Raw genomic sequence first — 65984 nt, forward strand, 5'->3', positions numbered from 1 at the left:
CACATGCTCCATAAACCTTCAATATAGAAGATCTTATTTGGAAAGTATAATCTAATGAACAACATTCTTAAACTAACGAAATCCTATAACATGTGTTAGGAATACAAACACAAAAACTCTTCAACAATTCATTTACATGTGGCAAAATGGATTTTATACTTGTCCAATTATATTGCTTAATCTAAAGCCCAAACCTACAGCAAGAATCCATGAAGAAAATTTGAGTTACTGGAAAAGAAGAAGCTTAGATTTGTAATATCATTCATAATCAGGGCCTAACCTGAATCTTGCCATCAGAGGAACCAACAAAAAGCATCATACCATCTGCATCTGATATTAATGATGTGATTTTTGTGTGACCACCAGCCATTTTGATGGAAGCAACCCGGGTGAACTTATCTTTTAGCCAAACCTCAATGGTGCCAAATTTTGTACCAGCAAATATAAAGTCACTGTTGATTGCTATGCGATGGATATCAAGTCCAGTTGAGAGTGATCCCACTACCATTTTGGTGGAAAGTGAAAATACCTTACATCAATTTGAAGGAAAATTTTGAAACCATCATGAATTTGAAGGGAATGTATGGTTTGTTTTCCCAACAATTTTCTTGTACCAGAGCAGAATGAATTTGATGTATATCTGGACAAGTCAACCTCCTTCCATTATTCACCCCCATAATTTTTAACAAAAATGGACAATTTGCAAAGAAGATTTTGCATGTGTTGCTGGAGTGGCATGTTTTGTACATGGAAAGAAGAACAAATGGATCTTAACTCTTAAGCAATGTTTGTTGGTTGGTTGGTTTACTTCAGCTAAAGGCACAACAAGAATATGAAGCAATGTAGAAAGATGCTTACCTGAATGTTGTGACCAAAGCAACCACAATACAGTTTGTCCCCAGCAACAGCAAGGCATTTCACATATTTGTTGAAATTGATGAGCTTTGGAACCTCAGACCAATTGAAAACCTGTAACATTTCAAATTTCACTAATTTTATCTTTATGATGAAACTTCATTTCTATTTGAGTTTTTGAAGCAACATATTAGGACAAGCAAACTCCACTTTTCCCATATTTTTATTCTAGTTAATTGCTGAGGACAGCAACGTTTAAATCTGGAAATGTTTGATAAACCATTAGTTTATCTTGTTTTATAGACTAAATTAATATAAATTATCAAGTTGAATAAGTCAAAAACTAGGGTTTTAATACAATAATCACGAACTTTATGAATTATTAATTAAATGATATACATTTGCGATTTTGAAGGGATTTAAAGATAAAAGGAGGAAGAATTGAAGATATGATAGATGAAGATCAAAATAAGAAGATTTAAAAGATCTTATCAAGATTATCAAGTTGTTAGAGTGGAGGCTTAAGCCCCCGTTTCGAAGCTAAAGCATCCTGAAAGAGCAAATGGCCTCTGCCTTTGGAGGCTTAAGCCCCCTAAATACGCAAATCTTCTCGGCCTTAGGGCGCTTAAGCCCCCAAATTTGGGCTTAAGCGCGCTGCAAGAAGGAATCTCCAGCTTGAAGAGCGCGCTTAAGCGTGCCACGTTAAAATTCCATGCAAATCTCAGTGGGCTTAAGCGCCCCAGAAACCCAACTCAGGCCCATTTCAAGGAATCCACTTAGGGCACGAACTCTTTACCATTAAAAAGACATTTTGGGGCCAGAATTAATAACTTTGGATATTGCAAACCAATTCTTGGTGCTTGGAGGCAGAGGGAACGCAGACAAACATCCAGTTCATGTTTGTGAGCGGCGGAGACGGATCAACATCAAGTCTGCACTGGGGATATTGAAGATTCACCAATCATCTATGGAGTTTGGAGGAGCTTTTATATTGTCTTTCATTTTTGATATTGCTATGTCTGGCTAGTTCTTTTAGTAGTTAGGGTTAGATGGAATTTAATCAATTTATTATGCTTTGAACAATTCGTATATTAATTTTCCTTTATATCACGAATGAAATTATCTGTTTTTAATGCTTTATATAAGCTTGAATCTTATATATTGATCTTAGGTAAATGCATGACAATAAGAATGTTGGTGTGTGATCCTTATCTGATAATTTCATCGTAAACTTTATGATTCTAGGGATAAATATAGGGTTTGCGTAATCTTGAGATTCTTACGTTTAATGCTTACGTTCTTGGGGAATAACCGGAGAACTAGGGTTCTTTCAAGATTGAAAACTCAAATCACATTTTATTTTCTGTTTGGAATCAAATAAAATATAAATACAACTACCATATTAAGATCTATTGTCAATTGCTTTACTCGTCATTACTAGTGAGTAAATGGAAGGAAGCAACTAATAGCTGTAAGCAACAAGCCTACAAGGTGAGTAACACCAGTTATTCCCACAAAGCTAATGTAAACCAACTAACATAATGCCACATACTAAAATATTTTTTTAAAAAATAGACATAACTGTAAAAAACAGTCAACTAGATATCATACAAATCATACCTCATGTGCACTCAGATGGAATGCCTTATTCTTTTTTGGGGGGTAAGAAACACATTTTATCGTAAAAGAATCCACAGATTTTGCACTAGACAGGACTTGATTCCTTGGTTTTGTAGCATCGGTAGCAATTTTGACTAGAACTAATCCATCAGAAGGAGCAACAAGCTTCAATTGACCATTTTCAACCATATTTCTTTGTGAAGTTAGCTTCTGATTCTGAGCACTAGCAGGAAAATTTCCAAATGTGCCATTTAATTTATCACCTTGTACATTGTCCAGCAATTTTGACGAATCTACCATTTCCATGCTTCGTAGAGCCTGTCCTTGTAACATGGAAGGTGACAACTTTTTTGGTGAATTATCATTGACAATTGGTAACCTTAATTCGGATGATTTTTCTTTAGGAGAAACCCACTTATCAAATTGGTGAAGTATTTTGGAAGCCATCTCACTCGATTTTGAGGGTAAAGGGGAATAGCTCATACTAGGTATAGTATTGTCCACATTTTCTTCTGACAATTTTGTATGGCTACACTTGACTTCATCCAGTAGAATAGGCTTCTGCATGGAAGATGAGGGTTGCTGAGCAGCATAAATACCCACTCCACTTCTAGCAACAGCTAGAAAGCTACCAGAAAGAGGTAAGCTTGAGCCTTTAGAATAGAGAAGATTAGACTTGTGACGGATTTGGCGGATACGGCCAAAAGATCCTATATCATTATCCAATATTGAACTTCTACGCTTTAATGTCTGCAAAAATAAGAAAAGCAAAACACAAAATCTAGTAACATATCTAAAATATACATTGAAAAGACATGACTTATAACTAGCAAGTACTTGTACCCCTTTATTAGGTCCAGAAAGCATGTCATGATCCAATGCAGACCGAGTTGAAGATGACGGCTCACCTTCAACAGCAAGCCCACCACCCCATAAAATTAGAGAAACCACATAATAATTTTGATCCTAGAAACATTATGATCCAAAATGGTATTCAGGAAAAGGCAAACCTTGAGTGAGGAGGCTGGGTATATTCTGGCATATGGTGTTCGAGCCATTCTATATATTGCAGATCTGCCATGAGATCTTGGGGTCACAAAACCATTTTCATGAACCGCAGCATGTCTAGTAGCCTTTGGCACAATTGACATAATAGGGGATCTAAGAGGAAAGTTTTCACTTTTTAGAAGAGTTGGATCCTCCCTTAGTACAGGATTTTGCACACCTAACACTGATGAGGAAACCTTAGAAGGTCTGCTCCCCATGTAAGCCTTTGCAAGTGAAGCAACATCCTCGATGGGAACCTGTGGACATTACAAAGCAATTCATGTGGGACGGAGCACAATAGAGAAATCAATAATTTCCAATCCACAAGATACAACCAAAAATATATGTAGAAGATAACTATGAAGGTAAGTTCTCATACACTTGAAGTAACATGTGGGGTGACAACAAAACGGTTTTCAATCCCGTTTTTTGGCGCAGGTGTTTTCGGATATTCTTTCCTTTGTCCGCAAGGCAACATTGGTTCTGAGAGATCCATTTCTTTCTTCTTCTCTTCTTCCCTGACAGGTGCATCCACAGTTCTTAAACGCATAAGTGCTGTCAAATGATCAATCTTAGATCTATGGATAATAGACATGTAAAGAATCAACAAAATATTTATGCCAAGAGACATATTATTATCAAAGAACTCGTACCGGCATGAACTAGATATGGACAATAGGAAGAAGTAAAATCAGGTTCGATGCAATTTGAATATCATAAACTTAACAAATTAACTATTGATGTGCAAATCACAAAACAACTACAAATAGATTGAAAGATTAGAAAATTACATTCAGCTACTAAAATTGTGAAAGAAGCAAAACGAGATGCATGTTAACAAGAACTCCAAAAACTATAATAAGCGTAAGGAAGCGCAAATCAACAAAAAGCTATTAAAAATATATAAGAAGAAAAATTTGAAAAACAAATCAATAAAGACTGCTTAAACCTTGAGCCTTTTGTAAAGGAAAATTATTCAAATGCTAAGAGAAAATATATATTCAACAATTAAATAACAAAAGCAATAATTCGTCATGCACATGATACAAAACGTGCCTGGAGAAAGTCTTCTGCTTTAATAGTTTCTCCAGCTCGGTTAATCCACCTTCATTAGAGCAATTAATTTGAACATCACCTTCACCAACTGCTCCTTGTTGCTTGCCAGAGGAATTGTCAATCTGTTTCTCATTCAACAAATGAAAAAAAATAAAATTGTTTCCCCAGTCAAAAGTGAACATTGCAACTACAATGCTCCATAACCAACAGAAATGAAAAAATATTAATCCTAGAGACCAGAGAGAAATATAATTAGGTGAGTAATATAATACAATATTAATAATTACTTAAACACCATAATTATTCATGAATCATTATGATCTTTAGGAAAATCTTTTATATTAAAATTGATTGTCATTATGATTTTTCTACAATATATATCAAATGTTACTCCATATACAAGCATGATTTTTCCATACGATGATTTCCGATATCAATATATAATAATGTTTAATTACAAGGATGGAAAGATATTATAAAAATGAATTTTTATAAAAAAAAATTTATTATAGTAAAAATTTGGTTTGTGATTTAAATTAAAATTAAAAATTATTATTAATAAGAAAAACAAAATAAGATTTGATTTCTGATTTAAAATAAAAAATCAATTTGAAAAATCTGTAGAAATAAAGGAAATAATTAAATAAATATTTTAAATCTCAAAGGAAGAAGGATATTATTTTTGAAATTAATGATTAATGCTATAAGCTTCTGAGTTATTATTCGTAGTCTAAAATTAATGATGGCTTATGAATATTTCTCAAAAATAAAATTACCTAAATTAGGCGTGATTGCCTCTTGATTGAAACTCAATTTAGACGTGATTGGTGACGTGTCAGGTGTTGACACGTGTCACATTTTTAAACTCAGAAGCCTATGAGTTCTGCGTTTGTGATTTAATATAAAAAATAAATCAAGATTTGATGTGTGATTTAAATTAAAAAATTAAAATATTTTATTTTTATTATAAAAAAATTGGTTTGTGATTTAAATTAAAAGTAACAATTATTATTAATAAGGAAAAAAATTAAGGCTTTGATTTGTGATTTAAACTCAAAAATTAATTTGAAAAATCTGTATTAATAAATAAAATAATTAAATAAATATTCTAAATCTCTAAGGAAGAAGGATTACCTGATTTAAATTTAAATTATGTTTGTGAGAAATAAAATATATCAAATGAGACGTCATTGCGTAGATCTCGAAAAGTTATGTGGAATAAATTTTTTTTACCTGATTTGGATACCCGAATCAAAAGTTATGGCCTTCAGAAGTTTTACGAAATTATTATTATTTTTTTAAAAAATATGACACGTGTCAACACCAGATGACTGATGAGTGACGCCTTGTGACGTCCAAAAGAGGCGTCACATTGTGCAATATATCCGAAATTATTCCCAAAACTGTAATAAATGCGTAATTACTTTATTAAAAAGCATTAAATTAATTTTTTTCCATTATATATGATATAACTTATCCAACTTAAATAATATCCAATATTTCAAACAAACAGATACAATATTAAAATAAAAACCAGTCATGAAACAGGTATGATTGACGATAGATTTGGCAATTTTAAATACGTAAAAATTTAAAAATGTTATTATAAATAAATAAAAAATATTTATCGTTTTAATTATTATTTAATTTTAATAAAATTAAATTAAAGTTATTATGAAAATAATAATAGTAATTGTTTATTTATAATTTTAATAGTTAGATATTAATTACAGTGAAATCATAAAAGTGGAAGGGAAAAATTTGGGCCACTCTTGTAAGAGCCTCAGTCTCACTACCCCTAGCGGATGTGGAAGTTACTTACTCCCATAGTCTCATTAATAGATCCGTAATTAATTTTGAAATTAATATAACTTGAATTTGTATTTTTTTTAATATATTACAACAAAAAAAGAGTAAAACAACCATGTATTTTTTTTTCTTTGGTTTATTATGGATTTACATGTTTTAAGGGAAAAAAAATATAAACGATGAAATTTAGTGTTATTTCGACTTTTGTTGTTCGATGTAATGCATTACCGTTCTTTAAAAATAATTTTTGAATAATTACTCTTTTTTTTTTGTAAGCTGAATAATTACTCTTGAATATAATATAATTATACTCATGACAAACAGTTTAATTAGTCCATTAGCATTATTATAAGATTTGATATGCTTACATAATTATATTTATTATAATAATCTATTTTAAACAACTTAATTATTAAAATATAATCAATTATTGTGGAGATCCTACGAACTATTACTCCTTGATAGTATTGAAATACAAGATTGTTCCAACTGTATAGTATATTATCTGATTTTCGTTAACTCATTTATATTATCCAAAAGTGTTCCTACAATTGCTACAATAATTTTGATAACATAGACTATTAAAATATAGTTTATAATTATTATCTAGGGGAATATGTCTATCCAGGAGACATTTTGTCTTCTACAAAGACACTGAAAAAACGTATCATGTCTTTAAAAAAATAGTGAACCGCGCATAAAAATATTTGTGCAAAAGACAAAATGTCTCTTTAGTTACAGAAGACATATTGCCCTATTATTTATGAACAAAACTAATCTTATGTCACATAAGAGAATGTATCTTATGTTGTGAAACAAAATCAAGGTGGCTCCCATCTTAATTTTTTTATTTTTTATTTTTTAGTGAGACTCACCTTGATTTTGTTTCACAAAATATAACACCTCACAATTTTAAATCAAGTAATTAAAATATTAAGTGAGCAATCAAGTGATGGATTAGTGAAAATCCTAAAGATTAGGGCAAAATACAAAGAAAGGGCAAAACAGTAATTAGCCGACACGCAACCCTAGGAAGATAAAAATTGAGTAGAAGGTCTCAGATGGTAAAAATAACCCTGGAAATGGGTTCAGAACGAAAAATTGAGTGGACAGGCAAGTTTCAGAAAAATCTGTGAATATTGTTTTTCGCGGGTAAAAATATCGCGGTACGATTGCACCGTAAAACGTGCCGATTGAGTTTTGAGCTCTAGGTTTCAAATATGAGTTATAAATGGTCTACTGAGTTAGGAAATATTATTGTTGATAAAATCTGATGAAAGTAAGTCAATTTGGGGAAGCGTGCCAACGGCGCGCGCAATAGCTTAAAACAGTGTTTTCTCCGAACGAATGGAGGACTCTGAATTCATCTGATCAAGCATAATTAAAAAAGAATAGTTAATGTTAAAAATTAGAGTTTCTAAATAGGTTTTGAAATTACGGACGTTTAGTGAAAGTTCAGACGCGTTTTGAATCGCGTGAGGTGGCGTGGGATCCACCCCACTTAAAATTCACTTAAGACACATCATCACTACACTATTCATCACCTCCTCCACTCCCCTTCAGCCCTAAAACCCGCAGCCCTTTTTCTCCCATGGAAAATTTCACTTCAAATTTTAATTTCTCCATAACTCCATCATTTCTTAACCAAATCCAGTGATTCTTGAGTCGAAATTTGTTGAAAAACACCTTCTAAACACATTGGCACTAGTGGAAAGCCTTGAATCCAGCTATATTTTGCGAAAATCCCTCCTCAAGGCCGCGGCTCATAGTTGGAGATTTGTGTTCATGGAGCTTCTAAGTGCTCCAATGGTGGAGTATGTTTACGAGGAGCATTGTACCTTCCATTTGGGTGAGTGTTCTTGCATTTTAAACGGTTGATTGTGATGAATTGATTTTGTGACCTAAAGCTTTGATTGTATGATGTGTTGTGTTAGGGAGCTCAATTTGAAAATGTGTATTAGATGATAATGTGTTAGAATGGTGTACTAGAGCTAGAAATGCGATGAAATTTATTGGTGAAAATTGATGAATTTAACTTAGAAAAATTTGGTGAGCATGACTTTGGACTTGTGAATTTTGGTGTTGAGACTTTGTTTGATGAATTGTGGTATGATAATATGGTGATATAATAGGTTGTGTGAGATGTGGAGTGACTAAAAGTGAATGGAAATCCTAGAATTGCCATAGGTTGCAATTTGGCCTTTAAAGGAAAATTATGGAATTGATGTTGTTGGAAATTGTTTGAGTGATGAATTATGTGTTAAAAAAGTAATTAGATGGGTTGTGTGGTGATTGGCAAGTGGAAGAATCAATGCAAAAATAATAAGTGGCTTAGTTGGCATAAAGAACCTAGAGTGAAATATTTCGCAAAACGATGCGTAAATGTCGCAAAACGGAAAAACGATGATTGAACTAGCATCTAAGCAACCTAAGGAAGCGTTATAAAATGAGAAAGAAAATTTAGAAAAATAAACCCTAATTTAACACTACCAAGGCCGAACCACCAAGGGGGTGGGGAGGAATTTTGCGGTTTTCGCGTTCCGATGTAATTCAGTGTGAAAATGGTGAAACGACACTTGAACTGGCCTCTTGGCAACCTATTGAGGCGTAATAAAATGAGAAAGAAAATTAAGAAAAATAAATTTGAAAATAAGCCTAGGATGGCTGAACCTACCAAGTGTGGGTGAGGTGATTTCGTGATTTTGCGTTTTGATGCTATTTGACGCGTACTGATGGATGTACGTGATTGTATAGGTTGTCGTACGTTGACTTGAATCCCGAAACTTGAATCTGGGAGTTGCCCTTGATCCTGGACCAAGTGGATTGAGGTAAGTAATTGGTTCAATGCATGTATAATTGTAAATTAGCATGTATTGTTTGAATTATAAGTGATTGGGAATGTCCTCTGTGTAGGCATTCTGCTGTGTACCAAGTTGAGGGATAAGCTGCTGCGGAGCTTGTGAAAACAATATTTAAGGTAACCTCTTGGTACTGGAGCTTGTTCCCCTTTTCTGTTCAACCTTGCCAGTTGATGGCAACGGTAGGAAGTGTATATGAGTAGTGCAGAACAACATGAGCATGCATGCATTATTACAGTGGGTACTTATGTACCGAGTCTCTGGCCAGTAGACAGTTTTATTAGCCTTCGGACAGTTTCGGACTTCTGCTGGATAGGTCTCCAAGAGGGAGTTCCAGTTGACCGTGGGTCATAGTGTGTGATCCGGATAGGAGCACACTAGGAATGTCTCAGGTGTTATGGATGGTAGGGGGTACCTTGGTGGTAGTGATCTGATCACACCTTGGATTATACCCGATGGAATGGGTACTTTGGTTGTAGTGATCTAATCACACCTTGGATTATACCCGATGGAATGGGTACCGGGGTGGTAGTGATTTAATCACACCTTGGGTGGACCCGATGGAATGGGTACCAGGGTGGTAGTGATTTGATCACACCTCGGGTGGACCCATAGGCTTATATATGCCAGGGCGTGCATGGTATGGGTAGCTACCATCCCGCAACGTCGTATTTTGTATTCAGATATTTCCCCAGTTTCTCTAAATCTCTTGCTATATACCGTTTTCAAAGTGGTTGTTTTATTCTATTGATATGCATCGAAGTGAACCATTGGGTGGAGATTTCTCCAGAACCTCTTGGTTACTGAGATATATTCGTATATCTCACCCCGTCTCGGGCATTTATTTCAGGAGGTAGCAGTGGAGCCGGAGTAGCGGGCAAGAGGCCCGCAAAGTGAGCACTGGAGTGCTTCACATTTTGCATTTTGTTGGCCGTGTGGCCGAGGCTAGACTTAGGGCATGAACATCTCATATGTATATGGAATGATCTTCATTAGCATATTTGTTCATGCCATTTTGCCTAAGTCTAGTAGTTATGCATTTGGTTATGTTGTCATTTGAATTTAAGTTGTAATATTGGAAGAATGTAAGTTAAGGTTTAAGTTCCAAGTTGTAAGTTGTAAAGCAATATTGTAATCATATTTGATGCATGTCTATTTATGATGGAAGGGCCTTAGGCCTATTTTAGGGTATGATTACATGTATGATGAAAATATGCATGAAAAAGGAGTTAGTGGTTGCAACTACTTAAGGATGATTAATATGAACTATATGCCTAATAACTATAAACTGGATTGGGTTGTAAGTGCCCCAAGGCGTTGTTGGTCCTTGTGTGTGCCACCCATTGGATTATTACTGTGTTATCATGTGATTATTAGGTACATTTGAGGCTTAAATGATCTTTCACAAATTTGGGATTGTTGAAAAAACAAAGGAAACTCTGGCGAATTTTCTGTAAAATTGGCAGATTTTAGGCGAACATCGGGAGAGCATATCTCCCTCCATAGAGGTTCAATAGGAACGTGCCATATGCCATTTTGAAGGTTGAGATGTCCTCTATCTTGTGTCAAATATTGGGAAAAATCTGGGTTGATCTTCGGCCTGAAAAAATGGAGAAATGCGGACTGCGCATGTGCCACTGCATATGAGGCAGTTCTGGACCTGATTTGGGAAATTAATTTCCGCTTCGTTTCTCAGTTAAATTAAGCTTGTGATATATCAAAATGACGTTTGAGATGTCTAGTTTGTAGGATAAAAATTTGAGAGCAAATAGATAAGTGGAGAGGGTGCAGTAATTCGAGTAATGTGAGTGGTTTGGAGCTGTTTTGGGGTTGGTTGGCTATTTGCTTATCTAACTTCAAACGGTGATAACCGGAGCAAATGAGCTCCGAATTGAGCATATGATAGCTTGTTAAAAAGGGAATTAAGTAAGACAAAGATATAATCTGATAATATGGTTTGGTTGCGAGCGGTGTGATCGCAGAAAAATTAAGAGTGAACCATGTCTGAATCGGTAAAAACGTAAAGTTTGGAAATTGGCTAAGTGGGTTTATGGGAACCCCTTAGTAACTTATAATAAGTAAAGTAAGTTATAAAAATAGTTTAAATAAGTCTTCCACAAGAGTTTACGGTTACGGTCACAGTCACAGTTTTTAATTATTACGCTTTTTATGTTTTAAATGTTCGCGTAATAATCGGAAAAAGTTTATTCGCATTTTTATAAAAAGAATTGTTGTGATTGTAACTGCGCTTAATATCATAATTAATGTTAATAATACCGGTGTACAACGGGCTGTTACATTTTATGGTATCAGAGCAGTTTTGTTAGGGAACTCTGATAATGTATAGTTGTGTTGTGTGTTGCATAGTTGTATGTAGATTCTTATCGATTACTACATATGTGATTCCTTAGTGTGGGTCTGATCAACCCATTCCTTTGTGTTACATGCGTAGTCATCGTAAGAAGCCTGCGTGGCAACCTTGGAGCACCGAATGTAAGTCCTTAGCCTGATGTTGTGGATGCAGTGTTGACTGCTCCATGGACAAGAGATGCCAGTAAGTAAAATATGAATATTAGAGGACTTAAGGGAACACAGACTTAAATAATAAATATAAGTGAAAGTTGTAAACAAACCTATGATATGTACGGTATTGCATGGGTGAACCTTGTAATACTATGAATAATAAATATATATAATTGAGATGAGTCTATAGGATGAAGATGACATTGGTGAAACTTCCAAATAAATGTGTAGTATAGTATGTACAAGTGGACTTGGTGAATAGACTTCATCAAGGTGAGAGATTTAGAACCTGTTGGATTGTTGAAAATGGTGAACAGGTATGCTCAGGTATGAGTGTGAATATTCTATGTCCGATTAGAAGTTATAAGTCCCTGATTGAGTATGTACACTTAAACAAATTGAGATGGTTCATGTGGAGAAATAAATAGAATAATTGATGATTAATCCTATGGGATTTGACCACTTGAAATTATAATGCTGGTCAATTGGTAATGTGAGAGATATTGAAATATGAGATTTAAATCCATAAGGAGTTAGTGTTGAGTAAGCATTGGTGAGACGAAATAATTATGTATTATGAGTAGAAGGAAGAAATTGAGAATTATCGCCATGGGTGACATAAGATAAATGTGCGATGAAGGCACTATTGTAATTAATGGATGCCAATTTAATTTGGCAGACATGTCAGTGATAAATGAATATTACGGTTGAATTGTATAGTCAGGTGTAAGACAGTAATGAGAATTGTAAAGAAATTATAATCTTGTGGTACATATATAGGTACTGCTAATAGCAGTGTGCTTGTGAAATCATTGGTATTTAATACGGATTGATAGACAGTGTGGAGGTATTTCCAATGAAAGAAATATTCTACAACCACCAAGGGTGGAAGTGACCAGTAAAATAGACGGGTTGTTATATAATATTGAGTATAGGTTTATGTGGGCCGTACCAGGGAATGGATTAGAACGGTGACAGGATTTGGTGGGTTATTATTGTATAACAATAAGGTGAGATGGTATGATTAGAGAATGAGCTAATGTACAACCTGATGGGAAATCATGTGATTAGTGTATGAACTAAGTTACAATAAAGTGTGGAATTATGTGTTTAGCAAAAGAGCTAATGTGTTATGTCAAAACAAAAATGATAAGATTAGTTAATGAGTTGAGGTATAAGTGTTAGTGCAAGGATTGATATAATTTTCCAGTGCACGGATCGAGGTGAAATTCGTCCTCTGTGATAGGACGAATATGTTTAGAAGATCCCTGTGTGATGGGAAGTATATGTGAGATGTGTACAGAACTTTGAGAAGATGTAGGATTCGTGGAATAGAGATTATGTATGGACCATGCCAAGTGGGTAGTCAAAGTAAAAAAGTAAACAATCTTTGAGAAGAATAATCAAGGAAGAATTAAGGGACCATATATATATGAGATATGAGTATAATACTACTACTACTATGATTATGGGGGACAACCCCATGTGGATATACAGAACATTTTGCCGTTATATACGGGTATGATACAGACACTAAATGGACAGGGTCCAAGTGTGATATGGTGTGTACTGGGTACACGTTGATTGTGATATACAGATATATTGTGAATATAAATTTCTCTATGCACTGGGTGCATGTGGTACGACATGATGTTATAGATATCTCTGTGTGGCTTATATGCCCGGAGGGTATGGTTATCTCCGTGTGGATTGCGTCCCCGGAGACAATTGTTATCTTATATGAGTAATGGGTGACAAGGAAGTGCTCCGCATTGATGTGACTGTTAGTATAGTTGAGTTGATTTAAATAAATGCACCAATAAGAAACGTTGGAAATGCTAATAGAACAGGATAGCTAGTGGTAAGTTATTATTACAGCAGAGATCATATGGGTGGATTCTCTGATCAGTGGGTCACTACATCTGGGGCCCTGAGGACAGCAAGAGCTTGAGCGGTTAAAACCTGTGAATGTTGTTACCCACTGTATTGAGAAAGTTCTTCCATGTGATTAACGCAAAATATGAGGTCAGATATTTGTAAATGAACAAAGATATGTCAGATTTGGATATAAGAGGTGAGGCATAATGTGTAAAAACTTTGAAGGGTGATAGTGAAGCACTATTGTGGTGTAAAGTAAGTTCGATGAAATAATATCAGCTCTGAGTGAGGTAGTAAGTTTGTTGGAATCCTCGCCTTATGATAAAAGAGATAATAGTGTGATTTAATGTTGACAGATGGAGTAAGTGTCCTTCTAAGAAGGCTGGTGATGATCAAGAGTTCAGGTTAAAACGGTGAATTATAAGCCCTTATAAAAGATAAACTGTGATGGAATCAAGCACGAATGTGTAGTAATAGTTGGAAACGGGAATTGCGATCGGTTGCCTAAAAGTTGATAGCTTGGTTGTACTGATAGAGTGGATTGAGGAGTGTTATATATAATCGCATATGCCACTCATAGTGGAAAGTGTGTGGAAAAGGCACAATGCTGACGTTGTTTTGGATAGGTACTAATGATATATGGTCGAGTGCTTGTGGTAACTTCGAATATTCCGAGAGACTGATATACCAACCAATGGTGAATTGTATAAGTAGTGGCAAGGATGTATTTAGTTTTATATGACTTGATAATCAAGTTTCAAAGATTCCTATAGGATGAGACTTGCATGTGAGAGACATGACATTTTTAGTGGTCCATCAGTTAATAGTGAAATGGGTGTGGAAAAATGATTCGTCCCAAGGTATTTGGTGAAAGTTGGTAAAACTGTAAGGTGATATTATTTGAGTTTGACATCCAGGATTAAATGACGATGATTACGAAGAAGTGGTATAAATAAGTGGAACATATGGTTAAGTTGCAACGTCGGAGTGGAATAAAAGTTGAAAATAGTTAGTGGGAGAAAATATTAAGCATGAGGCCTTCATGTGGAGGTCATTGATGAGGTTGTGTTTAGACTATGAGAGGTCTAAGTCTGGAGTTGAGCTGATTGAGTTGGTAAAATTGAGATGGTTAAGTTAATAAAGAGTTTAACAATGAGTGTAAATTATGAACATGATTTTGTAGATGGAAAAGAAAATTCGGGAGTGTGTTTGTGGTTGAAAGGCCTTATAGGGCTAATCGAAAATATAAACTATGATGAGTATTGTTAGTTTCGTATCACAGAGAGGAAGATATAGTTGTGAGTACCTAAGAAGAGGTGAAGACACGTGAAAAGGAAAAATAAAGTATATGAGTATAGAAATTAATGTGAATCGGAATTGTAGGACACGACAAATTGCCTTTGAAACTAGAAAGTATGTGCTTGGGGTGAAAGCCAAGAAAGCAACGAAATGGTAAGGTTAGTAACATCAGTGAAAAAGACTGGTATAAAAGAGATGTGGGGTATTGTTGTAACAACACGGACAACGAAAAGAGTCAAGTACTAAAGAAAGTGAGAGTTGGAAATACTCCAGGAATAACTAGTTAGTATACATGAGAACGATTGGGGCTTGTTATGAAAACGATTAGATGCCTTTGAGAATGACATTGGGTCAGAGAGATAGATAGAGATGAGAATGAGGTGAATTGATACCAATAAATCTGTAATATGGCTATGTTATTACCTAAAAAAATCAGCGGAACTGAAACGGTAAACCAGAGAAAGTTTAAAGTATTGTGAATTAAAAGGTCACAGAACCATGAGAGACAAGTAATTGTGAAGGATCAAAGGATAATGAGTATCATAAAAAGGAGATCATGCTTGTGATAAAAGTAATATGGTAGAGATACACACTTGAGGATGCTACTTGGGAGCGGGAGGATGAGATTCTCCGATTGTATCCTGAGTTAGCGGATGAGTATGATTTAATTTTGCGGACAAAATTCTAAAAAGTTGGGGTGAATATAACACCTCACAATTTTATGTCAAGTAATTAAAATATTAAGTGAGCAATCAAGTGATGGATTAGTGAAAATCCTAAAGATTAGGCCAAAATACAAAGAAAGGGCAAAACGGTAATTAGCCAACACGCAACCCTAGGAAGATAAAGATTGAGTAGAAGGTCTCAGATGGTAAAAATAACCCTGGAAATGGGTTCAGAACGAAAAATTGAGTGGACAGGCAAGTTTCAGAAAAATCTGTGAATAGTGTTTTTCGCGGGTAAAAATACCGCGATACGATATCACCGTAAAACGTGTCGATTGGGTTTTGAGCTCTAGGTTTCAAATATGAGTTATAAATGGTCTATTGAGTTAGGAAATATGATTGTTGATAAAATCTGATGAAAGTAAGTCATTTTGGGGAAGCGTGCCAACGGCGCGGGCAATAGTTTAAAACAGTGTTTTCTCCGAACGAATGGAGGACTCTGAATTCATCTGATCAAGCATAATTAAAGGAGAATAGTTAATGCTAAAAATTAGAGTTTCTATATAGGTTTTGAAATTACGGACGTTTAGTGAGAGTTCATACGCGTTTTGAATCGCGAGAGGTGGCGTGGGACCCACCCCACTTAAAATTCACTTAAGACACATCATCACTACACTATTCATCACCTCCTCCACTCCCCTTCAGCCCTCAAACCCGCAGCCCTTTTTCTCCCATGGAAAATTTCACTTCAAATTTTAATTTCTCCATAACTCCATTATTTCTTAACCAAATCAAGTGATTCTTGAGTTGAAATTTTTTGGAAAACACCTTCTAAACACATTGGCACTAGTGGCAAGCCTTGAATCCAGCTATATTTCGCGAAAATCCCTCCTCAAGGCCGTGGCTCATAGTTGGAGATTTGTGTTCATGGAGCTTCTAAGTGCTCCAATGGTGGAGTATGTTTAGGAGGAGCCTTGTACCTTCCATTTGGGTGAGTGTTCTTGCATTTTAAACGGTTGATTGTGATGAATTGATTTTGTGACCTAAAGCTTTGATTGTATGATGTGTTGTGTTAGAGAGCTCAATTTGAAAATGTGTATTAGATGATAATGTGTTAGAATGATGTATTAGAGCTAGAAATGCGATGAAATTTATTGGTGAAAATTGATGAATTTAACTTAGAAAAATTTGGTGAGCATGACTTTGGACTTGTGAATTTTGGTGTTGAGACTTTGTTTGATGAATTGTGGTATGATAAAATGGTGATATAATAGGTTGTGTGAGATGTGGAGTGACTAAAAGTGAATGAAAATCCTAGAATTGCCATAGGTTGCAATTTGGCCTTTAAAGGAAAATTATGGAATTGATATTGTTGGAAATTGTTTGAGTGATGAATTATGTGTTAAAAAGGTAATTAGAGGGGTTGTGTGGTGATTGGCAAGTGGAAGAATCAATGCAAAAATAATAAGTGGCTTAGTTGGCATAAAGAACCTAGAGTGAAATATTTCGCAAAACGATGCGTAAATGTCGCAAAACGGAAAAACGACGATTGAACTAGCCTCTAAGCAACCTAAGGAAGCGTTATAAAATGAGAAAGAAAATTTAGAAAAATAAATCCTAATTTAACACTACCAAGGCCGAACCACCAAGGGGGTGGGGAGGAATTTTGCGGTTTTCGCTTTCCGATGTAATTCGGTGCGAAAATGGTGAAACGGCACTTGAACTGGCCTCTTGGCAACCTATTGAGGCGTAATAAAATGAGAAAGAAAAATAAGAAAAATAAATTTGAAAATAAGCCTAGGATGGCCTAACCTACCAAGTGTGGGTGAGGTGATTTCGTGATTTTGCGTTTTGATGCTATTTGACGCGTACTGATGGATGTACGTGATTGTATAGGTTGCCATACGTTGACTTGAATCCCGAAACTTGAATCTGGGAGTTTCCCTTGGTCCTGGACCAAGTGGATTGAGGTAAGTAATTGGTTCAATGCATGTATAATTGTAAATTAGCATGTATTGTTTGAATTATAAGTGATTGGGAATGTCCTCTGTGTAGGCATTCTGCTGTGTACCAAGTTGAGGGATAAGCTGCTGCGGAGCTTGTGAAAACAATATTTTAGGTAACCTCTTGGTACTGGGGCTTGTTCCCCTTTTCTGTTCCACCTTGCCAGTTGATGGCAACGGTAGGAAGTGTATATGAGTAGTGTAGAACAACATGAGCATGCATGCATTATTACAGTGGGTACTTATGTACCGAGTCTCTGGCCAGTAGACAGTTTTATTAGCCTTCGAGCAGTTTCAGACTTCCGCTGGATAGGTCTCTGAGAGGGAGTTTCAGTTGACCGTGGGTCATAGTGTGTGATCCGGATAGGAGCACACTAGGAATGTCTCAGGTGTTATGGATGGTGGGGGTACCTTGGTGGTAGTGATCTGATCACACCTTGGATTATACCCGATGGAATGGGTACCTTGGTGGTAGTGATATGATCACACCTTGGATTATACCCGATGGAATGGGTACCGGGGTGGTAGTGATTTAATCACACCTTGGGTGGACCCGATGGAATGGGTACCGGGGTGGTAGTGATTTGATCACACCTCGGGTGGACCCATAGGTTTATATATGCCAGGGCGTGCGTGGCATAGGTAGCTACCATCCCGCAGCGTCGTATTTTATATTCAGATATTTCCCCAGTTTCTCTAAATCCCTTGCTATATCCCGTTTTCAAAGTGGTTGTTTTATTCTATTGATATGCATCGAAGTGAACCATTGGGTGGAGTTTTCTCCAGAACCTCTTGGTTACTGAGATATATTCGTATATCTCACCCCGTCTCGGAGCATTTATTTCAGGAGGTAGCAGTGGAGCCGGAGCAGCGGGCAAAAGGCCTGCAGAGTGAGCAGTGGAGTGTTTCACATTTTGCATTTTGTTGGTGATATGATCCCCAATAGGAATGGAGGAATGGATCTGCTAGGAATGGAAATTCTAACCCCAAATTCATCCACCAACACGACCTGTTAAGAAAAGAGCGTATCTCACGCTACAGACCTCGGAATCGGACGTTTCCAAATCGAGGTGAAAGATCTCTTTCTGAATCGCGACTTTGACTCAAGAATCACCGAAAATCGACACGTATATCAGGAGATATGAATCGAGACTATTTTGGACGAAAATTGAAGGTTTGGGTGATAGGGTTTGATACAAGAATTTGTGAACACAATCAAGAAATGATAACTGGAAGGCGCCACAATCCAAAGAATGATAAGCCTATGAACGCCACAAGGATTAGCACCCTTGATAAGTTCTGAGATTCTCAAAAGAACCCTAGAGAAGCTAGTCTCTCACCAAAAAAAGGTTATCTTTTTTATTCTGAATTCCCTTCAAAAGCTATGGTGTTCCCTTATATAGTGGGCAACATCCATATTGAGTTTAACCTAAAAGTACTTACACATAAAAGAAAATAGTAAGCCCAATAATCCAGCCCAATAAGCCTTATTACAAAAGTTTAACTGAATATAAGAAAAATAAAATTAAGTGCAGAATTTGGGCCAAGTAAAAATAAAGCCTTCATGCATATCCATTGAGGCTTATTCTTCAAAGTATTCAATAAAATTAAGTGTATCATTTTGGGCTCTTCTTCCTTTAGGCTTGGGCTTGTCTCAAGTAAAGTGGTCACCAAGAGATTTAGAGCCTCTTTAGCCTTTTTATCTTTTGCTCTTGTCATTGGACCTCCAAGGCCTTGTATGTCCTCCAAGTTTGTTGTCTTGGTCATGCCACCACCTCCTATGTCCTCATCAGTTGGCCGTGTGGCCGAGACTAGACTTAGGGCATGAACATCTCATATGTATGTGGTATGAGCTTTATTAGCATATTTGTTCATGCCATTTTGCCTAAGTCTAGTAGTTATGTATTTGATGAGACTCAATTTGTTATCTACGTCGTGTCACCATTGAAGCTACGTGTCTTACAGTTAGTTACATTGTCCACGTGTCATGTAGTTAGTTAGAGTTCTTTTGTTTCTTACTCGTTTATTAGTTGCTGTATATATACTGATATGGACCTTTGAGTTCTGTATTCTCATTTATTCAGTTTCTTAAACATTCAAAGTATGAAGTTCTCTTCTATACTTGCTTTCTTCTTTCTCTATTGTTTGATGGTATCAGAGCTCTTCGCAGAGCTCTGATATGCGCCTTCAATTCGATTCCTTTTCTTCTACTCCGCATGCATATCGATTTGACTTTGCTGCTGTTAGATCTATTTGATTTCTTGTGTTTTTCTTTTCTTCACATGCAAATCGAATCGATTCTGTTAGATCTGTTCGTTTTTCTCTTTCTGTAAGCAAGAAGGTGATTCAGAGTTCTGCACTTGCAATGGAGAAAGAAGCAGAAAGCACTCCTTCACATAGGGAAGGTAATCCTATGAAAACTAGTCTTCTTGATCTGTTAGATCCATGTAGTCCCTATTTCAAATCTGATGAACGGGAAGAACTACCATGGATGGGCGAGGGCTATGACCATGGCTCTAATTTCAAAGAATAAGGTATCATTTGTCAATGGTACAATTTTGACACCAGACACAACAGATCCACGTTTTCCAGTTTGGGAGAGATGCAATACTATGGTCCTTTCGTGGCTGCATCGTTCAATTACAAGTTCTATATCTCAATCCATTTTGTGGATGGATAAGGCATATGATGTATGGAGAGATCTCAAGGAGAGATTTTCTCAATCTGATATTTTCAGAATATCAGATATACAGGATGACATTTATCGTTTACATCAAGGAGATAGCTCAATCTCTGATTATTTTACTAGACTCAAGATTCTTTGGGATGAATTGGAAGCACTCCAACCCACTCCTACTTGTAAATGTGTTCGTCCATGCTGTTCAATTGCAGTGGAGGTTAAGAACAGTAAGGAAAGAGACTATTCAATTCGTTTTCTCAAGGGACTCAATGATCAATTTTCTCATGTGAGGTCCCAAATTATGCTCATGGATCCTCTTCCTTCAGTTAACCGAGTTTTTTCCTTAGTTGCACAACAGGAACGACAGTTGCAGATTGAAAGTTCTGGTCCAATTCATCATGACAATTCAAGAATTTTCTTTAATTCTGCTGAACAAGTTCCAGAAAGAGGACGTGGACAGACTCGTGGAAGGGGAAGGGGATTCAATCCTGCACGTGGAAGAGGATCTAGACTCTGTACTTATTGTGGGAAGACTAGCCACACAGTGGAGACATGTTTCGAGAAGCATGGCTATCCTCCTGGGTTTAAGCAAAGGAACCCTATGCATAAGATCAATGCAGTTGTAAGTGAAGAGTTCAATCAGGTTGACAACTCAAGGGAAGCTGACACAAAAGAAAATTTCACTAAAAGTCAGTATCACACCATTATGGAGATGATACAACAAACAATGAAAGTGCAACATGCTTTGCCTCCATCCTCTCCTCATGTCAGCAATATGGTTCATACTAATGTACTAAATGTCGATAGTCAATCTTCTGAAGCAAGTAAGTCATCAAATCAGTGGGTCCTAGACACAGGAGCCACTGATCATATCACTTTTAACTCTGCCAATTTATCTTCTATCAAGTATATTGAGCCAATTGCCATATCCTTGCCCAATGGAACACGGGTCTACTCTAATATGTCTTGTACAGTAGATATTTCTAAAACACTTACGTTGACAGATGTTCTGTATGTAAGAGAATTTGGCGTCAACTTAATATCAGTGCATAAACTGATTTCTGAAACTGATTGTCATGTGACATTTCAGCTTCGAGATTGCCTCATTTAATATCAACAATCCATGGAGATGATTGGTTCTGCTAATCTGGTGAGAGGATTGTATGTGATGCACCAAGATGGACCAATCAATGCTGTGAAGAATGCTGACACAACAAAACAATTGAATTTTTCTGATAACAGTAGTTTCAATTTATAGTCTCATGCCAATGATATATGGCATTTTCGTTTGGGCCATTGCTCCAAACCTGTAATAAAGACCATGATGTTACAGTACCCATTTATTACTTGTAAACATCTAGATACTCCATGTGATATCTGCCACATGGCTAAACAAAAGAAACTTTCTTTTGCTTTAAGCTCCACTGTTTCCAAAAATGCTTTTGATCTCATACATATTGATATTTGGGGGCCTTATTCTGTACCCTCTATTCATGGTCATCGATTTCTTCTAACTATTGTTGATGATTGCACAAGATATACATGGGGTATTCTTATGAAGTCAAAGTCTGAAGTCAGAAATCATATTTCATCTTTTGTTGCTCTAATTGAAAATCAATTTCATAAAACCATTAAAGTCTTTCGAAGTGATAATGGGCATGAATTTCTAATGACAGAATTTTTTAGACAAAAGGGCATTGTTCATCAAACTTCTTGCATAGAGACACCTCAACAAAATGGAATTGTTGAGAGAAAACATCAACACTTGCTCAACACTGCCAGGGCTCTTCTCTTCCAAGGAAAACTCCCTATCAGCTTATGGAGTTATTGTATTATTCATGCCATACACTTGATCAATCGAGTTAGTACACCAAAACTGAACAATAAGTCACCATATGAGCTATTGCATAATACTCCACCAGTCATCATACATCTTAAGGCTTTTGGTTGTCTTGCTTTTGCATCCACAATTATGGCAGGACGTTTGAAATTTGATCCCAGGGCAAGAAAATGTGTTTATATTGGTCACAAGGATGGAACCAAAGGATATGTTTTGTATGATATATCCTCTAAACAGATTTTTGTTTCTCGAAATGTAATTTTCTATGAGGATCACTTTCCTTTCATGGATACATCACCATCAGATAATGTTGATCCATGGCCCACTGATCAATGTGCATCTTCTTTTTATGATATTCCCACTGTACAGTCTCCACCTGTTACACAGGGGCTAGACACATCCGAAACTACAACTTTCATTGAAAGCTCAAATGATGAGACTCAGTTTGTTTCTTCACAGACTGAGAATACTGCCAATATTTCTGTACCAGATAATTCACATATCAGACGCTCCACACGGGTAAGAAGTCCACCCAAGTACTTATCTAATTTTCATTGCAATTATTCTTCTGCTGATGTGCTACCTAGTCTATCATCTACTAATCACCCATTATCATCTGTTGTCTCATATGCAAAATGCTCCATGGAGTATTCCTCATTCTGTCACAACATTAGCTCTTTTATTGAGCCAACAACTTACAAGCAGGCAACTCAATTTCCTGAATGGATAACTTCCATGAATGAAGAGCTAGAAGCACTCAATCGCAACAAGACCTGGGATATTGTTGATTTGCCCAAAGGGAAACGTCCTATTGGTTCCAAATGGGTTTATAAAATAAAACACAACCAAGATGGAACCATTGCCCGCTATAAGGCTCGTCTAGTGGCAAAGGGATACAACCAAATGGAAGGAGTGGATTACTTTGAGACTTTTTCACCCGTTGCAAAGCTTACTACAATTCGATTACTGCTTTCAGTAGCTGTGGCTCGTCAGTGGCACTTGGAGCAGCTAGACATAAACAATGCATTCTTACATGGGGATCTATCCGAGGAAGTCTACATGTCCATTCCACAAGGTGTTGCAGTTGATGGCAAACAGAAAGTATGCAGATTAAGAAAGTCCTTATATGGGCTTAAGCAAGCAAGTAGGCAGTGGAATGCTCGCTTAACAATGGAACTTTGCTCTCTTGGGTACTCACAATCTTCCTCTGACCACTCTCTTTTCACCAAAGCCAATGGGAAATCATTTACTGCTCTTCTGGTTTATGTGGACGATATGGTTCTGGGAGGAAATGATTTTGATGAAATAAGTATGGTTAAAAGTCATTTACATCTTTTGTTTCAGATCAAAGATCTTGGGCCATTAAAATTTTTCCTTGGCCTTGAAATAGCCCGTTCCAGTAAAGGTCTAGTTCTCAATCAACGAAAGTATATTCTAGAACTATTGCAAGACAGTAGATTACTTGGCACAAAACCAGTCTCCACTCCCATGCAACCTGGTCTTCGCCTCAGCCAAAATCAAGGATCGGTCTTTTCTGAACCAACAAAGTATCGAAGACTGGTAGGGAGACTTCTTTATCTCACTAATACAAGGCCTGATATTGCCTTTGTTGTTCAACAATTAAGCCAATTTGTGGCAAACCCCATGCAAACACACTTTGATGCAGCTTGTAGAGTTCTTAGATACTTGAAGGGTTCCCCAGGTAAAGGATTGTTCTTTTCCTCTGTTAATCAGCTAGTTGTTTCTGCATTCTCTGATGCAGATTGGGCAACATGCCCTGATACTAGACGATCCTTCACAGGTTTTTGCGTTTTTCTTGGTTCTTCTCTTGTGTCTTGGAAGTCCAAGAAACAGACAACTGTGAGTTGTTCATCTGCTGAGTCAGAATATCGAGCCCTTGCTGCTGCTACATGTGAAATCCAATGGCTCACGTATTTACTTCATGACTTGCAAGTTCCAATTACACAACCTGCCATGGTATATTGTGACAACCAAGCAGCCATCCACTTAGCACACAATCCCTCATTCCATGAGCGCAGCAAGCATATTGAATTGGATTGTCATGTTACAAGGGAGAAGATTGCTGCTGGCTTGATACATCTTCTACCTGTCTCGACCACACAGTAGCTGGCTGATGTATTTACGAAGGCTTTACACCCTGCATCTTTCCATGACTTTCTGGTCAAGTTGGGGTTTCATGATATTCACCTTCCAACTTGAGGGGGGGTGATGAGACTCAGTTTGTTATCTACGTCGTGTCACCATTGAAGCTACGTGTCTTACAGTTAGTTACATTGTCCACGTGTCATGTAGTTAGTTAGAGTTCTTTTGTTTCTTACTCGTTTATTAGTTGCTGTATATATACTGATATGGACCTTTGAGTTCTGTATTCTCATTGATTCAGTTTCTTAAACATTCAAAGTATGAAGTTCTCTTCTATACTTGCTTTCTTCTTTCTCTATTGTTTGAGTATTTGGTTATGTTGTCATTTGAATTTAAGTTGTAATATTGGAAGAATGTAAGTTAAGGTTTAAGTTCCAAGTTGTAAGTTGTAAAACAATATTGTAATCATATTTAATGCATGGCTATTTATGATGGAAGGGCCTTAGGCCTATTTTAGGGTATGATTACATGTATGATGAAAATATGCATGAAAAAGGTGTTAGTGGTTGCAACTACATAAGGATGATTAATATGAACTATATGCCTAATAACTATAAACTGGATTAGGTTGTAAGTGCTCCAAGGCGTTGTTGGTCCTTGTGTGTGCCACCCATTGGATTATTACTGTATTATCATGTGATTATTAGGTACATTTGAGGCTTAAATGATCTTTCACAAATTTGGGATTGTTGGAAAAACAAAGGAAACTCTGGCGAATTTTATGTAGAATTGGCAGATTTTAGGCGAACTTCGGGAGAGCATATCTCCCTCCATAGAGGTCCAATAGGGACGTGCCATACGCCATTTTGAAGGTTGAGATTTAATCTATCTTGTGTCAAAAATTGGGAAAAATCTGGGTTGATCTTCGGCCTGAAAAAAATGGATAAACGCGGACTGCTCATGTGCCACTGTATCTGAGGCAGTTCTGGACCTGATTTGGGAAATTAATTCCCGCTTCGTTTCTCAGTCAAGTTAAGCGTGTAATATATCAAAATGAAGTTTGAGATGTCTAGTTTGTAGGATAAAAATTTGAGAGCAAATGGATAAGTGGAGAGGGTGCAGTAATTCGAGTAATGTGAGTGGTTTGGAGCTGTTTTGGGGTTGGTTGGCTATTTGCTTATCTAACTTCAAACGGTGATAACCGGAGCAAATGAGCTCCGAATTGAGCGTATGATAGCTTGTTAAAAAGGGAATTAAGTAAGACAAAGATATAATCTGAGAAGAAGGTTTGGTTGCGAGCGGTGTGATCGCAGAAAAATTAAGAGTGAACCATGTCCGAATCGGTAAAAACGCAAAGTTTGGAAATTGACTAAGTGAGTTTATGGGAACCCCTTTGTGACTTATAATAAGTAAAGTAAGTTATAAAAATAGTTTAAATAAGTCTTCGGTAAGAGTTTACGGTTACGGTCACAGCTTTTAATTATTACGTTTTTTATGTTTTAAATTCTCGCGTAATAATCGGAAAAAGTTTATTCGCATTTTTATAAAAAGAATTGCTGTGATTGTAACTGGGCTTAATATCATAATTAATGTTAACAATACCGGTGTACAACGGGTTGTTACACAAAATAAGATACACTATCTTATATATTAATTTTACCCATTATCTATATAGTTTACAGCAATTACATTTGTAGTTTACGGTTATCCTTTTTGGTTACCTATATGGACCAAGAGAAACAGAATTAAACCCTGTTTTCATCGCTTTTACAACAATGCACACATGCCCACATATTAATTTAAATTAGCCCACTTAAACACGCGAAAACTATATTTTTATTTCAAGTCATTTTTTTACACAGTACTTGATGGTTCACTTGCAGGTATTAACAGTGATTTTGAAAAACCATGCAAATCCCACCCTCAACGGCTCCTTTTAAAAAAAAGTAAAACAAAAAGGAAACACTTCTACCTACTAGTCAGTGCAAGTTATAGTGTTATTGACATTTCTTACCTTAATTATCTCATTCTAGTTTCCATTTGTTTCTTTTGGCTTAAAATATTATCACAAAGATGCGAAAGCACTCACTAACTAGCCTTCATTTTTCTTAATTTAACTGAGCCCACTTAAACACACGAAAACTATATTTTTATTTCATTAACCATATTTTTACACAGTACTTGATGGTTCACTTGCAGGTATTACGGAGATTTTGAAAACCATGCAAATCCCACCCTCAACGGCTCCTTTTTTAAAAAGTAAAACAAAAAGGAAACACTTCTAACTACTTGTCAGCTCTAGTTATAGTGTTTTTATTGACATTTCTTACCTTAATTATCTCATTCTAGTTTCCATTTGTTTCTTTTGGCTTAAAATATTATCACAAAGGTGCGAAAGCACTCACTAGCCTTCATTTTTCTTAATCACAGTGCAAGCCTTTTCATTTTTCTCAGTAAAAATACTTTACACTGATCCTCCTAGAAAATGAAAAATGATGAAATATTCTCACGCTTATAATACCAAAAGTAATCAGTCTCGCTGCTAACTTTTAGTCTTAAAATTGAAATTTACGTGAACAATATACCGCATCCTAATCTGCTCAACGTTATAAACAATATACTCATTGTACAATAGATCACCCTGCAACACAAATTGATACAGAATAAATGTGAAGTAATGGCAATCATAAACAAACTTTCCTGCTGATGATAAAAATTTAACTTCCACTGCATACCTTTAAGCCTAATTTCTTTTTTGGCTTTCCTAGGGGAACTATGAGCCTGTCCTCAAGTTCCTGAGGTTTTGAAAAATCAGGTGCAGTTACTCCTAATCCTTTAGTGCTGCAGATGAGGTTGCATAGCATATAAACTCAACTAGTAAAGCATACAAGTCACAATATTTGAAGCTATATGAAACATTCACTGGTGAATTTAACAACAATGAACTGAAATTTAATTAGAGTCAAATGGGGAGGCAGGCACCAAGCCAGCCAGGCTCCACGAAAAATTGTATATTGACTCTGACTTTACATAAAGACAAAAAAAATCAATTGATCAATTTAGATTTAGCCATTGAATTAGACAAACCACCATGCCAATGCCAGTGAAGCAAGGAATATTGGAATAGCTTAGAGAATTCTCTGAAGCTCAAAATAGTATTTATAATGAATACAATCACTAATAATGTACAATCACTAATAATGAGAAACATGGAAACCCATAACGTAATGTAAACCCATCCCTCAATTATAAAACAAATAATGAGGAATATTAAGATATTCTGACAGCCAAATAACTAACCAAGATACGACAACTACAAAATTTAAGAAACAAACCTCAATTTTCCTTCTGGCAACCTATCAGCGTCATATTTACTAGTTAGAAGCTCAGACATATCACCCAATGCAACCTAAAATTGCAGAAAATAAATCATACTTCCTGAAGGTGTGAATCATTAATGACATATTATATAGCAAACAAGTTAAGATAAATTAAACTTCCTGAAAATGTGGATCAATAATGAACATATTGCTAACCTAATTTTCTAAATGGAATCTTGCATGTAATATTCGCATCATATTTTAGCAACACAGGATAACAAAATAATGCAAAATAATCTCCAACTTGGGTTGTTATAATTAACTAATAAGGTTTGACATGCAGCACAAATTGGTGAAATTGATGATTGGAGTTTCAATGTCGATTCCTGAGAGCAGATCTATTAGTGATGCAATAATGTTTACTATTAGACATAAAACAACCTCGCATAGAAAGAGCACCCCATCTGTAGCAGTACGAGTAGCATAGCAATAATTTGCACTTTTGGAGAACATGTCAGCGAAGTACACCCCCTTCCCAAACATGTAGCCAGTTACAGGTGCCTCGGGAGGAGCTATGCGCAAACCTGATGGCGGTGCATCCATGTCAGAGTCAGATATTATTTCATCAAACAATGTAATATCTACACTGCATGTCAACATGCATGCAAACAAAGAGACAATGTAACAAATGAGACAAGGAATGACCTTGAGATAAAATTCCAGTCCAGTTTGTGAGCCAAGAACCATGCCACAAAAGCATCCTATTTTTTGTACTAGAAAACTGCCATACAAAGTCAAAAAGAAGTTGACTCAATTCAAAATGTCTCCATATAGACATCATAATATGACAAACGGAAACAAACTTTGAATTACAAAATTATATTCCCAGTAGAAGAAAAATTAAGGGAGAAGATCCTTATTTAATAATGCATTGGTCGCACACACCTTTCTGAAGCGTTCAGCCTCTCCTTCTCTTGATGTCCTAAATATTCGAACAATGTCTACAGTATAGTTTGAATGTGTTTCTGCATGAGTGTTCTTAATATACATTTCAATCTGATGACATCAAAATGGGGCAGCTGATTTCAGGATTAACAATTGAAGCTCTAGCAACAGGTCAAATTGAATGACTGCAGTATGCAATTTTGCAGACTGTCTTTTAAGCTTAGGAACAAAGTGATATTTCAAATCAAATGAGAAGAAATGTTATTGTTGGGCATGGAACGAGGGAGCCCGAAACCCTTTGCAAAGGGTACATCCACCAATGGGCCAAATGACAAACCATAATAAGCGGGCCGACACCACATCTCAACCCAAAACCTTAAGGCTGTAGGTTTATGGGTCTTTTTGCACTTATATGGTCATCACTTGGTCTATGTCTAGCCTATGTGGAACTTACTTCACCACTACTCACTCACACTTGATTATTTCCAACATCCTCCCTCAAGTGTAAGGCCCATTATCATTCTTACTCTAAGGTCAACTTCTGCGGAAGTCTTTTTTCTCTTCAAATATTAGGGTCACACTAGCCTTCTGCAGAGGCCTTCCAAACACTTAGCCCAGATCGTTGGCTCTGATACCACTGTTGTAGGATCGCTCAAATACAAAACCAACAAATGAAACAAATATTCAAGAATGTCGTGAGGACTTGTGGAGAAAGAGAACAAACTTCTGTGAAATATTTTACTAAATTTCGTTGCTTCTCATCTTCTATCTCGGCTCCTTCGTTCTCCTCATCTTCTATCTCGGCTCCCTTGGCCGCAGTCATCTCCATCGTCTTCTTCTCCGAGTCGTCTCTTACGCGTTCTGACACGTCAATCTCCTCCGCGGATGCGTTGCCGTTGGCAACCTCGGATTCCGCCATCTCGGTCTCTTCTTCATCCGCATCAATTTACCTCATCTTCATCATCATCATTGAAGATTTCATCCGAGATCGAAACAGAGAAGCCAATCCAATGTTTCATCCTTATCTCCATGGAAGAGTGGCACTTCCATCTCGTTCTTTTCCTCCATAGCCCAAGCTCTGATACCAATTTGTTAGAATTTGGTATCTACACAGATGCAAGAGACAACCACACTTGTGTATCTACAAAAAAACTTTTCTATTCTATTCTTGCTTTCTTGCTCTTTTTCTTTTTCTCTTGATCTACATTTCATACAAACTATCAAAGGCTATTTATAAGCTATAAAACTGACCAAAATAACTCCACACATAACTGACTCATTAATATTCTAACTGACTCATTAATATTCTAACTGACATAACTGACTCATTAATATTCTAACTGACACAAGAAACTAAAACGGGCATTTAAAATTTATCTCAACAAAACTCCCCCATAAATTTTGAATTCTTCTTTCTTTTTTCGAGTTGCTTATGCTTTTCTTCAACTTTCTGATCGCGCCAAGATTGAAGAAAACAGGCGCGATCAGAAAGTTGAAGAAAAGCAAAAGCAACACGAAGAAAGAAAGAAGCATTTAAGTTTACGGGGGAGTTTTGTTAAGTAAACGTTAAATGTTACTTTAATGTGTTTAAAGATGTCAGTTATGGATAGTTTATGAGTCATAAGGTTAACATTTATCTTAGGAGTTTTGGTTTGAATTTGTCGGTTATGGAGTTTATGAGTCATGAGGGTTAGCATTAAGTTTAGGAGTTTTGAAAGGTTAAGAGTCGGTCGTTATGTTTTGTTATTAAGTTTGGTTTTGAATAAAATATGTTCAGAAAAATAATTACAGGGGAGATATTTTTTTGAGTCTTCTCATGGCTACCTGCCATTTGTCCTCCGTCCAGGTTTTTTTTTCCCGAAAATGTTCCTTCAAACAGAGAAGCCAATCCAATGCTTCATCCTTATCTCCATGGAAGAGTGGCACTTCCATCTCGTTCTTTTCCTCCATAGCCCAAGCTCTGATACCAATTTGTTAGAATTTGGTATCTACACAGATTATCAAAGGCTGTAGGTTTATGGGTCTTTTTGCACTTATATGGTCATCACTTGGTCTATGTCTAGCCTATGTGGAACTTACTTCACCACTACTCACTCACACTTGATTATTTCCAACAGTTATCACCATTTAGATTTCACTTTTCTTTTTTCTTTTTTTCACTTGCCGTATTTATTACCAGTATTTTCTACAACGAAACTATAAATGCAACACAATTGTTTACCATAGAGAATTCCGCACAACCAAATTCAACTGGCACCAGTTCACAATGAAGACGTTGATAATGAGTGTACAAAGGATCTCCCTACAGCAATACCAGAATCATAATCATAAATTAGAATGCGCCTAACCAGAAAATGGTGCAGAAATTCTGACTCAAAAATGTATAAAATACAGAATGTCATCTGGGTGCAATTTATTTAAAATTTTAAGAATCAAGTTGTCTAAATATTAGTCAGTAAACCAGTGAGTTTTCAAGTTGAATGAAATAATTAACACAAACAAAATAGAGTAAGTGGGTGTCATTGGCAAAAGGGCACTTCTTGTTTATACACAATTGTGTTAAATAAAACATTACACATATAAATTGGAATACTAAATTGATGCAAAAATGAAAATAGTTACTTTCCGAAGAAAACAAATTAATTTGGGATGTCTACCATACCAAATATTGCGTAACTGTCTATTCATTTCACCAGAAGAACTAAAAAAAATCATTAAATATGTACTTATTCAAATTGCAGGATACCAGGGATATCAAATGTATCCATAAGTACTTCATAATAACTTGTGATTTGATGTTAAATAATTAAAACTTTCATCATACTTTCAGCACCCGTAGCAGAACTTGAATTCTTTAGAATACTTGAAATTGACTTAGAGAATTCCTCTCGGCCCCTATGAATTAATATTTAAATCTGATTACAATTCAAATCCCGAATTCAAGTTTCTTCTGTTAACACTCAAGTATCTTCTGTTAATACTCCTCCTGTCACTTGTAGTTTATGTGCAGGTACTCATGCTACCGAAGACTGTGATTTCATGAGGACAACTGAGAATGCTGAAGTTAATGGGATCTGGCATGATCAAAAGGCTCCATATAATCCAGGGAGGAACTAATACGGGAATAACCAGAATCAAGGGTGGAGGAATCAAAATCAACACCCGGGATTTAGTTACAAGTCGAACCATCAGCTGAATCCTCCTATACCAGTGCAACAGCAACCTCCACAACAAGGAAACACATCAGAGTGGGAGAAGGCCTTTGCACAGCTGTCCAAGACCACGTTAGATTACATTCAGAATTCCAATGCTTTCAGAGACGACACTTCAGCCTTTATGCAAGAGACAAGGGCCTCATTCCGGAATCAAGAAGCCTCTATCCGGAATCTAGAAACTCAAATTGGTCAATTGTCAAGGCAGTTCAATGAAAGGGCTCAAGGCACTTTTCCAGGCAATACTATTCCAAATCCAGGGAAAGAGCATTGCAAGTCTATCGTTACCATAAGTGGGATCGTGATTGAACCTGTGATCAAGCCTTCAGTAGAGAAAAAGAAAGCTGATGAACCTGCAACTGAAGAGGAAAAAGAAAAGGAATTTGCCAAAGAATCTGGTGCAGAGAAAACTGTTCCTGAAAATAAAGAGTTCAAATGGGAGAAAAAGAAGGCTCAAGAAAGGCAAGAAAAGCCATTGGAGCTCTCATCTTATGCAAAGATCTCATATCCACAGAGGTTCAGAGAAGAAATCAAAAAGCAGCAGTATTCCAAGTTCCTTGACATTTTCAATAAGCTGCAGATCAATATTCTATTTGCTGAAGCCTTGGAGAACATGCCAAAATTACGCAAAGTTCATGAAAGATCTTCTATCAAGAAAGCATAAACTGAAAGAATGTGAAACAGTAACTTTGACAGAAGAGTGCAGTGCTATAATACAGAAGAAGTTGCGTCCGAAACTCAAAGATCCTGGAAGTTTCAGCATTCCCATAGAAATTGGCAACATTAATGTGGGAAAGGCATTATGTGACTTGGGAGCCAGTATAACCTTATGCCATTATCCATCTGCAAAGCTCTGGGTATTCATGAACTGAAGCCGACTAAAGTTTCACTACAGTTAGCTGGCAGATCGATCAAGAGGCCAGATGGAGTTATTGAAAATGTCTTGGTAAAGATTGATAAATTCATCTTCCCTGCGGACTTCGTTATCTTAGACATGGAAGAGGATGCTGAAATCCCCTTACTGTTGGGAAGACCTTTCTTAGCCACCGCAAGGGCTATGATTGATGTTGAGCAAGGCAAGCTGATGTTACGGGTTAATGAAGAAACTGTAACAATTGATGTTCTTGAATCTATGAAACATCCAACTGACGGAGGAGATTGCTTCAAGATTGATGTAATTCAAGATGCAATGTTAGAAACAGTTGATGAAATACTCCAACCACTGATGGAATTGAAGTCATTAGAAGAAGAACTAGTTCAAGATACAACTGAAGTAACAGAAGGGGAACAAGTGGTTGAAAAGCTAGAAAAGAAGGTTGATGATGTTACTCAAGGAGCACCGAAGGTTGAATTGAAAGAGTTGCCTCATACTTTGAAATATGCATTTCTTGGAGAAAGCAAGACATACTCGGTGATCATCAATATAAATTTGTCAACTGCCGAAGAAGAAAAATTATTGAAAGTGTTGAGAGAGCACATAACAACTATAGGATGGTCTATTACAGACTTGAAAGGAATAAACCCATCTTTTTGCACTCATACAATATTGATGGAGAATGATGTGAAGCCAGTCAGACAACCACAGAGAAGATTGAATCCGACTATAAAATAAGTTGTGAGAAAAGAAGTCGTGAAGCTCTTGGATGCTGGTATGATCTATCCAATTTCTGACAGTGCATGGGTGTGTCTGGTACAAACAGTTCCAAAGAAGGGTGGAATCACAGTGATACGCAATGAGAACAATGAATTGATTCCTACAAGAACTATTACCGACTGGAGAATGTGCGTCGACTACAGAAGACTTAATGCCACTACAAGAAAAGATCATTTTCCTCTACCATTCTTAGATCAAATGTTGGAGAGACTAGCGGGACATTCATTTTATTGTTTCCTTGACGGCTATTACAGATATAATCAGATAGCGGTTGCTCTAGAAGATCAAGAGAAGACATCTTTCACCTGTCCTTATGGTGTGTTTGCTTACAGACGTATGCCCTTCGGGTTGTGCAATGCACCCGCCACATTTCAAAGGTGTATGCTATCCATTTTCTCTGATATGATTGAAAATTTTATCAAAATATTTATGGATGATTTTTCTGTCTTCGGTTCATCTTTTGATATTTGCTTGACTAACTTAGCTTGTGTTTTGCAGAGATGCCAAGAGAGTAATTTAGTACTCAACTGGGAAAAATGTCACTTTATGGTAAGAGATGGAATAGTCTTAGGCAATAAGATCTCTGAGAAAGGGATTGAAGTAGATAGAGCAAAAATTTCATTAATAGAAAAACTTCCCCCTCCCTCTAATGTGCGTGGTGTACGTAGTTTTCTTGGACATGCAGGTTTTTATCGGCGCTTCATCAAAGATTTCTCGAAGATAGCCAAGCCTCTATGCAAGCTCTTAGCCAAAGAAGAAGAGTTCAACTTCGACAACGAGTGTTTGATCTCTTTTAATCTTTTAAAAGAAAAATTGACCACAACACCTATTATCACTTCACCTAATTTTGAATTGCCTTTTGAATTAATGTGTGATGCTAGTGATTATGCTATAGGTGCAGTCTTAGGTCAAAGAAAAGATAAATTATTGCATGTTATATATTATGCTAGTAAAATTCTGAATGAAGCACAAATGAATTACACTACTACTAAAAAAGAATTGCTAGTTGTTATATATGCTTTTGATAAATTTAGACCTTACTTCTTAGGATCTAAAGTTATTGTGTACACTAATCATGCTGCCTTGAAATACTTCTTGACTAAACACGATGCTAAGCCGAGACTACTCAGGTGGATGCTTCTACTTTAAGAGTTTGAGTTAGAAATCAGAGACAAAAAGGAAGTAGAGAACCGAGTAGCAGATCATCTTTCTAGACTTCAAGAGAAAGAACTTCAAGACAGTTCAGAATTGATAATTAAAGATGAGTTTTCGGATGAACAAGTCCTCTCAGTCAGCATATTGCCATGGTTTCTGAAGGAGTAAGCTCTTGCAATTGACACTCCACCATGGTTTGCAGACTTCGCAAATTTCAAAGCGGCTGGAACAATTCCTAAGGAGTTTTCATGGCAACAACGGAAAAAGTTTATGCATGATGTGAAGAGATACTTGTGGAATGAACCTTTCTTGTTCTATACATGTTCTGAAGGAGTCATTAGAAGGTGCATTCCGGAACAAGAGATGCAAGATGTCCTATGGCACTGTCACGGTTCAGATTATGGAGGCCACTTCGCAGGAGAAAGGACAGCTGCTAAGGTCCTAATGAGTGGATTCTATTGGCCTACACTTTATAAGGATGCAAGAAAGTTTGTAGAGTCTTGTGACCACTGCCAAAGAACGGGAAACATATCAAGGAGACATGAGATGCCACTGAACAATATTATGGAAGTTGAAATCTTTGATGTTTGGGGCATAGACTTCATGGGTCCTTTTCCCACTTCATACGGGAATAAATATATCTTGGTCGCAGTACTAAGTGGGTGGAAGCAGCTGCTTTGCCTACCAATGATTATAGAGTCGTGATCACCTTCATCAAGAAGAACATTTTCGTGAGGTATGGAGTTCCGAGAGCAATGATCAATGACGGAGGGACAAACTTCTGCAACAAGTAAGTTGAATATGTTCTTGCAAAGTACAGCGTCAGACACCGCATTGCCACACCATATCATCCACAAACTAGTGGGCAAATGAAGATATCAAACCGGGAACTGGAGCGTATCCTTGAGAAAACAATGGGAAGTTCTCGGAAAGACTGGGCACGCAAGCTAGATGATGCACTACGGGCATACCGGACATCGTTCAAGACACCAATAGGAATGTCACTGTTTCACATGTTATTCGGAAAAGCTTGTCACTTGCTGGTGGAGATGGAACACAAGGCTTTGTGGGCTGTCAAGTTCTTATACTTTGATACAAAAGCGGCAAGTGAAAAGAGATTGTTACAACTAGATGAGTTAGACGAATTCAGATTGTCCGCTTATGAGAGTGCAAGCCTCTACAAAGAGAAAACCAAGAAGTGGCATGACATAAAAATATTAGGCAGAGACTTCAAGGTTGGACAACAAGTTCTGCTATACAATTCCCGGTTGAGACTCTTCCCGAGAAAGCTCAAGTCTAGATGGTCAGGACCGTTTTTGGTGAAAGAAATACGTCCATATGCTACAGTGGAAATTAGTCCACTTGATTCCGACAGAAGCTTCAAAGTGAATGGGAAGCGATTGAAACCATACCTTGGAGGTGAAATTGATAGGGGAACGGCCACTGTTGCTCCTGCAGAAACGTAAAAGAGGTACGTCAAGCTCGTTACGTAAAACAAGCGCTTGTGGGAGGCAACCCAATAACATTTAAGTTTTCAATCTTTAAGTTTTCAGTATTTATGTTTTTCAGTACATTTAAGTTTTCCGTTTTTATGTTTTCAGTTTTAATTTTTTTAAGTTTAGGAAAGTTTAATGATTAGCTCTTTAATTGAGATTGATAATTGATGATCAATCTATATTGAGATAAATTTTCAGGTGAAAGTGGGAATAAAGCATACCCAGGTACGCGATTCTTATTAAATTATATGTTCTGTGTGTAAAGGAATCATAGAGCATAAGAGGTATCTTCAGAGTTAAACAAGCATACCAGGAAAAAATAGGGAAAAGTTGCTAAGTATAGAGGGCTTAAGTCCCAAGGGGAGGCTTAAGCCCCATAAATCATAATTTCTCTCGGCCTTAGCGCGCTGGATCGCGCTTAAGCGTGCTCCACGTTGAAAAGTTCCATTCTCAGAGCACGCTTAAGCACCCAAAATGGGGCTTAAGCGCGCTAATTAAAGAAAATTGGTCATAACTCACTGCCTCCCTGCGCTTAAGCGCAAGAGAGGAAGCTTAAGCGCAATGGAAAAGGAAAACAAGCCATTTGCCTCTGCCTCAGCGCGCTTAAGCGCAAGGCATGAGGCTTAAGCGCGTTTCCCACGTAGAAAAGTCCAATTCGATGAGCGCGCTTAAGCGCCCATAACCGCACTTAAGCGCGCCTCATCAGACACAGTTTTTTTTAAAAAAAAAAAAATCGAGTCTTTCCCCCGTTTCCCCTTCACTTTAAACTCTCCTCATATTTTACCCCCCAACATTGCACAACTCTCTCAAGCCCTCTTCTCCCACCTCTTTCTTCCCCTTCCTCAAGAACCCTGAAACTTAACCCTCCACTCCTCCAATAGCACCTATATTACTTCATGGAGACATTTTGGAATCTACATCTCCATTATACAAGGATACCAAGCTAGAAAACCCTCACGAATTCTTCTCCTTATCAAGAAGCAAGGTACGTCTCTTGACACTCCTTAGATTAACCCCTCTTAGATTAACCCCTATTAGAATATAGATGAAACATGGAATTATGATGTTAATTCTGATTGAAGTACTATGGTCGTGTAAAAATTGTGGATTTGAAAAACCATATAGACATATTAGGGTTCTTGAATTGGGATATTGGATTCTTGATTAGAAATTTTAATGGTTAGTTCTTCTTCAATTTAGATGTAATTGACATAGTTAAAACACTAAACCATTTGATTGTTTAAATTCTGGTCCATTTGATCGATCATGGAATTGGAAATTGAATTGGAGACACATGCATGCAAGGTATTCGAGGAAATGCACAAATGGAATTGATTGAATAATATGTTAGACTCTTGAATGAAATTAAGAAATATCGAACATATTCTTTAATTTTAATTTGACTGTAAAGAATTGCTTGCCATTGAATTGATAATCTTGTTTCGGGTGTGATGCATTATAGCAAGGAAGTTATGAAAATGGTCCAAACACATGTATGCAAGGTGTTTGCAAAAATACCCGAATAGAAAAGACGTGGTTTAGATTGCATGATAGAAGATGGTGGATAAATATCATAAGGAATACTCATGGAATACATTCTCAATGGAACTTATAGATATTGGGACCCTTTAGGATGCATACCATTTTAAATGAGATTGATTATTCTGATACATGTATAGATTGTTACTAAAATGGTTGTGTTTATGAGTGAGTTCATCATCACACAGATGACATGCTTATAGTAGAATCCATATTGTACATCCATAATACATCTTTAGATTATAGGATATGTGATTGAATTCATATTGTGCAGCCATAATGCCACTATTAAGTCCACTGATGCATGATTAGCTTGTTTTAAAATGCTCCATAAAATTGCTAACACATTCTAATTGTGGAGCCAATATACATATACATTATCACTTTACTTCATCTCTAATTGGAATTGGAACCATAGTACTGAATGTTAATGGTAATAATTACATGAATTGCTACATGATTGGAGCCAACCTATCTTCAAACATAATATACACATATTCATGAAAGCCTACATAGTGCGAAATAATTGATCTCAATTAAGTTGAATGCATTCATTGATTTCATACTCAAATACACTGATATATGAATGCATGAATTTGAATGTTCGAACTATGATGGGTTATATGAGGAAATTGATCACAACACAGATGATAATTCTATATTGATCTGTTTGCATTCTTTTGGATTTGTGAACTTGGGAATGCATCATAAGAACCATGAATAGGAAGTAAAGAATGTCCTGGAAAAATGAAATGCTGAATATTATGATAAATTGCATTGTAAGCTCCTAATTCAGCATGTAGAATTATTAGAAGATACATAAATATACATATGTTTATTATTTCTTTCTCAGATTACATAATCTAACCCTCCTGTCCGAGCTGAAGCAGGGGAAGAAAATCAAGAGAATGAAGAAATTGATGACCAGCAACAAGCTGAAGATGACCAAGACACTGAGGTCCGAGTTGATGATGAGATCCGGGATGAGAATGATGAACCGGGTTCTCAAGCTGAAGAACAGCTAAGATATCCAACTCGAGAAGGAAGACCCTCTACAAGATACCCATCTGATGAATACACCGTTGTTGCTGAAGACGGTGAGCCTCAGAGTTATGATGAGGTTGTGATGAGCTCAGAGAAAGAAGAATGGAAAAAGGCAATGCAAGACGAGATGAAGTCTCTGCATGAGAATCAGACTTATGAGCTGACCGAGTTGCCTAAAGGAAGACGAGCTTTGAAAATTAAATGGGTCTACAAGATTAAGAATGAAGAGAAGAGGCAAAAGCCGAGATACAAAGCCCGGATTGTAGTGAAAGGCTGCAATCAGAAGAAAGGAGTAGACTTTGAGGAGATTTTTTCTCCTGTGGTGAAAATGACCTCGATCCGAACCGTGTTAGCCATGGCGGCTTCGATGGACCTCGAGGTAGAACAAATGGACGTGAAGACGGCATTTCTTAACGGTGATTTAGAAGAAGAAATATATATGGAGCAACCTGAAGGATTCCAAGCTCCAGACCAAGAAGACTTGGTATGTCGGTTGAAGAAGAGTCTCTATGGTTTGAAGCAAGCATCTCGGCAGTGGTACAAGAAATTTGAATCATTCATGATTGATCATAAGTTTGAGAAGACTGAAGCTGACCACTGCGTATTTGTGAAGAGGTATGAGGCCATAGTTTTTTTGATTTTGTTGTTATATGTTGACGACATGCTTATTGTAGGGAAAGACAAATCGAGGATAGCCGCCCTGAAAAAGGCGTTGAGCTCGTCCTTCACAATGAAGGACCTCAGCCTTGCAAAGAGGATTCTCAGAATCAAGATCATCCGAGATAGATAGAAGAAGCTACTGTGGCTGAGTCAAGATAAATATATTGAGAAGATTCTGAAGAGATTCAGCATGGACAAAGCCAAAACAGTGAGCACACCCCTAGCCGAACACATAAAGCTGAACCAAAAGCAATGTCCGAGATCTGATGAAGAAAAAAATGAGATGATGAAGGTCCCTTACCAATCCGCCGTCGGAAGCTTGATGTATGCAATGGTTTGCACTAGACCTGACTTGGCGTATGCTGTTGGAATGGTAAGCCGGTATTTGTCAAACCCCGGCAAAGAGCACTGGGGAGCAGTGAAGTGGATCTTCAAGTACCTCCGAGGTACGACCGACTCATGTCTCCGATTTAGAGAAGGCAAAGCCGAGTTGCAAGGCTACTCGGATTCTGATTTAGGGGAGACGCCGACTTGAGGAAGTCGACTACAGGATATTTGATGAGATTTGTCGGAGGAGCTGTCTCTTGGCAATCAAGACTTCAGAAATGTGTTGCACTATCGACAATTGAGGCTGAGTACATTTTCGCTACTGAGGCAAGCAAAGAGATGTTGTGGATGAAGAAGTTCCTCATGGAACTCGGCCATAATCAAGACAAGTACGAGCTGGGTTGTGACAATCAAAGCGCAATCCATCTTGCGAAGAATTCAACCTATCACTCCCGCACTAAGCATATTGATGTGATGTATCACTGGATCCGGGGTGTGCTGGAAGGTGGAGAGCTCGAACTCGTCAAAGTGCACACTGACCAAAATTGGTCCGACATGATGACGAAGCCGATTCCAGCAAGGAAATTTGAAGACTGCTGTGAAGGAGCCGAGTTGATGCTGAAGCCGACGCATTGAAGTTGGAGGGGGAGATTTGTTGGGCTTCCTCCTTCAATGCTAAGCCCAAGCCCATTGAGGGGTTTCCTAAAAACCCTAACCCTAAATTCCACCTCCTCTATATATTCATTAGTTGAGGGTGGAGACTAGGTCAGATGTTAGAAGTGAATCAACATCAACATCAACAACACCTTTATCCCAAATTAATTGGGGTCGGTGGTAGATGAACCCACATGAAAGATACAAAACGGTTGAAAAAAAGTAAAAAAAGCAAAAAATAAATAAATAAAAATAAACAAATAAAATAAAAAAATAAGATAAGATAAAATAAAATAAAATAAAATAAAATAAAAATATATGTATATATAAATAAATAAAAGTAAAAAAGAAAGGGACAAGAAGAAGTGGGGGAAATGAAGGGGAAAAGAACTAAAAAGGGACCATCTGGAACATAGGAATAACAGCGGGTCTAACCCTCCACCATACTTATAGCTTTTCTCAATTCCGTTCTAAGACATATTGTCCGCCAATCTATATCTCACTCCATTAAATCTTGTTTTACTACTTTCCCCCAAGTAAGTTTCGGCCTACGTCTGCCTCTTTATGTGTTTAGCTCTTGGTAAAAAACTTCTGTTCTTACAGGAGCATCCATGGGTCTTCTCATCACGTGCCCAAACCACCTCAATCTATGTTCTCTCATCTTCTCGGCTACCGGTACTACTCCGACCTTTCGTCGAATATCTTCATTTCTTATCTTATCCATCCTTGTGTAACCACACATCCACCTTAACATCCTCATCTCTGCTACTCCCATCTTATGCTCATGTTGCCTATGTGCTGGCCAGCATTCCGCTCCATATAGCATTGCCGGTCTTACTGCCGTTTTATAGAATTTTCCTTTTAACTTCAGGGGGATTTTGCGGTCACACAAAAATGCAGATGCACTGTGCCATTTCATCCACCCTGCTCTGATTCTGTGATTTACATCCTCATCAATCTCTCCACCATTTTCTAAAATGCAGATGTTAGAAGTGAATGAGAGAGAAAAATTGAGAGATAATTATTTGATTGTTTGAGCAAAGCTTTATGCTTTGCATTTGAGAGATCTCTAGAAAGAGTTTGAGTGAAACATCTCTAGGGTAGTTTGATTATCACCATTGTTGGAGAGGTTAAGTTAACCACCACATTGGTGTATTTGATTATTTGTAACCATTATTTTCATAGTGGATTTTTGATCTGGACTAGGTCCCGTGGGTTTTTACTTCTTCATTGAAGAAGGTTTTCCCACGTTAAAATTGCTTGTGTTCTCTCTCTCTCTCTCTCTCTCTCTCTCTCCTTCTCTCTCTCCCGTGTTTACGTTTTGATTTTTCCGCTGCGCTGTCCGACCTGGTGAAATTTAGGCCGAGGTATTGCTGAGATCTGAGATCGAGGATCTCATTGACTGACTTCCGCAAAGGCCCCTGAGCCGATCAGAGGGAACCGATATTTCCCAACAACCGGATGTCGCCACTGGAGTTGGCTGAATTGAAGAAACATATTGAGGAGCTATCTACAAAGGATTTTATCAGACCAAGTGAGTCTCCATGGGGAGCACCGGTTATATTTGTGAAGAAGAAGGATGGAAGCATGAGATTCTGTACTGACTACCGGCAGTTGAATAAAGTTACGGTTAAGAACCTGTACCCATTGCCGTGTATTGATGATTTGTTGGATCAGTTGAGGGGTGCCTGTGTATTTTCTAAGATTGATCTCCGGTCTGGATACCACCAGATCTGGATTAAGCCGGAGGATGTGCCTAAAATGGCATTCCGTTCTAGATACGGACACTACGAGTATCAGGTGATTCCTTTCGGGCTTACTAATGCCCCTGCGGTGTTTATGGACTATATGAATCGTATTTGGACCAATTTGTAATTGTGTTCATTGATGACATTCTAATTTATTCTAAAAGTGAAGAGGAGCATACAGAGCATCTGCGGACTGTGTTGCAGATATTAAAGGATAAACAGTTGTATGTGAAGTCGTCTAAGTGTGAATTTTGGTTATCTGAGGTGCAATTTCTAGGTCATGTTATTTCTACTAGGGTTTTGCGGTGGATCCAAACAAAATTGATGCTGTAATTGATTGGGAACGACCGAAGACTGTGACTGAGATCCGTAGCTTTCTGGGCCTAGCTGGCTATTATCGTAGATTTATAGAGGGGTTTTCCACAATGGTACTGTCGTTGACCCGATTGACACGAAAGGATATTCCTTTTGTGTGGACCCAAGAATGTGAGCAATGTTTTCTGGCTCTTAAAGAGAAATTGACTACTGCTCCTGTGTTGACCCTCCCCGATGCGGTAGGTGAGTTTGAATTATATTGTGATGCTTCCAAGAAGGGTTTGGGGTGTGTGTTGATGCAAGAGAAGAGATTGGTTGCTTATGCTTCTAGACAATTGAAGCCTCATGAGGAAAATTATCTGACGCACGATTGGGAGCTTGCGGTTATTGTATTTGCCTTAAAAATCTGGAGGCATTTTTTGTATGGATGAAATTTGTTGTGTTCAATGATCACAAAAGTCTGAAATATTTGTTTTATCAGAAAGAGCAGAATATGAGACACCAGATATGGGTGGAATTCTTAAAGGATTACGATTTTGAACTGAAATACCATCCGGGTAAAGCTAATGTGGTAGCGGATGCCTTGAGTAGGAAGTTTGTTAGTGTATCTCAGCTGATGTTGTGGGATAATGAAGTGATTGAACAATTCCGTGATTTAAAATTGACGGATGTCTTTATAGGTAGCATGGATGAATTTGAGTGTTTACGGGTGGAAAATGAATTACATGAGAAAATTAAAGAAACGCAGGTACGGAAGGACAGTATCAAGTATTTGAAAGGGCAGAGTGGAATATCTTTAAATGAACAGGGGTTATTAATGTATCAGGGTAGGATTGTTGTGCTCAAGGAGTTAGCATATGAGGTAATGGTTGAGGCCCATAAGGATCAGTATTCTGTCCACCCAGGTGCCACAAAAATGTATCAAGATTTGAAAACTAAGTTCTGGTGGCCTGGGATGAAGAATGATGTTGTTGAGTATGTATCAAGGTGCTTAATTTGTCAAAAAGTAAAGATAGAACATCAGAAACCTACTGGTTTACTTCAGCCATTGGATATACCAGAGTGGAAATGGGAGAGCATCTCTATGGATTTCGTTGTTGGTTTGCCTCGGACTCAGGCTGGTCACGATTCAATTTGGGTTATAGTGGACAGACTTACGAAGTCTGCACATTTTTTGCCAGTGCGAGTGGATTTCTCTACGGAGAAATTAACAAAATTATATGTAAAGGAGATTGTAAGGCTCCACGGGATACCAGTTAGCATTGTTAGTGATCGGGACCCGAAATTTACTTCTCGCTTTTGGGGAGCCTTGCAGCAGGCTTTTGGCACTCAGCTCAGGCTGAGCACTGCGTATCATCCGCAGACTGATGGTCAGACTGAGAGGACCATACAGACACTTGAGGATATGCTGAGAGCTTGCACATTAGAGCAGGGCACTGCTTGGGACAGGTACTTGCCATTTGTTGAATTCTCGTATAATTACAGTTTTCATTCCAGTCTGAGCATGGCACCGTATAAGGCATTGTATGGACGGAGATGTCGTACTCCAACTTGTTGGACTGAGGTAGGTGATAAATAAAGATTTGGGCCAGACTTTGTGCAAGAAACTACAGCACAGATTGAAATGATCAAAGAGAAACTTAAACAGGCACAGAATCGGCAGAAAATTTATTATGATAATAGACATAGGCTGCTGGAATTTGAAGAAGGTGATCATGTATTTGTGCGGTTATCTCCAGTTACGGGTGTTGGCCGTGCTTTGGGTGTGAGGAACCTGAGTCCTCGGTTTATTGGGTCGTATCTGATAATGAAAAGAGTAGGATTAGTGACCTATCAGCTTGCCTTTCCCCCTTAGTTGTCGAATTTGCACGATGTGTTTCATGTATCGCAGCTGCGGCGTTATATTCTGGATGAATCACATGTGGTGATATCGGACGATATTGAGATTCGAGAGAATTTAAGGACTCCTATAGGTCCTGTTGAGGTCCTTGATCGCAGCAAAAAGAGGCTGAGAAGTAAAATTATTCCAATGCTAAAGATTCAATGGGAAGGACGTACACCTGAGGAGGCTACTTGAGAACGGGAGGATGAGATTCTCCGACTGTATCCTGAGTTAGCAGATAGGTATGATTTAATTTTGCGGACAAAATTTCAAAAAGGAGGGGTGAATATAACACCTCACATTTATAAAAAAATGTATTAATATATTAAATGAGGATTAAAGGAATGGATTAGTGAAAATCTTGGAAATTAGGCTAAAATACAAAGAAATGGTAAAACGGTAAATAGCCAACCACACAACCCTAGGAAGGTAAAATTGAGTAGAAGGTCTCAGATGATAAAAATAACCCTGGAAATGGATTCAGAACAAAAAATTGAGTGGATAGGCAAGTTTCAGAAAATTCAGTGAATAGTATTTTCCCGGGTAAAAATATCGCGGTACGATTGCATCCTAAAATGTGCCGATTGAGTTTGGAGCTCTAGGTTTTGAATGCAAGTTATAAATGGTCTATAGAACCAGGAAATATGATTTCTGATGAAATTTGACGGAAATTAGTAAGTTTGGGGAAGCGTGCCTACGGCGCGCGTAACAGCTTAAAACAACATTTTCTCCGAACGGTCGAAAAACTCAGGATTCATCTGATCAAGGGTAATTAAAGGACAATGGTTAACGTTAAAAATTAGAGTTTCTAAATAGGTTGTGAATTTATGGACGTTTAGTGGAATTAGAGGGAAATTCAAGTTTGAAATCGCATGAGGTGGCGGTGGGGCCCACCTCACTTAAGCCACTTAAGGCCACTTGTCATGACTCTATTCATGATCACTTTCTTTCCCCTTCTCCCTTCAAAAAACCGTGACAGCCCCCCTGGTTCCATTTTGGTTTTTGATCCTTCCTTTCACAACTTCATCAAATCTTAACCGAATCGAGTGATTTTTGTCTTGAAATTTGATGGAAACCACCACCCGAACCCATTCCACTGATTAGTTTCCCTTGAAACCCTCTCTATTGTAAGAAAATAGGCAAAGACATCCACGAATTTTGGGGAGAAAATTTGGGGTTTTGTTGTTGTTGCTCAAGCTTTGCTTAGGGATCAATTGGAGGAGCCTTTGTGACTTATTTGTGGGTAAGTTTCAACACTTTTAATGGTTAGATTCAATGATTTATTTTCATGAACCCTAAAGGGGTTTTTGATGATTTGTGTTGTTAGAGAGCTCAAATGGAAAATGTGTATTAGATGATTAGTGTAACACCCTGCCTTGTATGCATCCAAGAGAGTTGTTTGCTAAGCGAAATTAGAGTTTTTGACGTCATTACTTTGATACTGAAAAATCATTTAGATGTTGCTAATTAAAACTTATAATTGAAATCGAGCCACTTACAAAAATTAGAGTGCACTTTTCAAAATTTCTTGATTTGCTGAAAATATTAAATTTCCTGGCAGACGTTGCTGTCTTGAAAAATTCGTATAAAATCTAGTTCATTGATCCACAAAAATAATCTTTGTAATATGAAACTAGACATCTGGGGCTTCGCGTACATATAAATTATACGCGAATCAGAGGTGAATAGCCCCACGAAACAGAACTCGTAAAGTACTCGAAAATTCGTTGTATTTTTTTCCAAAACCTCCTGACTTGTAAAAATCATAATAATTCGGAATTACAAGCGTTGAACATAATCTTTATATAATCTGAAAGTACACAACTGGGGCTTTACGTACATATGAATTATACCTCATTCGGAGGTCTGTAGCCCCACTAAATATAACTTGCAAAGTGCTCGCAAAACGATTTATAAAACTGCATTCAAAACCTTAAGAAATAGTTTTCACAAAACGTTTTCAGAATTTTACTCAAAGCACTAATTGATCATAAAACAACAGTAAAATCATAGTGGCAACAGTAATCCAAACTTCTCAAAATAGTACAGTCATCCATCGAGTAAAACAGTGACAGCAGCAATTACAGTAAAACTTCATATAATCAGGTCCTCATATGCTCTTCCTTCCTCCTGCCATTTTGTAAAAATAGTAGCCCCAGAGGGGTGAGAAAAATCCCAGTAGTGTGATAGCAAAACCAATAATGCAACAGTATTAAACTAGGCACAGAATTATAAAGCAGTCGCATCAACATTTAAAATTCCATACAGCTGTTAATCATCATCATCTTATTGCGTAGATAATGCCATGGTCATGTATATTCATCATAGTCATCTTAGTGCGTATATAACGCCATCATTGCGCTCATAGCACCTTCGTGCGCGCACCATCGCAGTGGATATTCCATAATGGCTCCAACTTTGGTGAATTCCAACTGTGGACCTATGCGGACGGAAGCCAAGTGTCCCATACCCTGGTACCGAAGGGATGCCTATATGATACGTGCTCAATCGTATGCATATTTATATAAATATCATAGTCCATGAATAGCATGAAATTCGTGCATGTATGCCATGATATGCTTCACACACAAACAAGAAACAAATGAATTATGAGATGTATATGCATGACTAGATCATCATCATAATAGCATGTCTTTCATGTACTTTCCGTACCAAGCTGCCACATCACAATTACTTCTCTTTCATGATTTTCCATCTTGTCACATTCATAGGCAGCATATATATAGCATATAACAGCACATTAATCCAAGGCACATGTGAGCAACAATTCACAATTCTATATACTAGCTAATAGTCACATTAGGTAATACCACCAAACACTTACCTTGTGTCCAAGCAATAATCAATAGCACCAAAATTCAGCTCACTCATTAAGAGTTACGTGCACCTAATTACATGTGTGACAAGTCAGAATTGGTCTCATGTTATTCCTATAATTTATCAACAAATTTTCATGCTTCTAGTTCTTATTCTGTAATCGGTTTCCATACATACACTTCGGTTTTCCATGGTCCCTAGACTAAATTAAATTTTCTGATTTAGAGTTAATACCCCAATTCGTTAACAGTTAAAAACCCATATTAATCCTATAATTTCCAAGTCATTTCCATTCTTCCCATTCTGGTATTTTATTCGATTTACGAATCAACCAACACTAATAGTTCACTGCCTAAATCTTTGTCCCAACAATTGCTAGAAAACAAACTCTCCAAGGTTTCACAAGCATGCAGAATCGGTTTTGAGAGCCATTCTCTAAGAACCCACAATTTTCATTTAAATAAATTATTTGCTTGGCTTATGAAGGATTCAATATACTTGTAATGTGCTGCCCACTCAGTTTGATTATGTGTAGGTTCATAAATTTAATACATGTAAGGCCTAATTAATCTAGTTAATGCAAGGAAGATTCAAAAGGGCTATTTTCTAATCTCATAATAAAATAATTTTAGCTTGCATACCTCAAAAATTCGTTGTTTACCTACTGAACAGAATGGAATGGAACTAACATAACAAAAATACATTTTCCTAGCCTACCTTAAGAAACCGAACGGTGAGGATGAGATGGAGGCTTGGTCTTCGGTTTACAGCCCTCAAGTATGTACCCAAAGTTTTCATCAATCGCTTGGAGGGAGCAGCAGCCACAGGTTATGCGCAAGCCCTCACCTTTCCCTTCCAAGAATAACTCTTCACCGCTCCTTGAAAATTATGTCACGACTGGACAAGGACGATAACAAATGAGCAGATGTTAGGATCTGCACTCAAGAAGGAAGCTCCAATAACCCCAAGTGAAGCAGAGAGGAAATCCGAGTTTAGGGAGGACCTATTTACCCCCTTGATGCTAACGACTCTACCACCATGAAGAAGGAAGAGGAACAGGTACATTTAGGCATTTAGGTTCTCCTCTTTTAGGGCTTACGACTTTGAGGAAATGAGCAGGACGCTGAGTTTCATTTTCTAGACCAACAGATAAACATGCAAGAAGATTCGGGTTGCTATGCGCATAGGAGGAGTGAGGGAATGGCTTGTGATTCTGAACCAAGAGGAAGGACAAGTAGTTGGATTAATCTGTGTATTTTTCTTGATTTGTCATTCACACAAGATGAGAGGATGAAATGGGTGGTGCGTTGTTTTCTTAATCAGCAGAGGTACATGTATTTCTGGTATGTGTCTCTATAGTGTGCGCCCAAGATGAGGGAAATTGAGGGGCTGTTCTTTCTGTCCTAAATCTAAAATATTTTAGTCAGCTTAGTTCCACCTTTCAATGTGCAAGAAAGAATGGTTAAGGTGGCTGGTTGGTTTGGAAATTGGACACCCTTTCAAATTTGGTCCGTCACCTGCCCAGCGCACAAGGAGAGCAAGTGAGAAGGTGCTAAAGCTTGCTGGTAATTAAAGTTAATGGCTAGCAAGAAAATAATTTAGCTTTGTCATGCTCTTCTAGGCTCACAAGAGAGGAGTAGGGTTGGAAGGGTTAGTAGTGAGTTTTGTGGCTTGTTCCCCAACGCATAGAGAAGAGAAAAAGGATGAGACTATGGCCTCACCATCTGACTCAAAGTTTCACCAAGAATGAAACAACATCATGCTAGTTATTTCCTCAAATGTGCGCACGGTGGGAGGAGATACAACACTAAAGGATGTGATACCATCCACCAATAGAAAGACATGCATTTAAAATGGACCAATAAGGAAACATGCAGCAAATTTTTCTTTCTTCCCATTGGCTACAAGGAGGGGCAGCGCTGAATGACTTTGAACAAGGGTACAAGCAATCAGAATTCCCATTTTTCTATTACACCATGCGCATGAAGGGATAAGGGGAACAAGGGTTGATTCTAGACCAATAATAAGCTGAGATAAGGAACTTGTATTAAGGCACAAATTGCAATTAAGAATGTGGGATCATGTCTTGGATCTGAATTTCCATAGGTATTTAGGGTGGAATTAATTTAAATTAGGAAAATTATTTTAATTATAACCTATATAAAAATAAATAAATATAATAGATAGATAATTTCCAATTAATGCTTGCTAGATTACATGAACTCATGATCCATTAGGAGATAGGACTTTGGTCCTGTTAGAGGGTTGAACCCTAAATCAGAGAGAAAAAGTAACCAAAAGGAACAGAGCAATTTTCTATTAATTTCTGAATGAATATTCCAGTTACAACAGCTGTTACTATATACTCATGACAGCAAGCTACATATGTAATCACCAAGGCCACGTCATCAATTACAATTATAAAGCCTAACATGTATAACCGACCGTAACATTCTCTGTTACATTTCTATTAACATCACAGTAACTAATCTTTATAATGTATTGTAACTACCCACTATATTCCTAATGAATATTTACCACAAGGTCTTTCACCCACTAGGTGGTGCTCCACTCCTCCTCTTCGTAACATTGCCACCCCCTTAAAAATGGACCTTGTCCTCAAGGTCCAAGGGAATGAAAAAAAATTCAACCGTACCCACATGGCGGAGGTAGCAGGTACATAGCATGGATTCCAAAAGCATCTGTGGCAAACCAAGCAGCTAGAACTACAGCTAACGAAGCACATGTGTATCTCCTAAACCGGCTCCCTTTCATGGCATCGTTGGGCCATCCATTTGAAAATTGGAGGGACAATGAGGATTGAACAAATTATAAAACCACATCCAGATAAGAAGACCCACAAGGACACCGGTGGAGATTGGCTCTTGCCTGATAAGGCAACAGCCAGAGCAAGCAGAATCCAAGCAACTATATCATTAACTGCTGCAGCTCTGATAATTGTTTCATGCAGAACTGATAATTGTTTCATGCAGAACGAATGATGAACCAAATCCTATTGCAAAAGGAAAGCTTATTCCAGCCATACCAATGCCAAAGGCTTGTTTGTGCTTCTTTCTCTCAGGTAATATTCCCACAGCTAAAGCTTCAGTGTGACAAAAAGGTTGTGCGGCTGATCTTGATTTGTTTCCTCTAAACAATTTCTAGCATACAAAATAGTCCTATCATTGGAATCGGACACTAAACAATTTGGTAAGCTCCCGGTCAAAAGATTTGAGGATAAATCTACTGCTTCAAGTTCAGAATTGCAAGACACAATCTCAAAAAACATCCCAGGTAATTTGTAACCAGAAATGTTGAGATAAGTATTTGAAGGAAATGATAACAGTGCTAACTGGAATGGCCCAACAAATGTATTTGATGAAATATCAAGTCTATCAAGTAGATAATAAGATCTCAATTCATCAGTAACACTAGACCTGAACTTGTTGTTTCTTAGTACTAAGGTAACCAACTTGTTACCACCAAGCCTAGGAAACTGAGGGATTTCTACAACAATCTCTGCAATAACTCGTGGTTTCCTTAAAGGTCTTAGAAGGTATATGAGTCCCCTTGTGACTATAAGAACAAGGCATATCTGAAATACACCATTGGATGTGGGTTTCATTGGTGACGGCCAAGCATTTCCAGATGTAGCATTCAAAGTCATTTTTACCACTACGAAATCCATTACACCCAAATTTCCACATGGCGGAGGTAACAGGTCAAGCCCTGTGTTAAAGCACCCGCAACCGAACATATGAAAATCTAAATGGCCAATGCCTCCTGGGTCCCAAGTAAAACTCAGAAGAACATGGTGAATGACATTCCAATTACTCTTAATTGCATGTTGGGTTGAACCAAAAAAATAGTCTGCAGTTGCACTATGTGACGAACGAAAAATAGAGGTACAAACAGAGATGCCTCTTGGTTGAGTTGATGCACCAAAAAGTAATTTTACAGCCACATTTCCCTTAGCGCCAACAATGAGATACAAGCTTTGCGCAGCAGCTGATACATTGTCGTACTTGCGAGGAGAATTATCCATGGGAATGAACATGGATACAGAATGCAGATTTGCATCAATGCTCCTAATGGACTTCAACGAACGCGGACCAATTGAAGTTGTCCTTCGATGGTGTAATGAAGCAAACTCCATTTCCATTAAAGAAATTGATGATTCTATAAAGTCAGAGCTATGCTCTGATTTTCTGGAAAAAGAAAATGAACAAGAAATAGAACCTGGATCGATGAAAATGGACTGTAACAGCGGACGCGGACCAGCTGCTTTCGTCTGTTCATCGTTGCTTGTGGTTGAACGAAGTGGATAATTTTTGGAAGCACCAAGAATAGAGGCGCAACTATCTTTTGAAAGAACATCAGAACTTCTCGGAGGAACCTGCATTGATCCTTGATCCAACGAAGACGGCATTGATTTTGCTATCCAAGCATCAGTACCCAGATGGTTTCTGTGTGGACTTCCGTCGAACACTTTGGGTTCATGGTGGTTCAGTGGTAGTTCCTGAATGGGAGCTAGAGGGATCGAGGATGGGTCAATACCCAGAATTGCAATGTGAATTTTCTGCAATAGATTCTTGATATTGGAGAACAAAGCTTGATCTTCGCTGCAACCTTGCTTCATTCTTGTTTGCATCTAGAATCGCTCGCTACATTCGACAAAGATGAAGGTTCATGATGAAAGCACCAATGTTAGAGGGTTGAACCCTAAATCAGAGAGAAAAAGTAACCAAAAGGAACAGAGCAATTTTCTATTAATTTCTGAATGAATATTCCAGTTACAACAGCTGTTACTATATACTCATGACAGCAAGCTACATATGTAACCACCAAGGCCACGTCATCAATTACAATTATAAAGCCTAACATGTATAACCGACCGTAACATTCTCTGTTACATTTCTATTAACATCACAGTAACTAATCTTTATAATGTATTGTAACTACCCACTATATTCCTAATGAATATTTACCACAAGGTCTTTCACCCACTAGGTGCTCCACTCCTCCTCTTCGTAACAGGTCCTGATGACCTTAAAGGGGGCCACGGCCCCAAGCCCTCGGAAAGTTGTAATCAGCCATCTGTAACACCCCGTGTATACCCGGAATATTAACATTACATCGTATTAAGCGGTGCTTAATTAAAAATGCGGAATATTCTTTTTCTTTTCAATTATGACGTCATTATCAATTACCATCTTGATTACTTAATCAATTTCATAAAAACCAATGCCTGTATGTAAATTGCAAGACAACTAACTGAAATACCTCAATATATAAATATAAAGTGAGTATCTAAGTCACGGATCTACATCAAGTAGTCCAGACAACATCCTGATACATTATTACAACTCCAACTAAAATAAGACATAAACAAGACTATGTGTCATGGACAATCCCCATGCTCACCAAATCAACAACATCTCAACATGATAATCCAAATCATAAACTGAAGCTAAAAGCATATAATATCAGCATAACCAGCATCCAACAAGTCAGCATATAATATCACCAATATCTAACTCAGCTCCGGCCTCCTGCCGCCTGAGGTCTCAACATTACCTGATCCTAAAATAAGCATTCCCCAAACGTGGGGTGAGATCTCTAAACAAGAAATCTCAGTAAGACAAGAGGTCCTCAAGGATCTTCCACCCCAAGCTCACTTACATGTGCAATATAAGTTCGAAAAGCATTTATATCATTATCAGTTCCAAAACTATGTAGTGCAACAGATATCTATGACATGTGTGTTTATGACTATCTACTGGCCAGAGAAATGCAGGAATACGTCTATCACCTACATGTAGTACAAGGAACACCGCTTGCACCTCACCCACAGCCTCACCATATTGTATGTACTACATACTCAGGCTTACCGTATAGGTGGAACACCACATGCATATCATAAAGGCACTAGCATATAACAACTCAACAACATTTCCAAAAAATCAAAAGCATGTAACACAACATGCATACAACCATACCCCCATGGGACATGGTGGAAACACAACATGGCTAAACCGAGGACACGAAAGCTTACCTTGCAAGCTCATTATCCAATGCCAAGAGTCCTCACAGCTCAAGTCCAACACACAGCAGATCACAATCTGATTTAGGACTAGCAAGTGTATCAACATACATAACTTAAAAGCATTAACATAAAGACTACGTTCTCCTTTAACGATTTACGTCTTAAGGCTTCCAACAAAGCCACAAGCCCTTAATCACATGATTCTGACTTAGTCCATTAATTATAGAAGTTCAACTTCACCAATCTAGGGTCCGAAAACCCCCAATAGCCTACTGTACACACAGCACAGCTACTGTTCTGCGAAATCCCAGAATATCTGGATATTCCACGGGAACATATCCAGATATCTCACTGTCCATATCCGGATATACAGATTCCCATATTCGGATATCCAATATCCAAATATCCCAAAACCCCATGTCCGGATATCACATATCCGGATATCATATCCGGATATTCCACGGGTAGATATCCAGATATTTCACGACAGAATGCAGCAACTGCATTTCGTGAAGATATCCTTCAAAGGTTGGGTTTTTACCGATTTTAAACACTTAAACATGCATTTCTAGGTGTGTTAAGCATTACCCCACAACAAGTTATCATCTTTTAGCCTTAACATGCATCAAGCTTCTATTTTTAAGCATTAAAACTCAAGTTAAAGGTTGGTGATCATACCACAGCTCAAAAACAGAGGAGGGAGATGCTCTTGGAGCTCACAACAGCCACTCAAAGCTGACTCAACATGATGCACGAAAATGACACCATCAAGAGTAGGTTTTTCTTCACAAAGGTGACACTTTGAAGATCAAAATGCCAAGAATGAGACTCCCACTCTTCAAACACAAAACTCAGCAGTTCAAACTCCCTCACACAGGTTCTCTAACTCAGAAAAAGGCCAACAATGTAGTCCCAAGGCCAACCCTCACCCTCACCAAGTGTTTCCCCAAGAGAAAGTGTGAAGAAATCAAAGAAAAGGTAGGAACTTGGCCTCACAAGGAGAAGAGAACCTCCAAGAACAGAGTATCAGCTGACTAGCCCCTTAGCAACCACGTAGGAGTTCTGTTTTCTAGGGCATTGTTCCCTTAAAGATAGTACATATAGCCACTTACTCAATAAACAAACAGTATTAGCTTTAATTGCTGCGCTAAGCATTTTAATCCCAAACTTTGGATTCTGAAACTACACATTTTTCCAAGAATTATCATATTTTTATAATATTTTTCTGAGCACCTTTCCGGTACGCGCTTTTCAAAGCCACTACCGATTTCTAGCACCAGTTCTCATTATTTGGACTTGAAACTCGTTTTACAAGTCCTACATATTATTCTAGTAATTATCATGCACTTACTTTAATTTTTCGGGATACTTTTTTGGTACGCATTTATACCGACTAGCAGAACCGGTATCTGCAATTTTCTTCCGAAAAGCGACTTTCAGCATTCTTAATCACTTACCATAATTATTAAAGCCTCTTAATAATTATTAGGGTCAATTATGAAATCATTTCCTAATTTTGCATAATTAATTAATTAAAATTCCTTAATTAACGGTGCGGGTTCTTACATTCACCCCACCTTTTTAGGATTTTGACCTCAAAATCAGAAGCATACCTGGTCGAAACTCGGGATACTGCCGGAGAAACTCGTCCTCACGCTCCCAAGTACACTCCTCAGGAGTTCTTCCGGTCCATTGCACCTTGACCATTGGAATGATCTTGCTCCTCAGCTGCTTCTCGCCACGATCGAGAATTCTGAGTGGTCCGACAGGAGTTTTCAGGTTCTCCCGAACCTCCACATCATCCGGTTGCACCACGTAGGATCTGCTATGTACTTCTAAACCTGAGACACGTGAAACACGTCGTGAATGTTAGCCAAGTTCGGAGGCAAGGCAAGCCGGTAGGCAACAGGTCCTACTCTACCAAGGATCTGGTATGGCCTAATATATCGCGGGCTCAGCTTCTTCACTCCGAGTGCCCGACCAACACCGGTGACAGGTGAAAGTCTCACAAACACATGCTCACCCTCACTGAACTTCAGCGGACGATGCTTGACATCATAGTAGCTCTTCTGGCGATTCTGCGCCTGCTTCAACTTTTCAAGGATCATCTGGATCTGCAAGGTTGTATCTTGGACAAAGTCCAAGCCAAAAAGCTCCTTGTCCCCAACCTCGGACCAACAAGTAGGAGTCCGACACCTCCTACCATACAGTGCTTCGTAGGGCGCCATGCCCAGGCTAGCACGAAAGCTGTTGTTGTAAGAAAACTCAATCAACGGAAGGTACCTATCCCATGCCGAGCCCTGCTCCAAAGTGCATGATCGCAACATGTCCTCCAAGGTCTGGATGGTCCTCTCAGTCTGTCCATCAGTCTGAGGGTGATAGGCGGTACTCAATCTCTACTGCGTACCAAAAGCCTCCTGCAGCGCCTCCCAGAACCGAGAAGTGAACTTCGGGTCCCTATCACTGATGATACTCTCGGGCACCCCGTGAAGCCTCACAATTGCGCGAACATAAAGCTTGGCCAACTGCTCTGTAGTGAAGCTCACCTTCACTGGAAGAAAATGGGTAGACTTCGTTAGTCTGTCCACAATGACCCAAATAGAGTCACAACTCGCCTGAGTCTTCGGCAATCCCACCACGAAGTCCATGGAAATACCTTCCCACTTCCATTGTGGTACTTCAAGAGGTTGAAGTTTACCAGACGGTCTCTGATGTTCAATCTTCACCTTCTGGCAAACCAAACACTTGGACACAAAGATAGCAACATCTTTCTTCATGCCCGGCCACCAAAAGTTCTTCTTCAAGTCTTGATACATCTTAGTAGCACCAGGGTGGATAGAAAACTGACCCTTATGGCCCTCTGCCATAATCTCTTCTGTCAACGGACCTCGAGGAACTACAATCCTCTGCTGAAACAAAAGCAATCCATCATCATTCCAAGACACACCGTCTTGGTTCTTTACATAATCCAGACACTCTCTCTGAACTTGTGCCTCTTTGATCTTTTCTAACAGCTCGTTCACAACATCTGCTGCTTCCAACTCGAGAAGTACACTCTCACACGGAGCGGTCACTGTCAAGTGTCGGAACTTCTCAACCACATCAAAGTTACCAAGTAACAAACTGGGTGAGCTACTGGATTTCCGACTCAAAGCATCAGCTACCACATTGGCCTTGCCAGGATGATACCTTAGCTCGAAGTCATAGTCCTTTATGAACTCCATCCATCTCCTCTGCCTCATGTTCAACTACTTCTGGTCGAACAGGTACTTCAAACTCTTGTGGTCACTGAACACCACAAACCTCAAACCAAAAACATAATGCCTCCAAATCTTGAAAGCAAACACAATAGCAGCCAACTCCAAGTCATGAGTAGGGTAGTTCTCCTCATGAGGTTTCAACTGCCTCGAAGCATAGGAAATCACTTTGCCCAACTGCATCAACACACAACCTAGCCCCTTCCCGGAGGCGTTGGTGTAAAGCTCAATCTCAAGCGCAGGATCAGGAAGGACCAACACAGGTGCAGTAGTCAGTCTCTCCTTCAACTCCTGAAAACAGACCTCACACTCGTGAGTCCACACAAATGGAGTCTCCTTCCGAGTAAGGCGAGTCAATGGCAAAACCATGGTGGAAAATCCCTTGATGAACCTCCGATAGTAACCTGCCAAACCCAGAAAGCTCCTCACTTCCGTAACTGTCTTGGGTCTCTCCCAATCCAGCACGGCCTCAATCTTGTTCGGATCCACTGCAACTCCTTCAGCAGAAATAACATGCCCAAGGAACTTCACAGACTTGAGCCAAAACTCACATTTGGAAGGCTTCGCATACAGCTTCTTCTCCTTCAGCACTTGCAGAATAGTTCTCAAATGCTCCACATGCTCCTCCTCCGTCTTGGAGTAAATCAAAATGTCGTCAATGAAGAAGATCACAAACTGATCCAGGTACGGCTGGAAATCCGGTTCATGTAATCCATGAACACAGCAGGTGCATTGGTGAGACCGAACGGAATCACCAAGTACTCAAAATGACCGTATCTCGAGCGAAATGCGGTCTTCGGGACATCCTTCGGCTTCACCCGAATCTGATGGTATCCGGACCGGAGATCAATCTTGGAATACACGCAAGCACCCCTGAGCTGATCCAACAGATCATCAATCCGAGGAAGGGGATACTTGTTCTTGATTGTCACCTTGTTCAGCTGCCTGTAGTCGGTGCATAATCGCATTATCCCGTCCTTCTTCTTCACAAAGATAACCGGTGCTCCCGAAGTAGACACACTCGGTCTAATGAAATCTTTCGCTGAAAGATCCTCAATATGCTTCTTCGGCTCTGCCAACTCCGGTGGCGACATCCGGTATGGGGCTAAAGAAATCGGCCCCACACCAGGCAACAGATCTATGGAGAACTCTATCTCCCTCTGTGGCGGAAACTCAGGAATCTCCTCAGGAAAAACCTCGAGGAACTCCCTAACCACAGGAATGCCAGTGATATCCTCTTGTGTACCACTCACCAAACCTCCCAACATGACATAACCAAATGCCCCTGCTCTCAAGGCTCTCCTAGCCTGCAGCAACGAAATGTACGACGAAGAACTGGTTGTGGAATCACACGGAGACAACACTACACGATTGGCACAACAGTCAAACATCACACAATTTCAAGACAGCCAATCCATGCGCAGAATAACCTCCAAGTTGGCCATCGGCAATCTTATCAGATTTACCGAGAACTCACGGCCATCCCACTGAAACGCTACATCGCGATGAATAGTGGTCGCATCACACTTTTCTCCGGTGGCGGTGGTAACCCGTAACGGTGGAGAAAGCACATCACTGGGCAACTCAAGCCCCACAGCAATCAGGGTAGCAACAAAAGAATGTGTAGCCCCAGAGTCAAACAAAACATCAACAGCTGAAGTGGAACTACCAGCTACAACCTTCGTCGCCTCAGCAACCTTGGCCTTCTTGGCCTTACTCGAGCTGTAGAAATCTTCAATATCACGACACTGCTGAACCAGTGTCCCAAAGTCTCTAGAAGCAGAACCAGCTAGGTAACCAGCAATATCCTCACTAAGTCCCCTGCGGAACTTAGCAGCCAGGAATATAGGGGTAGGCCTCGCCATCCTAAAGTGTGCAAACTTCACCAACTAGTTGAACTTAGCCAAGTACTGGTCCACAGACAAAGAGCCCTAAACCAATCTGTCAAACTCTCCCTGCTGCCTCTCCTGAGCGTCATACGGAAAGTACTGACCCAAGAAGAAATCCTCAAACAAAGGCCACGTCATCACATGACCCTGCATCTCGTAGACATGAGAAAGGTTTGTCCACCAGTCATGGGCATCGCCCTCCAGCATGTAAGTAGCGAACATCAACTTCTGCGAATCTGTGCACTGCATGACCCGAAATATCTTGTCCAACGCCTGTAGCCAACGCGCCGCAGCAACAGGATCAAAGGATCCATCAAAGGCAGGTGGCTTATGCTTACGGAAAGCATTCAGCCGGCGATCGATCTCATCTCGATCCTCAACAAAAACAGGGACGGTCTGCATAGCCCCCGTAAGGTGACTGCCGTCACCCATCTGACTCTAAGACTCATCCTGCAGACTGGGTGGAGGTGGTGGTGGTGGCGATGGAGGTGGTGGCGGAGGAACATGGCCAACAGCAGGACCATTCCTCATCTCCTCCAACATGACTCTAAACATCGTCATGTTCGCCAGACGGTTGGTCTCCAACACGTCCTCAGTGGCCTTCCTGTTCGCCTCTTTGACGGCGTCCAGCATGGCCTGGTTTGCCATTCTCGTGGCCTCCTGGTCGGCTTGTCGGGCCGCCTGCATCTCAGCCAATGCAGCCAGGACAGGATCAGGCCGATCCTCCAAAGTCTCGCAGTTTCTCCCGGGTCTTACCATGACTATGCACAAGTTGCACAATTTATGAGTTGATCAGGCCCACGCAATGTGGTCACATATGCATTATCATAATAATACTCGGCGGAGCAAACACACAAAACATACACAACCAAACATCCTAATCATTGCAATACATACAGCCTTTTCCCTTGAACCGTTGCTCTGATACCATAAAATGTAACACCCCGTGTATACCCGGAATATTAACATTACATCGTATTAAGCGGTGCTTAATTAAAAATGAGGAATATCCTTTTTCTTTTCAATTATGACGTCATTATCAATTACCATCTTGATTACTTAATCAATTTCATAAAAACCAATGCCTGTATGTAAATTGCAAGACAAAAAACTGAAATACCTCAATATATAAATATAAAGTGAGTATCTAAGTCACGGATCTACATCAAGTAGTCCGGACAACATCCTGATACATTATTACAACTCCAACTAAAACAAGACATAAACAAGATTATGTGTCATGGACAATCCCCATGCTCACCAAATCAACAGCGTCTCAACATGATAATCCAAATCATAAACTGAAGCTAAAAGCATAAAAGCAACATGCATAACCAGCATCAAACAAGTCAGCATATAATATCATCAATATCTAACTCAGCTCCGGCCTCCTGCCGCCTGAGGTCTCAACATTACCTGATCCTGAAATAAGCATTCCCCAAACGTGGGGTGAGATCTCTAAACAAGAAATCTCAGTAAGACAAGGGGTCCTCAAGGATCTTCCACCCCAAGCTCACTTACATGTGCAATATAAGTTCTAAAAGCATTTATATCATTATAAGTTCCAAAACTATGTAGTGCAACAGATATCTATGGCATGTGTGTTTATCACTATCTGAGGGCTAGAGAAATGCAGGAATACGTCTATCACCTACATGTAGTACAAGGAACACCGCTTGCACCTCACCCACAGCCTCACCATATTGTATGTACTACATACTCAGGCTTAAAGTATAGGTGGAACACCACATGCATATCATAAAGGCACTAGCATATAACAACTCAACAACATTTCCAAAACATCAAAAGCATGTAACACAACATGCATACAACCATACTGAAAGTAGAATTGGCCTTGAAGGCCGAAACATGCGTGAGGGAAAAACAAAATTTTTCGCAAGCGGAACACACATGCATATCAAGATACATACTTTAAGATGTATGTCATACCTTGTTCGTGAAAACTCAAGATGATCAAGGTAGGTCTGAAGGGTTCAGACCCGCTAACATTGATCCGCACCACCCGCGTCTAGATACAGGAACTCCTTCCAGTAAGGCCGCCGATTGATCACCATAATAAGGCTTGCTATGCGCTCAGTGTGTGATGTAGGAGGCTAGGTAAAAGTGTTTAGAAGAGTGAAGTGTTCTAAGAGAAAACCTCACAAGGGGCGCATAGATGAGTAGAGAAAGGCTTGGCTTTTTCACTAAAAAACTAAGGAGGAACTAACTGCTACTTAAGCACACAAGAGGATCCTTTTAAGTTTCAAAAACAAATCAGATTTTTCTCCCAAAAATCTGATCAAAGTGGCGCCCTATGGGGAGAGAATAAGTGGAGTTGTTGCATTTCAAAAATTGCCAACAACATCCCAGAGTATTCTCATGAGACTAAGTTCAAAACCTAGTCAGAAATTTGATCATGAATCATCATATAATCAGCTATATGGTGCGCCCCATATAGCCTAAAAGGTGACCAGATACATTTGAGTTAGTTGCATTTCAAACTTAAATCAACTCACTCAAATATTCTCCCAACTGACCGTATCTTCTGGAGCTGATTTTGATGATCAAATCTAGCCAAAATCAGCACCCCATTATCCTTGGATTATGTCCAAAATATCTCCTCCTGATATATTCCAAAAAGATCTCATCTTATCCTTTTGTTATGAAACAACTTTTCATAGCCAATTCAAATTCGAATTTCAAACATTTGAATTCAAACTTTCAAACACTTAAATTTTAAATTCAAATTCAAATTTCAAGTTTCAAATTTCAAAATTCAAATTCTAAATTTCAAATTTAAAAATTCAAAATTCCAATTTCAAATTTCAAATTCAAAATTCGAATTTCAAATTTCAAATTCAAAATTCAAATTTCAAATTTCAAATTCAAAATTTAAAATTTAAACATTTGATAATTAATTAAACTAATTAAATTAATTAGTAATGTCTTGGACTATCCAAGCCCATTACTTTGATCCATGCGCCCTCCACCCTATCTGTGGAGTTCCAAACTACTTCTTGGGCTAATAACAATTGTTAGGCCCAATACCTTTAATGCTAGAGCATCTAGACAATTAGGTGTTAGTGTGTGACCCATTAGGTCCAACATAGCCACTGACATAAATGGGCTTGGGCCCAATAAGCCCACAACCCATCTAATGACAACACAGAGCACTAGCAATGCTTTGTTGCCCCAGAACTAGTTAGATTAATGACTTGATCATCCTATTACACATATTTGGTTGCCGTATATATTTCCTTTCGTCTCGGTTACCTTCCCATAAAACCTAGTGTAAGGAAGCGTATCAACCCCTGCGGTTTAGGGTAAGCTTTATTCGAAATAGGGAATCTTCAATTTACAGACTCTAAAGACAGATCATCTCATGATCTCTTTTACTATGCATAGATTCCCGAGTCCCTGTAAATGTCATCCCGATTTCTCCGGTTTACAGATAACCTAATCTCTCACAGAGATTTGACGAATTCCTTCAGCTTATCACCCTAGCCCTGTGTTCTTTCAGGACAAGCCCAACAGTATACCTATGAGTCTCCATGTTTTAGGCAGACGAGGTGCACAATCAAAGCATGCCTTCTAGAACACAGTCTAGGTAATAACTTCTGGTCTTAGGAAAGACATACCCAAATATAAAGAGACTACTCTCTGTGAGAGTTCCTCATAGAGTCTCTTTGTGGGTCTGTTCAGTGCGAGTTATACCCTTATAGGTCCACCCACGACTTTAGCTAAGACATCTCCATATCTGTAGCTCATGAGGTCTTTACCTTGCATCCAAATACAAGTAGATAAGTCGTGCTAGTCTTACCTGAGATCACTGATCCCCATTCTCAGTGTCTCTAGACTAGGAACATAAAATTAGGAATAAACATGCAGTATCCTTGAATCCTCATGATCGTGATCTCATCACAGATACTCAAGAGATACCTATTTTATTCCAAGGGGTTTATCCAGTTACTCATATAAATATTAATAGTAATATTGAGACAAAATATGAAATAGGATAAATAGTGCTTTTATTTGCGACAATATAAAAGGTCTACATATGTCCTAATCTAATCAAAAGATTGTCTTTAGGACATCCATATACTAACACATACCCCCATGAACTTCTTGATCCACACGGCCTCCTTAGCCGCTTCTGAAGCAGCCATATATTCAGCTTCTGTCGTTGAATCTGCTGTTGTCTCCTGCTTGGAACTCTTCCAAGATACTGCCCCACCATTTAAGGTGAATACGAACCCTGACTGTGACTTGCAGTCATCTTTGTCACTCTGAAAGCTGGCATCAGTGAACCCTTTCACTGTTAGCTCATCAACCCCACCATAGACCAGAAACACATCCTTAGTTTTTCTTAAGTACTTAAGGATGGTCTTGACTGCCGTCCAGTGACCCTCTCCAGGGTCCGACTGGTATCTGCTCGTAATGCTTAAAGCATATGAGACATCTGGTCTCGTACATATCATGGCATACATGATGGATCCAATAGCCGAAGCGTATGGAATTCCACTCATGCGATCCTTCTCAGCCTGTGATTTAGGACACATGGCCTTTGAAAGATGTACCCCATGACTGACGGGAAGAAAACCCTTTTTCGACCCTTCCATGCTAAACCTCTTTAGCATCTTGTCAATATACGTGGATTGAGATAAACCCAGCAGCCTGTTTGATCTATCTCTATAGATTTTTATACCAAGTATAAAGGCCGCCTCTCCCAAATCCTTCATGGTGAAGCTTTTTGAAAGCCATTCTTTCGTTGTTTGTAATGTGGGGATGTCATTTCCTATTAACAATATGTCATCTACATAAAGTACTAGGAAGACGACATTACTCCCACTAACCTTCTTGTAAACACAAGGTTCATCCTCGTTCTTGATAAAACCGTTACTTTTAACGACTTCATCAAAACGAATATTCCAACTCCTTGATGCTTGCTTTAGCCCATATATCGACCTTTGAAGTTTGCATACCATATGCTCCTGATCTTTGATTTCAAAGCCTTCAGGTTGTGTCATGCACACATCCTCCTTCAAGAACCCATTCAAGAAGGCGGTCTTGACATCCATTTGCCAAATTTCATAGTCGTGATATGCCGCTATTGCAAGCATGATCCTAATAGATTTGATCATGGCAACAGGTGAGAAAGTCTCATCATAGTCAACTCCTTGTCTTTGACGATATCCTTTCGCAACCAACCTAGCTTTGTAGGTCTGAACGTTGCCATCTGTATCAGTCTTTCTTTTAAAGACCCATTTGTTACCAATAGGAACTATTCCTTGCGGTTTAGGAACCAAGGTCCATACCTTGTTTTGATACATCGAATCCATTTCAGATTCCATGGCTTCAAGCCATCTAGAAGAGTCAACATCTTTGACTGCCTCTTCGTAGTTACTTGGTTCATCATCCTCGACAGTTTGCTGATTCTCAATCACAAACCCATACCTCTCAGGTGGATGGATGCCCCTCGTTGACCTACGGAGTTGTGTGTTTACTTCTCCATTGGAGAACGTCGCCTGCGGAGCAGACTTGGGTTCCTCAATCTGTTCATGTGGTTCTTGAACTTCTTCAAGATCAATCTTACTCCCACTGGCTCCTTGAGAGATCAAATCCTTCTCAAGGAACTCAGCATTCTTTGACACAAACACTTTGTGTTCATCCGTGGAGTAAAAGTAGTATCCCTTAGTACCTTTGGGATACCCCACAAATAGACATTTAGTACTCTTAGCACTAAGCTTGTCTGATGCCAACGCTTTGACATAAGCTGGTGATCCCCATACCCTGAGGTAACTCAGGTTGGGTCTCTTACCATTCCATATCTCATATGGTGTGGTCTGAACAGGTTTAGACGGTACCCTATTTAGAAGGTATGCCGTTGTGTCTAAGGCATATCCCCAAAATGATTTTGGAAGTTGAGTCTCACTCATCATAGACCTGACCATGTCTAACAAGGTACTGTTTCTCCTTTCGGAGACACCATTTTGGTGTGGTGTGTAAGGTGCAGTAAACTGCGAGAGAATTCCATTTTCTCTCAGATAATCCTGAAACTCATGGCCCAGATATTCACCACCACGATCTGATCATAATGTCTTAATCATCTTGCCACGCTCTTTCTCTACTTCATTCTTAAACTCCTTGAACTTTTCAAAGGCTTTGGATTTATATCTCATTAGTTACACGTACCCAAATCTTGATTTGTCATCAGTAAAGGTAAGGAAATAGGAGTATCCTCCTCTAGCCTCTATAGACATTGGCCCACAAACATCAGTGTGAATGAGTTCTAATAACTCACTAGCCCTATGACTCTCAAGCCCCTTGGGCTTGTGACAAGTCATTTTCCCAGCTAGACAAGATTCACATTGTCCATAGGATTCCAAATCCATGGAATCTAGGTATCCATCAGCATGCATCCTAGACAATCTTGTTTCGTTTATGTGCCCTAGTCTACAATGCCAAAGATAAGATTGATTATCTATCCTAGGTCGTTTCACAGCTACATTGAGCACTTCAGTTCCCATTTCCAGAACATACAGTACATTTATTAATGAAGCAGTACCATAAACAGTATCATTCAAAATGATAGAAAATGTACCATTCTTAATACTAAAAGTAAAACCATCTTGTTCTAAACAAGAAATAGAAATAATGTTTCTAGAAATGTTCGGAACATGAAAACAATTATTCAAATGCAATAAAAGGCCCGTAGGAAAAATAAGGTCGGCATTTCCAACAGAATGAGCAGCAACCCTTGCTCCATTGCCAACGCGAAGATCCACCTCGTTTCTCTCCAATCTCCTTGGGCTCCTAAGCACTTGCAACATATTGCAGATATGAGAAACACAACTGGTATCCAATACCCATGAAGTTGGATTAGCACAAGAATAATTTATCTCAATCATGAAAGTACCTGAGGCAGAAGCATCACCATGCTTCTTGTCCTTCACACTCTTCAGGTAGTCTGGACAATTCCTCTTCCAATGGCCTTTCTTGCCACAATGGAAGCACTCAGCATCACCTTTGTCCTTGAATGCTTTCTTACCCTTCTTGTTGCCCTTCTTCTTCTTGGATTTTCCTTTGGGCTTAAGGGAGTCACCTTTAGCAGGCTCCTTACCCTTACCCTTACCCTTGGCCTTGCTAGGCCCACCAATCAGAAGAGCTTGTGTCCTATCCTTCTTGATAGACACTTCAGCAGTTGTTAACATACTTAACAATTCAGGCAAGCTCACAAGCATCCCATGCATGTTATAATTCATTATGAATTGACTGAAGGAAGGTGGAAGTGAGGCCAGGACTAAGTCATTACTCAGTTCGGCATCCATCAAGAAGCCTAGATTTCCTAGCTTCTCAATCAGCCTGATTATCTTAAGAACATGACTGCTAACAGACATGTTCTCAGACATCCTGCAAGAGAACAGTTCTCTAGAGGCCTCATACCTCTCATGCCTGCCTTTAACGTCATACAACTCCTTGAGATGTAAGACAATAGAGGGAGCATCCATATGCTCATGCTACTTTTGCAGTTCAGGCGACATGGATGCCAACATGATGCATACTGCCATCGTATCGTCATCCATGTGTTGTTTATGGGCCTCAAAATCATATTCCGCGAACCCATCTTCCCCTTCCCTAGGAGCTACGGGTAATGCACCATCAAGAACGTAGGCAATCTTTTCGGCCCTAAGAACAATTCTCAGGTTCCGATACCAGTCCATAAAGTTTGAACCGGTCAGTTTATTCGTATCAAGTATTGAGCGCAGT

General features: G+C 38.6%; 2 protein-coding genes across 2 annotated transcripts; one reads left to right on the forward strand and one right to left on the reverse strand.

The window, feature by feature from the left end:
• Window positions 1-20123: 20123 nt before the first annotated feature.
• Window positions 20124-21404, forward strand: LOC133285922 (uncharacterized). The gene has a single exon (XM_061483238.1). It carries the CDS (start codon window positions 20124-20126, stop codon window positions 21402-21404), a length of 1281 nt encoding a protein of 426 aa, XP_061339222.1.
• A 5374-nt stretch (window positions 21405-26778) lies between these two features.
• On the reverse strand, window positions 26779-31745 carry LOC133285923 (poly [ADP-ribose] polymerase 2-like). The gene is made up of 8 exons (XM_061483239.1): window positions 31710-31745; window positions 30723-30803; window positions 28502-28612; window positions 28262-28337; window positions 27998-28140; window positions 27572-27645; window positions 26972-27077; window positions 26779-26877 (listed from the first exon to the last, which is right to left on the reverse strand). The coding sequence occupies exons 1-8, from the start codon at window positions 31743-31745 to the stop codon at window positions 26779-26781; spliced, it is 726 nt and encodes a 241-aa protein (XP_061339223.1).
• Between the last annotated feature and the right edge of the window lie 34239 nt (window positions 31746-65984).

Source organism: Gastrolobium bilobum, unplaced genomic scaffold (genome assembly GCF_033153095.1).
Source record: "Gastrolobium bilobum isolate Gb01-03AN ecotype WA unplaced genomic scaffold, APGP_CSIRO_Gbil_v1 utg60434, whole genome shotgun sequence".
Taxonomy (NCBI): Eukaryota; Viridiplantae; Streptophyta; class Magnoliopsida; order Fabales; family Fabaceae; genus Gastrolobium; species Gastrolobium bilobum.

What these genes read in the sequence shown, in the direction of transcription:
- LOC133285922 (XM_061483238.1), top strand. Translation starts at nt 20,124, where the DNA reads ATGGCTCTAATTTCAAAGAATAAGGTATCATTTGTCAATGGTACAATT.
- LOC133285923 (XM_061483239.1), bottom strand. Translation starts at nt 31,745, where the DNA reads ATGTGTTTCCTTGTTGTGGAGGTTGCTGTTGCACTG. An exon ending in TGGAGGTTGCTGTTGCACTG is followed by an intron (nt 30,804 to 31,709) that starts GTATAGGAGGAT and finishes GTATTGCTGTAG; the next exon opens with GGAGATCCTTTGTACACTCA. An exon ending in GACTGGAATTTTATCTCAAG is followed by an intron (nt 28,141 to 28,261) that starts GTCATTCCTTGT and finishes CACCGCCATCAG; the next exon opens with GTTTGCGCATAGCTCCTCCC.